We start from the raw sequence: 72,089 nt of genomic DNA, 5'->3' as shown, positions 1-72,089 counted from the left end.
GTATACATATTATATTTGTAGTTGTATTTATATTTATCATTTTTATATTATATTTTATACCTATTATTTATATTTATTTTAATACTTAAATGTATATCTATTATGTTTATGTTTTTATTTATATTTGTATTCATATCAAATTTATGTTTATATTCCTTTTAATTTATATTTGTGTTTTAACTTCTTAGCTCTTTTAATGATTAGTTCTTAAGATTTCTGAAAACCTTTTGTAACCAGATACATCCATTACCTTAGAGAAAAGCATTGTATCTTTTTATTAGCACTTCCAAGGAATGAGGAATTAAGCATGGTTTCACTTGCCCGCACTTATTTATTTCCCAGTATAAGGTACCGCCTTCCATTTTGCTTACCAGTTGTTATTCACATGAGGCAGACCCTCTGGGTTCCTTGTTTTGTGTTTGCATCCAGTATGTCTTGTTGCTGTCGGGCCGTCCAGTCCGTTCGACTCATAGCGACCCCACGTGACAGAGCAGAACTGCCCCATAGGGCTTTCCTAGGCTGTAACCCTCAAGGGGAGCAAATCGCCAGTGTTGATGTGTGTCAAACAGAATTAGAAATAGAAATTAAACAGAAATGATGAAAGAAAAACCATGAAATATTGGTGTTGTTCAGACACAAACATCTCCTGGAAATGGGTAAGAATAATATCAACAGTAACACCTAGATCAGTCTTTGACTGAATAATTGCAGAGCCGCTGGTTGGGCTCAAACCACCAACCTTTCCGTTAGTGGCGGAGCACTTAACCGCTGTACCACTAAAGTTACTCAAACATGCCCCATCCACTTAGCTACCAGTAAAACCAGTTTTCGTGGAGTCGACTCCGACTCATGGCGACCCCACGTGTGTCAGAGTAGAACCGTGTTCCATAAGGTTTTCAAAAGGCCAGTTTTTTAGAAGTAAATTGCCAGGCCTTTCTTCTGAGGTACCTTTCCATGTACTCAAGCTTCCAACCCCTCAATTACCGGCTCCATTAGCAGCGGAACATGTTAAACCTTTGTACCACCCCAGGACGACTCCTAAAAATTATGATTGAACATACTTCCTTAAAATTTAGACCAGGTCACATTATACGCTAAATCGATTTCTCTCAAATTAAAGATGACTATGCCAAATAGTTGTCAGGTGGACACAATAGGGGCAACAGTGAAAGGAAACATACCGACGATTGCAAAAACGGTGGAGGACCGGGCAGTGTTTCCTTCTGCTGCGCATGGGGTTGCCATGAGTCAGAGCTGGCTGCTTGGTGGCAACCAACAACAACAAAAAATGCAAAAGAGGATTGTAAAATCAGAGAAGTATATAGTGGAATGTGTCTTTTTGGAATGGAGAATGACTTCTTACTCTGGGAAATGATGAGACAAATCAGAACAGAGACTACTAGCAAACCTCATTATACAACTTTTAGTGTGGACGTACGTCAAGTAGAATTAAGAATGAAATAATACAGAAATTATGAAAAAACATATGAAATATTAGTGTTGCTCAGACACAAAGGTCTCCTGGAAAAGATAAGAATATTACTAACTCTAAACACCTAGGTGAGTCTTTGATTGAATAATTGGGAGGTGTGTACACCAGAGGGCATGCATCTTGGGTTCGTCTCAGAATTCCGCCCACCACAATGGCGGTCCAGGTGGATGGTAATGGTAATTTAGGTGACGGTTAAAATCACACAGCATGGATGATTTCGACAGAGATTTAGAAACTGTGCTTTACATAGAGAAACGTCATTTTTTTATTCTTTCAACAATTTTAGTTAAACTCCTGTTCAAGACTTGGTACACTTACAGCTTCTACTAACACAGCTGCGAGCAACATACACAATCCCAAACAAACGCTCAGAGTTTCTAAGCAAAACATGCATGGCTGGCAGAGCAATTTAATTTATGAGATTTTCTTTCTGACTACTCATTGATAGACTAGCAATCCCTGTGCTCAACGTTCTCTTCAATTAATAATAATATGTATAAAAATTGTTTTAGAATTTCCCAGAAGGCAAGGTGCCAAGTAAGATATCTATGAGAATGTATAAAGAGATGAATAAGGGATTTCCTTCCTTTGACTTGGGCTATATTTTAGATAGATAGATAGACGAGAGATAAATAGAAGATGGCTGGAAGGATGGATAGATAGATGATAGAAGATAGATTGATAGATAATAGGTATTTAGATAGATGATAGTAGATGGATTGATGGATAGATAGGTAGATAGACAATGGATAGATGAATGGATAGATAGATAGATGATAGAAGATCGATTGATAGATGATAGGTATGTAGATAAATGATAGATAGTTAGACAATGGAAGATGGATGGATGGATGGATGAAGAGATGGATGGATGGAGAGATGGATGGATGGAGAGATGGATGGATGGAGAGATGGATGGAGAGATGGATGGAGAGATGGATGGATGGATGGATGGATGGATGGATGGATGGATGGATGGATGGATGGATGGATGGGTGGATGGAGAGATGGATAGATGATAGCAATATAGAGGTAGATAAACGGGTGGATAGACTGACAAAGCGGCTGCAACAATGGGCTCAAACAGAGCAACGATTGTGAGGATGGCGCGGGACTGGGCAGCGTTTCCTCCTGTTGCACATGGGATTGTTATGAGTCGGAACCGGCTCAGTGGCATCTAACAACATTTACCACAATTAAAAAAGAAAACACGAGTACCGAAGGGACGAAGGAGAGAAACTCAGGTTATTGTGCAGCTGTTGTGGTCCTAACATAATTTTAAAAAGATACCTTTTGAGGCGTTGTTATTGTTGGGTGCCGTCGAGTTGCTTCCGACTTATAACGTCCTCATGTGACAGAGCAGATCTGCGTCCTTGGGTTTCCTACCCTGTAATCTTTACCGGAGCAGATCACCAGGTCTTTCTCCTGCGGAACCACTGGGTGGGTTCAAACCACCTACTTTGTGGTTAGCAACCAAGTGCTTAACCGTTGCACCACCAGGGCTCCTTGGTAGATGTGATTATTTCCATTTTACTCATGAGGCAAAACTGTGTTAGACTGAGTAAAAGGAATCTACTCTCAGAGCTGGAGAAAACTGTAGAACAAAATTCAAATTCACAAAAATAAAAGACCAGACTTACTGGTCTGATGGAACATGGAGAAACCCCAAGAATATGGCCCCAGAAAGTCCTTCTAACTCAGTGCTGAAGTCACTCCTGAGGTCCACCCTTCAGCCAAAGATTAGACATGCCCATAACACAAACAATAATACATGGAACTCAGCCTTGTATACTAAATGGTCACACTAGCCCAGGGGCAAGGATGAGAAGGCAGGAGGGGCCGGAAAACTGGATAAATGGAAATGGGAAACTGAGGTGGAGAAGGGGAAATTGTTGACACATTATGGGTTGGCAACCAACGTCACAAAACAATATGTGTATTAATTGTTTAATGAGAAATTAATTTGTTCTGTACACTTTCACCTAAAAGCACAATTAGAAAAAAAAGGAATCTACTTATGCTTACAAAATTATTCATATTTGAAGATTGCATCCCATCTCAGCTCTGTGTTAAAATTCAATAAGTATTGCACAAAACTAAAATGCCCAGCCCTTCTTTGAATAACCTGCCCTGGCTTATCCTCCTACAGAGAGTAAAACAGGCCACACATTTTTCCTGGAATTATTCTTGACAAGATAAGAACAGGCCATAAAAAAAAAAAAAAAAAGCTGGCTTCAACTGGTTTTAGTAGATTATCAACACCGTCTGGCATTTTAAGTGATCTATCAGCTCATTAAGTACAAAATACTTATAACCACCCTGCATCTAGGTGGAGACTTAACACCCTAATGAAGGAAAATTGACCTCTTTCTCCACCCAGGGGAATCGAACCCTTGTCTAAGGAAAATTGCATAGTCATCTCTGAACTCTGGGCACCTCCTCAAAGGTCGAGCCTGAATATTCACGATAAATTTACATTTCCTTGTCTGCTCTCTATAAGAGCCTGCCTTCCCAAGCTGCCTGTGAGCAGTCTGACTGTTCCTTTCCTCGTGAAATGAAATAAAGGCACTTTTCTGATTTCCTGGAAACCCTGGTGGTATAGTGGTTAAGTGCTACAGCTGGTAATGAAAGGGTCGGCAGTTTGAATCGGACAGGTGCTCCTTGGAAACTCTATGGGGCAGTTCTACTCTGTCCTACAGGCTCGCTATGAGTCGGAATCAACTCGACAGTGCTGGGTTTGGTTTTTTTTTGTTGTTGTTTTCTGATCTCCCACCTTGGTCTCTTGTTTATTTGCTCTGATGAGTCGCGTGGAGCAAAACCTGAGGTTTCCACTTGGCAGAATGGCACCCGTGTGGGCGTGGGACTCTACAAATAAGGTCTGTGGAACCTGTCTTAGTCATCTAGTGCTGCTATAACAAAATACTACAAGTGGACCGCTTTAACAGACAGAAATTTATTCTCTCTCAGTCTAGTATGCTACAAGTACTCATTCAGGGTACCCAGCTTCAGGGGAAGGCTTTCTCTCTCTATCAACTCTGGGGGAAGGTCCTTGTCGTCAATCTTCCCCTGGACTAGGAGCTTCTAAAGGACACACTCTGTTCCTGGCTCTTCTTTCTTGGTGCTTTGAGGTCCGCCTGTCTCTCTGCTCACTTCTCTCTTTTATGTCTCAAAAGGTGTTGACTCAAGATACAACCTAATTCTGTAGATTGAGTCCTGTCTCATTAACATAACTGCCTCTGATCCTGCTTCATTAACATCATTGAGGTGGGATTTACAACTCATAGGATAATCACATCAGATGACAAAATAGTGGGTGATCACACAACACTGGGAATTATGGCCTAGCCAAGTTGACTCACATTTTGGAAGGACACAATTCAATCCATAACAAAACCCTAATGAAGGGATCTGTCAGTTTTGCCACCCCACTAGGCTTAAAATGAGCCATCCCAGAGGTAAGAAAGAAAAGATCTCACCACTACCAAGAACCAGGAGGGAAGCGCATCCTTTGGACACGGGATCCTGTGCTGAGACCCTCCTAGATTCGGGAGACAGAGAGAGAGAGAGAGCTGTAACACTAAAGACAGCGAGATGAAACCACAGAGAAACAGCAGCTGCAAAGAGGCAGCAGAACCATGAGACTAGCAGGAGATGGCCTGGTGGGCTTGCCGGTCCCAGAGCAAGAAAGATGAGCGCTTTCGGCTGAGGCTTACTGGCTGGGTGAGGTGCCTCTTGGCAATTATTGGCAGAGCTAAAAGAGCTTTGTAACACTTGCCCAAGCTGGGCAGAGGCCGGGCTGGGGGCCGAGGGGCCAAAGAGAGGCCTGCCTTCGAGCACCGCTGGGAAGAGGCTGTCCTGATGGAAGAACTGTCTCCTGACAGTTCCTGAACCTGAGTTGTAACGTGTTACTTCCCTAATAAACTCCATAATCCTGAGTGTGGTCTGCGAGTCCTGTGTGGCCATTGCAATGAATTATCGAACCCTGCAGAGAAGCGGAGAGTGCGGTGGGAGGGAGGGCTGGTGTCAGAATTGGTAAAGATGGCCGAGAGCAGAGGCATGTCTGACCTCGGCCTCACAGGAATCAGCCTTCGGCTGTTGATCTTGATTGATTCTTCTTCCCCCATGAATTTACAAAAAGTCAGAAGACGCCCCCAAGCCATTTTGAAAGTTCTGCTGTAACTGAAAACCACAAGTGGGTGGCTTTAACAAACAGACATTTATTTTTGTTTTTGAGACTAGAAGTCTGAACTCAGGGTGCCAGCTCTACAGGAAGGCTCTCTATCTGTTTTGGTTCTTGGGGAAGGTCCTCATCTCTTTCAGCTTCTGTTCCTCGGTGACTTGGCTATCTACTGCTGCTATAACAGAAATACCACAAGCGGATGGCTTTAACAAAGAGAAATTTATTTCCTTACAGAAGAAAAAGTAGGCTAAAAATCCAAATTCAGGGCACGGGCTCCAGGGAGAAGGCTTTCTCTCTCTGTTGGCTCTGGAGGAAGGTCTTTGTCTTCAATCTTTCCTTGGTTGAGGAGCTTCTCACTTGCAGGGACCCCGGGTCCAAAGGACACGCTCGGCTCCTGGTGGGGCTTTCTTGGTGGTATAAGGTCCCCAATCTCTGCTTGCTTCCCTTTCCTTTTATCTCTTGAAAGAGAAAAGGTGGTACAGGCCACACTGCAGGGAAACTCCCTTTATCTTGGATCAGGGAGGTGACCTGAGTAAGGGTGGTGTTATAATCCCACTCTAATCCCCTTTCACATAAAATTATAATCACAAAATGGAGGACAACCAGACAATTCTGGGAATTGTGGCCTAAACAAGTTGACACATATTTTTGGGGGGAACACAATTCAATCCATGACACTCAGTTCCTTGGGGGTCTCCCCCACGGCATCTATCTTCCCCCACCTGTGTTTGCTTGCTTTTTTGCCTAATTTGCTCTTTCTGTATTTCAAAAGTCACTGGTTTAACAATCCTACAGGAATATGGCCTCGTTAACATAACAAAGAAAGCCCATTCCCAAATGGGATTATATCCACAGGTATGTGGCTGTTGTTGTGTGCCCCACAGGGTTCCAAAGCTGTAATCTTTATGGAGGAAGACCCTCAACGAGATGGACTGACAGTGGCTACAACAATGGGCTCAAGCATAGCAACCATCGTGAGGATGGCGCAGGACTGGGCAGTGTTTTGTTCTGTGGTACATAGGGTCGTTGAGTCAGGACCGACTGGACGGCACCTCACAACAATCTTTACGGGAACAGACGGCCACAACTTCCTCCTCTGGAGTCGCTGATGGGTTCAAACTACTGACCTTTTGGTTAGCAGCTGAACTCCGAACCATCGCACCACCAGGTATAGGGGTTAAGATTTACAACACGTATTTTGTTAGGGACACAATTCAGTCCATAACACTTCCTAAATGGATTTTGAAAGCAACACAAATAGAGAGATGGCTGCTGTTGGGTCCTGTACCGTGTTATACCTTCTCTAGCTTCATGTGTGTCCCAGAAAGTTTGTGTTGAGAATTGCCTGCTCCTTCGTTACTTTTTCCTGCTTTAGGAGACGTTTCCAGTCTTCCTCAGTCAGGTGAAATGGAAGTTTGCTTTCTTCCACATTTGGAAATACCGGTGAGGGTTATCAGGACTCTATAGACTCACTGTTTCAACTTCTGTACAAAAGCAGTGGCCGCACCCAGCTCCTTGTTCCAACCCAGTGCAGCGTGTCCTCTGTCTCCCGTTTTGATGTTTGATTTAAAATGATTATTTTTTTTTAATTATGCCCTTTGTGTGGGTGCTCCTGCCCCCTCTCTCCCACTCTTTTTAGACAGGATGTCGTTCCTATTTTTTCACCCTTTTTTGGAAGGTGTCTGTGGGTGGCACAAACGATCTGTGCTTGGCTGCTAATGAAAGCTTAGTGGTTTGAACTTACCTGGTGGGGCTGCAGGTGAATGCTGTGGTGATCTGCTTCCTTAAAGATCAAAACCTTCTGCTGTTGAGTCGACTCTGAGTCCTAGCAACCCCACGTGACAAAGCAGAACTTCCTCCATCGGGTCGCCAAGGCTGTGAGCTTTACGGAAGCCAACTGCCCCGTCTTTCTCCAGTTGGTGCGGGTGGTGGGTTCAAACCACTGACCGTTCGCTTAGCAGCCGCGTGCTTAGCCGCTGCAACACAAGGGCTCCTTCGGTAAAGATGACGGTCACTGAAAACCCCATGGAGCACATGTGTACTTTGTAACACATGGGGTCGCCACGGTTAGGAATCAACTCAATGGTAACAAGTTAAATTCTGTAACGTTGCTTCCATTTGCCATCTTACTCTGAAATGTCTTTGTCTGTTTCTGCAGGCCTGTGGCTGTGTGTAGGAGTGCAAACAAAGGGTCTTTCTACACAGCAAGATTTCTCAACTTTGCTGCTGGCAATGTCTTGGGCACCATAATTTATTTGTTGTGGGCAGTGGTTATGCTCCAAGTTTTGTATGATAATTACTACCAATCATGGCTTCCACCCATAAGAATCCCGGTAGCAACTTCCAGTTATGACAACCCTAACTGTCCCCAGACATTGGTACATGTCCTCTGGGTGGCAAAACTACCCTTGGATGAGAACCACTAATATACATGCAATTTTTTCTGGTTAGAGAACTTTCAGGAAATAGAGTCACAAGGATGGGGTTGACCATCTCTCACAGACTGGAGAAAATGCAGGCAGGGTCTTTGAATAGTTGAGAAGTCCCTGGGCAGTGCAAAAATGTGCTCAGCTGCTAACCGAAAGGTTGGAGATTTTAGTCCACCCAGAGGCACCTCGGAAGAAAGGCCAGGTAAACTACTTCTGAAAAACCAGCCACTGAGAACCCCGTGGAGCGCAGTTCTACTCTGACACACAGGGGAGTGCCATGGGTCAGAGTTGATTCTGGGGCGTTGGTTTGGTTTTGAATTGTTGGGGCTGGGTCCATTGTCTCTTCTAGTTGTGTGAGTTCAGCTCTTATCAAACTCTGTTAAGTTAAAGAACAAACGAGCAAGCAAACAAAGCATAGCAGGTTGCTGGATGATTTCGAAGGTGTGGTCCAATTTAGGAAACCCTGGTGGCGCAGTGGTTAAGAGCTACGGCTGCTAACCAAAACGTTGGCAGTTTGAATCCACCAGCCGCTCCTTGAAACCGTACGGGGCAGTTCTTCTCTGTCGTATAGTGTCTCTATGAGTCTGAATCGACTTGATGGCAATGGGTTTGGTCTGTTTTTTAGTCCAGTTTATGTGTATTTTTAAGTGTGTAAAGTCTTAACTTCTGTACTTATTTTTCAGGATGTAAATTTACAGACAGGGTACCGGAAATTTAAAATGAATGTTAACTGTGTAAATCTTCACATGATAGAATTACAGGTTTTTTTTTTTTTGCTTTGTGGTAATCTGCATTTATCAACTTGTCTCAGAATTCTTCACAACAGGTGTCCCATCTGTTCTACTCTGCTAACTTTTGTGGGTGAATTTCGAAGTCAATCCCCAAGTCATAAATGACAAAAAAGAAAGAAAACTATAGTCCCCTGGCTTCTCTATGATGGTTTCTTTATATACCTTCTGGGGAAATTCTGTTTGTAAAAAAACCTGTTGCCGTTGAGTCGATTCCGGCTCATAGCAACCCTACAGGACAGAGGAGAACTGCCCCATAGGATTTGCAAGCAGTACCTGGTGGATTCAAACTGCTGACCTTTTGGTTAGCAGTTGTAGCTTTTAACCACTATGCCACCAGGTTTCCATATACCCTGTCTGTAAAGATATATCATTTTCTCTTCCAAATTCCCAATTTGAAGCCCGTTTACACAGCAGCATAGAGGTATTTGCTGCCAACAACAATTTCATTCATTTACCGTGTGGGTGATATGAATCAATACTGAATTTCTCTCTCAACGCTCTAGTGTCTCCAAAGAGCCCATTTGAGCCAGCGGCCTACAGCTCAGAGCCCGGCATCAGAGAATACTACCTGAGGTCCTCTTTGTGCTTTTGACTCATCTCCTTGTTGGTCTTGGAGTAAATAAACAGGCTGAGTGCTGCCTGTTGTGAAATACGGAGATGTCCTCATTTCTGTATGGCCTGGGTCACTCCATTCAAGTGATGAAGTACAGAATGGATTTGATCTCGTACCCCACCCGGAGGAGTCTTTGGCTGGTGTAATGCATTAACGTGCCCAACTGCTAACTGAAATGTTGTGCCTCGGAAGAAAGGCCTGGTGACCTACTTCTGAAAACTCAGTTGTGGGAATCTTATGGAGCACAGTTTTACTCGGTAACACATGGGGTCGCCAGGAATCAGAAACAACTCTATGGCAACTGATTTTTTTTGAAGATGCTAAGAGAAAAACTTGGTGAAGGATGAGTATCAGCAACCTGTTGCTGGGTGCCGTTCAGTTGGTTCCGACTCATTGCGACCTTATGTACAACAGACGAAACACTGCCCGGTCCGGCACCATCCTCACGACCATTGCAATGCTTAAGCCCACTGTTTCAGCCACTCTGTCAATCCATTTCATTGAGAATTGTCTTTAGCCATCTAATTCTGCCATAACAGAAATACCACAAGTGGATTGCTTTAACAAAGAGAGATATGTTTCCTCACAGTAAAGTAGGCTAAAAGTCCAAATTCAGGGTGTCGGCTCCAGGGGAAGGCTTTTTCTGTCGGCTCTGGAGGAAGGTCCTTGTCATCAGTCTTCTCATGGTCAAACAGCTTCTCAGGCACAGTGACCCTCGGTCCAAAGGACGCGCTCTGTTCCAGGCACTGCTTTTTTGGTGGTATGAGGTCCCCACCTCTCTGTGCTCACTTCCCTTTCCTTTTGTCTCTTGAGAGAGAAAAGGTGGTGCAGGCCACACTGCAGGGAAACTCCCTTTACCTTGGATCTTCAGGGAGGTGACCTGAGTAAGGGTGGTGTTACAATCCCACCCTAATCCTCTTAACATAAAATTACAATCGCAAAATGGAGGACAACCACACAATACTGGGAATCAGGGCCTATCCAAGTTGACACATATTTTGGGGGGGGACACAACTCAATCCATGACAAGGGTCTTCCTCTTTTTCGTCGATCCTCAGCAACTACGAATGCATAGTGAAAGAGGGCTATCTAAGAAGCTTTTTAAGTTTCCTTGGATGGTGCAAACAGGCAAGCACTTGATTGTTAACCAAAAGGTTGGAGGTTCGAGTCTGCCCAGAGGAGCCTCAGAAGAAAGACTTGGCAATCTACTTCAAAAAATCAGCCTTTGAAAACCCTGTGGATCACAGTTGTACTCTGACCCAACGGGGTAGCCACGAGTAAGTCGACTTGACGGCAACTGGTTGGTTTTCTGGAGTCCCGCAAGCAGATGAGTCCTTGGGTTTTCAATGAATAAAAATTTTTCCCAAATAGAAACACAAAGCACATCTAGAAAAACTGGGGGAAAAAAATTAAACAAATATGATTTGTAGTATTTTTATCCAGAAAAACAGCTTAGCAGGTTGGTGTGTTTTTTTTCTATTCATTGTCCTGAGTGTGTTTATGTACTTACAAAATTGGCTTGAGGTTACGTAAACCGTGTACGCAACTTTTCCTCTTTCTGTTTCCTGTGGTCAATATGACCATTTTAGCATCCCATGGCCGCGGCTTGCCTCTCATCAAAATTCTTTGGAAGAAGCACTTGTTTCTGTTCTCTTATGGCGATTTTTTTGGGGGTGTGTATGTAACATTTTCTCTTGCGTTTTGATGTTGTAAATTGATCACGTTACTATTGTTTTATAACCATTTTAATGCCGAAAAGGGTAACTTGTGGCTCATTGGAATTCTTTGGACAATTACCTTTCTGTTCTGTGCATATTTTTCTAGATGAATTTCAAAGTCCGTTTGCCAATTTACAAGAAAACATGCCTCCCTTAACTAGGATTCCATTTAAACTATGGCTGAGGATTGGGAGAAGGCACATTTTTATAGTACTGAATTTCCCCGTTTAAGAAAAAAAAAAAAAATCCATACTTTTTTATTAAAGTCTTATAGAAAAAAAACCCTCCAGAAATTGGTTTTTGTTTGTTTTTAGATCGTTTCTGCCAGTCCTCCATATTTTATTTTGTTTGTTGCCATTATCATTTGGGTCTCCTTTTTCATTCTATTTTTTATTTGATTCTATGTTGTCATTTGCCGTCGATTTGGCCCATGACTCTCGGCGACCACATGTGCAACGGAACAAACCTTTCCCTGATCCTATGCCATCTCCATGGTCGGTTTTGGACCTGACTGTTTTGATCCATAAGATTTTCATTGGCTGCTTTCAGGAAGGAGATCGCCAGCCCTTTCTTCCTAGTCCTTCTTAGTCTGGAAGCTCTACTGAAACCTGTTCAGCATCGTAGCAACACGCAAGCCTCCACGGACAGACGGGTGGTGGCTTTTCATGAGGTGCACTGGCTGGGAATTGAACCCAGGTCTCCCACATGGAAGGTGAGGATTCTACCACTGGACACCACTGCGCTCAATATATACATTAAAAAACGAAACAAAACACCTGTTGCTTTTGTCTATTCCAACTCACAGTGACCCTATAGGACAGAGTAGAACTGCCCTATAGGGTTTCCAAGGAGCGGCTGGTGGATTTGAACTGCAGACCTTTTGGTTAGCAGCCAAACTCTTAACCACTGTGACACCAGGGCTCCACATCTGGAAGGGTAAGAAGTAAAATAGTAAGAAGTAAGAATCCTTTAAGGAGCATTTTTGTTGCTTACCGCTAGTTCTCAAATTTCCCCCCGACTTGGTCTCGTTGAAGATAACGAAGGAATCACCCTGGGGAAGATATCGTATTTTCCATAATGTTTCTTAGACTCCCTCGACTTTCTTACTTTGGACATGTCATAAGTAGAGACCAATCACTGGAGAAGGACATCACGTTTGGTAAAGTAGAGGGTCAGCAAAACCGAGGGAATGCGTGCATGGGATGGATTGACACACTACTCACAATGGACTTGAGCTTATCAGCAATCATGAGGACAGTGCAGGACCGGGCAACGTTTCCTTTTGTTGTACGTGAGGCTGCTATGAGCTGGAGCCAACTTGACGGCCAGAACGTGGACAGTTAGGTGTCTGATGTCTCTGAGGGGTTGCTGGAGTCATGGGGTCAGCAGAATCCAGTGGCCAAGGTGGAAGGCGATTTCTCTTCCTTGGAACTTGGTTCAGGAGCCCTGGTGGCGTAGCGGTTACAGCCCTCAGCTGTTCACCAAACCCACCAGCCACTCTGTGGGAGAAAGATGTGGCGGTCTGCTTCTGTAAAGATTTACAGCCTTGGAAACCCTATGGGGCGCTTCTACTTTGTCCTAGAGGGTTGCTATGAGCTGGAATTAACTTGAAGGTTGGTTTAGAGCCTGGTTGGGTGACTCACCAGTTCACGGATGAGCTCATGCAGTGTCCACAAGCAAGGTGGCAGATGTCTCACTGAACACCCGTGGTACCTTTTTCCTGGTCTTTAGAAAGATATGCAAATCAAGGTTTCTGATGACCTTGTTTGTGTTTTGCAGATGGGAAGCATCAGCACCAAAGGAGGCAGCCCGAGGAGCACCCGGGGCAGAGGGAGGCCGCCCTTGAAGGGGTGGGTGACGTGTGCATAATTATCCTGGGCGGATGCAGGAGGGCGGTCGATGCTCTTCACACCCCACTTCTGTCCCAGCAATTTGAGAGGAAACACCCTGGCAGGTAAGTGAGGAGGCTTGCCAGGACAGGCTTTGTTGGGGAGTTTTGGTAGTGATAGGCAGGGTGGATGGGCTCCAGGGATTTTGAAAATTTCTTTTGCTGACTATTTTCTGGAGGAAACCCTGGTGGCATAGTGGTTAAGTGCTACAGCTGCTAACTAAAATGTTAGCAGTTCGAATCCACCAGGCACTCCCTGGAAATTCTATGGGGCAGTTTAACTCTGTCCTATAGAGTCATTATGAGTCAGAATTGACTTGATGGCAACAGGTTTTTGTTTTTTATTTTCCAGAACTCATCGGTTCAGCTTTGGATCCTGGTGAGAAGCTAATTCCAAACTTTTTATCTCTTTGGTGGGGGGAGGGAGGAGTGTAAGTTTTTCTACTTTCTGCCTCCTCCTCTTCCTTCCTTCCTTGTTTCGTTCCTTCCTCCCTCCCTTCCTTTCTTTCTCCTCTTTCTTAACCAAGAACTCTTTTATGTTGCCTGTGTCCATAGTTTGCATCCTTTTGAGCAAGATGGATTTATTGATTAGAGCGTTATGTTATGGGTTGAATTGTGTTGCCAAAAAATATGTGTGTCAACTTGGCTAGTCCATGATTCCCAGTATCAGGTGACTGTCCACCATTTTGTCATCTGATGTGATTTTCCTTAGTGCTGTAGATTCTAACCTCTGTGATGTTAATGAGGCAGGATTAGAGGCAGTTATGCTAACGAGGCAGGACTTAATCTACAAGATGTTGTTGTGTCTTAAGTCAGTCTCCTTTGAGATTTAAAAGGGAGAAGCGAGCAGAGAGACAGGGGGGACCTGAAGTCCCTGTGTTGTTGTTAGGTGCCGTTGAGTTGGTTCCGACTCATAGCGACCCTGTGCACAACAGAGCGAAACGCTGCCCGGTCCTGCGCCATCCTTACAATCGTTATTATACTTGAGCTCATTGTTGCAGCCACTGTGTCAATCCACCTCGTTGAGGGTCTTCATCTTTTTCACAGACCCTGTACTCTGCCAAGCATGATGTCCTTCTCCAGGGACTCATCCGTCCTGACAACATGTCCAAAGTATATAAGACGCAGTCTCCCCATTCTTGCCTCTAAGGAGCATTCTGGCTGTACTTCTTCCGTGACAGCTTGTTCATTCTTTTGGCAGTCCGTGGTATATTCAGTATTCTTCTCCAACACTGGAATTCAAATGCATCAATTCTTTCTTGGTTTCCTTATTCATTGTCCATCTTTCACATGCATATAATGTGATTGAAAATACCATAGCTTGGGTCAGGTGCACCTTAGTCTTCAGGGTGACATCTTTGCTCTTCAACACTTTAAAGAGGTCCTTTGCAGCAGATTTACCCAATGCAATGCATCGTTTGATTTCTTGACTGCTGCTTCCATAGCTGTTGATTGTGGATCCAAGTAAAATGAAATCCTTGACAACTTCAATCTTTTCTCCACTTATCATGATGTTGCTCATTGGTCCAGTTGTGAGGATTTTTGTTTTCTTTATGTTGAGGTGTAATCCATACTGAAGGCTGTGGTCTTTGATCTTCATTAGTAAGTGCTTCAAGTCCTCTTCACTTTCAGCAAGCAAGATTATATGATCTTCATAATGCAGGTTGTTAAGGAGTCTTCCATGCATCGTGATGCCCCGTTCTTCTTCATATAGTCCAGCTTCTCAGATTATTTGTGCTGAGAAGCTCCTAAACCAAGGGAAGATTGATGACAAGGACCTTCCATCAGAACTGGCAGTGGCAGAACCATGAGACCAGCACTACACAGAGATGGAACCAATCCACAGAGCAAGAGAGCTGAGTGCCTGTGTGCTGGAGACTCCCTGGCAGAGTAGGGAGCCTCCCGGCCATTAACGGTGGAGCTAGGCTTGCTGACCAATGGAGCAAGAAAGCTCAGTGCCTTCCAACCAAAGTTCACTGATGCAGTGAGGTACCTCCAGGTACTTACCAGTGGAGCTAAAGAGCTTTGGAACACTTCCCCAGCAGGGCAGACATGGGCAGAGAAGCCCAATGGGCCAAGAGGTCAAGGAACCAGGAAGCAGAAGCTGAAGAGACAAGGAATACATAAGCCAAGCTGCCTCAGTCTCAAAAAGTATGGCTATGACCTCTGGGGTCTCAGAGGGTGGAGCCATGACCTCTGGTGTTTCAAGGGTAGAGTCGCCACTCAGATGGACTAGGAGAATGGTGCGCCTAAAGCTGAGGGAGCACGGTTGCCATTCCAGTGGGCCTAGAAGGCAGAGCTGAAGCCCAGGGCCGGGGGGCCTCCACTCAGAATCCAGAGAGTGTGGCCAATACCTAGAGTCTGGAGGGCAGGGCCATTGTGTAAATGGTCTCAGAGAACAGATTATTTTCAAGTGTTGAGGGCTAATGTATAATGTGTTCTGCTGACTTGTTTGGTGGCTGTTACTGGGTAGAAACCCCAGGTTCGTGCTCAGCATGACTTGTATCGGCCAATAAATGAGAGACTGAGGTAGGAGAACAGGAAAGGCACATTTATTTCATTGTACAAGGAAATGGAGTCAGTCAGAGCTGCTGCTCACCCAGAGCTAGAGAAAACAGAAGGGAGAGAAAAATTCACATGTGACAACCAGATTTTCATTAGAGAATAAGTGATTAACAAGATGATATAGGATGGACTTCTCCTGTTGGAAGTCTTCAGTCAATCTGTTTTAAACATACTAAATGTTCTTCTGAAGGGCAAGCTGTCCCCCCTTGGTTTACCTATTAACAGTCATGGGTCACTTTCTCAGAAGCAGAAGTCTCACAAAAGTGTTTTTTGGAGAGAAGAACTTCTAAACAAGAGTTACGGTATCTAAACCCATTAGTTAAATAATTCAGGAGAAAGGAAAATGGTGACTTACCTCCAGAAAGTAAGACCGTACAACGTCAGCAATATGCCCATATAAAACCCATAATTTTCTTTTGTTGACTCAGTCTCACGTCGCTAATTTCTGTTTTGTGTGATTCTGGATCAGCCACAGCCAGTTCTGCGTAGGAGTTCTGGAAATTTCATTCAGTCTCGTCACAGTTTTTTTCTCAAGTCCATTACCCACCACCCACTGCTGTTGAGTCGATTCCAACTCATAGCGACTGCAATCAGCTGTTTGAATCCACCAGACGCTCTCCCTTGAAAGTCCATTACAGCCCATCTTTTTGTTGAGATGTTTTGGCCAAATGTTTTCAGCACATCAGCAAAGTAAAAGCTTATCTGCAGATGACGAAACTTAATACGGCCATGATTAACTTACAAAAATAATACTCTTACAGTGAAAGACCTGATAGAAATTAATTACAAGCATAAGGTAAAGGCCAAATAAAATCAGTTAAAAAAAATTTAGATAAAAATATCTCTAAATATAAGCATTAACCGTATTTTTAAAGAGTTTCAGGTATCATACATAATTTGAGACATAATATCAGGATGTGCCAAGTCAGGATATACCAAAATTATCAAATCTTTAAATACCTGAATAATAATAAAAGAAAACTTCATAGGTAAATGATATGAATTTCCAGTCAAACCACTGGCTTTGATAAAGTTGTGACCAAGTTAGCAATTAAGAAATAATAATAAAATTATGACATATGCTTTTGCTGTCTGATATTAGTCAAAAACCCAAGAAGAAATACTAATATATAAATTTTAACCCAAAGAGAATCAGGCGCTTCTCTTGATTTTGACAGCATGCTCCATGTAATCTATTAAATAAAACTTTTTAGCACTTTTATAAAAGTTTTTTTGTGGCTTTCCATCAAGTTTCAGCGTTGTTAGGAGTTTATTATAGGTCACCGTGAAACAATAATTAATTTAACCAAAGATGGTGAAGTAAAAAACCTTAGCTTTTTTTTTTTCCCCTAAAAGCCATGCGGTTTGGTTTCCGATTCAGGAATCTTATTCTAATGAAAGGCCAAACCTTTGCCTTCGAGGCAGATTACGCAAAAAATAAATTAACCCTTTTACTCAGAATTCAAAGAAAATTTCGTTATTTTAATAACAAGAAACCCAATTCTTTGTTTTATAATTTATTTAACATTAGAGCTCCTAAAAATCCCATGAATTAAACCACCAAAGTTTAATCAGACAGATAAAACTTCTGACCATATCAAATACATTTGTTTTTAATAAACCTCTTAAACATTGTTTTTGCTGCATACCTTATAGTACATTCTTTTAAAATAGCAAAGATGGACACACTCATTAGCAGATTTAAATATATATATGTGTGTGTGTATATATCCTTTGTCTTTCTCTTGTGGCATAAAAAGGAAAAATATATAAGGTTAAATTATGAGGAGTATCTATTAGCTCAATTTAACTTCAATAAGTTACCTAAAAGGTCTTAGAAATTATTTTAAGACTATATACCATAAAACATAGCTGTTGTTGAAAGAAAGCCTGTTTAAACATTCTAAGTTTTCATTCAACTTTTACTCTTGTTACCAATTGCCAATCTGACACAAGGGTCCTTGCCTTTTCTTGAGTAAGAGCACACGTGAAAGACAAACTTTATCTTGAGGAAGCTTTATTTTGCTTGAGTCAAGCAAAAGGAGTTGGGGGGATCTAAGCCTCTCCAAAAGACTGCCTCAAAAAGAGAAGCAAGGCTAGGGCTTATATGGGTTTGGTGGAGACAACAGAGTAATGAATATTTAGTGGGCTTCTTTCAAGGGACGGGTACTTCTCAGAATGGGGGTGCATGTTAATTAGATTGTGCAGGCATCTGGAATCCAAGATGGAACCCACTGATATTCAAGATGGAGCCCTTTTGGCAGCCCTTGGCATCACTTATTATGGGATATAGCGCAAGTGCACTTGATCTTTGGCACTACATCGCCATCTTTGGAGAGCTAGGGAAGGTCAAACAGCAGTCACACTCTGCACACACGGAGCCTGCAAAGGAAGAGGGGGGACTACAAAGACACTAAGAAGGAGATAGGAATTCACAGGCTGCCCCAATCCAATCTCGTGTTGACAGGGTGGGTTCCTGTTTAGCCAAGTTCTAGATGGTAATCTTTCTAAAAGCTCTTTTGTTCCACCAGCACAGTTAACACTATCTGTATCATGATAGGGTTTGGTTCTGTTTACCCAACTTCTAGGTGATAGTCTTTTAAAAGCTCTTTTGTTCATCCACCAACACAGTTAACCCTATTTGTCTCAATAAGTCTCATATTTTCCCAATCTAAATTTTAGCACTTAAAGATTTTATCAGCTGGCTTTGGAAATCACAAAGTTTCTGCTCAACTGACCTATTCATTGGCATGAATATAACCTTAAGTATTTGGCTAGAATTGGAAACTTTTTTTAGGCCTTTTCAAGTGTGTCTCATTGTGATTTCTATCCCCCCCCCCCCTTGGCTTCTTAAAGTTCCCCTGCAATGGACAGAGCTTGTTCACAGTTCTTTTATGATTGGAATCCACCCAGTTTCTGGTAACTATAGTAAGCTTTCTGAAGATATACGACCTTGGAGACTTGATTTTTGTCCCACCTTCCCTGTTTTTGACTCCTGGAAGAAGACAAGATTAGACCATTCTGATACATTTACTTGTGCTTAAATTGGCCTAGGCATTTTGAAAGGCTGTCTACCCAGTAAACACCAAAGCTCTTTAGCAAATTTGTAAATGCATCCATCAATTCTTGGCTAGCCTCCCCCCCCGCCGCCCCACCACCCCCAGCCCGGGCTTGTCGTATATCTCTTTTTTTACCCACTCTGGAACTACTAGTTTTACTTTAAGACATTTTTTTTTTCCCTCAGATAAAACATATTTCACATAATATCTAGCTTAAGTTACTTAGGTTTTCCTTTTAAGATTGACTTAAACATGAAGTTCTTCGGTGCAGCTACTAAAAATCTAAACCATAAGCCAGACAGAAGACAGTTTTTCCTGGACAAGGAAAGAACTGAGGTTCTAAGACAGCCTTACAACAAACAACAATTCTCAGCCATAGCCTCCAAGCTGATACAAGGCAGAAACTTAGACACAGCGCTCTCCACCAGAAGCAAGCTCTCAGAACAAAAGAAGACAGAAAGAGCACATAAACTCGCCAAACACTACCACACACAACAAGGATACGGGGATTCTAGTTTCCTAAAGTGTATATAGCAATTTTTGTTAAGATCGACTCAATTCAATGGAAATAACAGGTTTTAGATAAAACTAACTAACTTGCCGGAACGTTAGGTATGGGGCTACCACTTCACCCCGCAGATTTTATAAACCGGGTCAGGAGCTGCCACTTCTCCCTGCAAATTTCGTCACACAGGTCAGAAGCTGCCACCTCCCCTGCAAATTTGGCAAAACAGAGCACTGTTTTTCAGGTTTTCTCTGAGCCACAAAAAAAAACCTAACGAGAAATGCTGTGGGGATTGGACAGTGTTTTGCTTAGACCAATGTGTGCCTTTATTGTGTGAGAGTTTGCTTGTGGGTGGAGGCAACATAGTGCTCTAGCCTGCTTTTTGACCTCCTTATCCTGTCAGCGGAGTCTTTAACGCTCATAAGTGACTACCCTAATTAATGAGTTTTACTGGTCAACCTGTGCCCTAATTTTTGCAGCTTACAGTGGCTCAGAGCTCTTTGGAAACAGAATTACCTATTTAATGTTTCAAATGCCCGGATCTGGACCTAAACTGCAGTTCACCAAGAGTTACTAGTTATCACTCTTAAACAAAACAGTCAAGAAAAATCTAAGAAAGATTCTCCTTAATCAGACAACCGGTATTTCAAACAAATATGACAAACAAAACTTAAGTAAATATGAGGAAAACAACAAAAAGAACAAGCAAAGTCTTGTTTTCCAAAAGCACTCATCCCATCAGTGTTGAAAGGACATGGAGTATGAGTGCTTAGGTCCAGAAGGTAGGACCTCTCTTTTTGCTGGTTTCTGCTCCGTGGTCCAGGTCTCGTCAAGGTTGACTGGGTTCATGATTTTAGAATCTCTGCAATAGCTACACCATTAACTCTTGTAGGGTGAAAACACGAGAAAGTTTAGTAAAGCAAAAAGAAAGGATGTGTCTTAGAGGCCACATTCCGGGATCCCGTGAACGTTCTCCATTCTCCGTATACACACACTCACACCGCCTAAGCCGGTGCACCACTTAACTGGTACCTGAGCCTTTTATGCCCTCAGTCAGTGCTCAATTCCTCCCACTTCTTGGGACTCTTCTAAGGCCTTACCTAGGCACTTACCAAACAACCCAGGTATGTTTCATGTCTCTCACAGAGCCATCATTTGGGTCCCTTGGCGGAGGGATCAGCTTTCAGAGCTGCTCCAAGGTCTCTGGGGGAAACCTCTTGGTGGCACCATTCATCAGGGCCAGTGTGTTGTGGTCCACCTGAGGAACCGAGCAGATGGCCTCTGGCTGGCTTGCCAGAAGCATTACCAGGTAGAAACCCCAGGTTTGTGCTCAGCGTGACTCGGATTGGCCTATAAACGACAGACTGAGGTGGGAGAACAGGAAAGGCACATTTATTTCATTGTACAAGGAAACGGAGTCAGTCAGAGCTGCTACTGCCAGGACGGCTCGCCAAGGGCCGTCAGACAAGTTACTTTTAAAGGGGATTACAAGTAAGGAGTTCATACCAGTTCAACATTCTTAATCATAGTAGTAGGCACAATGGGGTTTACATATAACCTCCAAGAAAAGCAGTATTCAAATGCAAAGCTGAGGGAGTCGGGGGGAGCCCAGCAAAGGAAATGATTTTGTCATACAGCTCTGTAGGGGAGGAGGCCAGGTCAAGAATACACACTGTGGGAGCTCTGTCTCCTGCCTTCTTTCCCTCCAATTTCTCCCATTTGTAATGGAAATATCTAGCTTGTGTCCGTCCCACCGTTTAATTTGGAAGCAGATAACTTGTACCCTAGATTTCACAGATGAGGAGTTTTTTGGATTTTGGACTTGGAGTGTATTTAAGACTTTTGCTATGATATGATGGAAAGAGTATGTCTTACGTGTGGCAAGGACATGAATTTTGGGGGACCAAAGGGTGGAATGTCATGGATTGGATCGTGTCTCCCCAAAATATGCATATCAATTTGGCTAGGCCACGATTCCCAGTATTGTGTGATAGTCCACCATTTTGTCATCTGATGTGACTTTCCTATGTGTTGTAAATCCTATCTCTAGGATGTTAATGAAATGGGATTAGTGGCAGTTATGTCAATGAGGTAGGACTCAATCTACAAGATTGGATTGTGTCTTGAGCCAATCTCTTCTGAGATATAAAAGACAGGATCCAGCAGAGAGACATAGGGACCTCATGCCACCAAGAAAGCAGCACCAGGAGCACAGTGGGTCCTTTGGACCTGAGGTTCCTGCTCTGAGAAGCTCCTTGACCAAGAGAAGGTTGATGACAAGGCCCTTCCTCCCGAACCGACACATAGAGAAAGCTTTCCCATAGAGCTGATGCCCTGAATTTGGACTGTAGCTTCCTAAACTGTGAAAGAATAAATTCCTCTTTCTTAAAGCCATCCACTTGTGGTATTTCTGTTATAGCAGCACTGGGTGACTAAGACAGGTTAGTATTATCTTCTCAACATTATTTTAAGATAGCAGTGTGGGTAATTGGTTACTGACCCAATAGGGGCATTCCTTTAATTGCAGTGGGTTTTGCTGTCATGTCATTTGGCAGACATCCACCCCCCCCACCCCACCCATTATATGTGCCCATCAGTCATCTTATAACCCCCCTCGTAGAGGTTTCTAGACTGGCACGAATGCAAAGTAAACCAGGTGGGTGAATTCAGGTAACCTCTTCTTTTCTGGGAAGCCAAATCCACTCCTCATAGTCTCTCTGAGGCTCAGTGGTCTCAGCAGGAACTGGAGCCATCCTGTCATCCAAGGATGTTGAAGGGCAGATGCAGGGACAGGGCCACTGACTCCAGTGTTGAAGGAAGCCAGGAGGCCCAGGGACTTGGCTACATAGCAGCCTTCTTTAAAAACAGGCTGCCAGGGCAAAACAAATCAAGAGAGAATAGGGTTTGCGTAAGAAGAGTGCTGGAAAACCAGTTTTAAAATATGGGAAATAGAGATGAGCTTCCCAAAGCCGGTGAAAATTTCATGATGGATATTAACTTGATAAAAGATCATGCTACTTTTTTTCTTTTTCCTCCAGGATCTTTTGCCAAAAAAATAAAAAGAAAGAAAAAGGAGCTATTTGAAGCTACAACATGAAGGCCGGGTAAGGGAAGCTATAGACTGAATCCGTATTTTGAGCACATTGAATCTGATGGAGAATTTTTGTGACGTGCAAATTCAGCTTTACAGAATGAAGGAAGTTAATATCATGCTTCCTTTAGACAACTGTCCATCAGATGTTTACGCTGATATTGTGGACTCAGTAAGTCTATAATAAAAAGAAATAAGAGGGATATAGGCGACTGATACAAACATAAGTTGTACATTTCCAGTGCACATGTTGTTGTTCTTCAGTGCTGTAGAGCTGATTCCGGCTCATAGCGACCCCACATCTTACACCGTAGCGCTGCCCCACCAGTTTTTCTAGGCTGTGAACTTTATGGGAGCAGATTGCCAGGTCTTTCTTCCGCAGTGCCACCGGGTGAGTTTGAACCACCAAAACTTTAGATTAGCAGCTGAGCGTGTAACCATTGCACCACCAGGGCTCCTTGACACATATATACTATTTTAAAATACAGGAGGTGGTAAAAGCAACTCAACCAACTGTGGACGGGCAACAAGCATTTCTGTAACTATTGGCATTGGGCACTCAGAAAGGTCCTGGGCATACATCTTCCACCCTTAAAACGTTCACAGTCTCCAGGGACAATGAATGACTAAAGCAAAACCTAGCAACACCATAGGGCTAGTGTTGTTTCAGATCATTTATAAAGGGCTCTAAGGTCGCTGAGTTGGAATCGACTCGACAGCAAGGGGTTTGTTTTCCTTTTTAAAGGGGGAAAGGGGCAGTGTTGGTTCGGTGGTGAAATTCTCTCCTTCCACTCAGGAGACCTGGGTTTGATTCCTGGCCAATGCACTTTATACACAGCCACCACCCATCTGTCCCTGGAGGCTTGTGTGTGGCTGTGATGTTGAACAGGTTTCAGGCGAGTTTCCAGAGTAAGACAGACTAGGGAGAAATGCCTGTTGATCTACCACTGAAAAATCAGCTATTGCAAGGAGAATGAAGAAAACTAAAGACACAAGGGAGAGATTAGTCCAAAGGACTAATGGACCACATCACGACCTCCACCAGACTGAGTCCAGTACAACTAGATGGTGCCCAGATACCAACACTGACTGCTCTGACAGGGATCACAATTGAGGGTCCTGGACAGAGCTGGAGAAAAATGTAGAACAAAATTCTAACTCACAAAAGAAGACTGGATTTACTGGTCTGATGGAGACTGGAGAAACCCTGAGCATATGACTCCCAGACATCCTTTTAGCTCAGTAATGAAGTCACTCCCGAGGTTCACCCTTCAGCCGAAGATTGAACAGGCCCATGGAACAAAACGAGACTAAAGGGGCACACCGGCCCAGGGGCAAGGACTAGAAGGCAGGAGGGGACAGGAAAGCTGGTAATAGGGAACCCCAGGTTGAGGAGGGAGAGTGTTGACAGGTCATGGGGTTGTTAACCAATGTCACAGAACAATACGTGTACTAACTCTTTAACGAGAAACTAGTTTGTTCTGTAAACCTTCATCTAAAGTACAAAAAAATAAAAAATCGGCTAGTGAAAACCCTCCAGAGCACAGCTCTCCTCTGACATGCGTGGGGTCGCCATGAGTCAGAGTCGAATTCACAGCAACTGGTGTGTTGGTTGTGTCCGGAAGATAATGTTGGAATGTAGCTCCTAAAACTATCAAGATGAACAATTTCCAGTGAAAACCACAATTGCGTTCCAGGGTCCCCTCCATCTTCCTGTCCTTGGTGTGTTTATTTCTAAACACTCAGCAGTCACACGCGGCGACCGAGGACAAGCCTAATATCTTTTTGATTATGGTTGACGACCTTGGGATAGGTGACCTGGGCTGCTATGGCAACGATACGATAAGGTATGGCTTTTACATTTTATTTTCCTCTGTCACTCAGGCTTGGAAAGTTGGTATGTGGGATGACTGTGTCTACACGCAAAAATTAAATTGCTTGGTTGCGATCTTTTACACCATGGGTAACCCTTCTGGTATTTGAAATACCATTGGCATAGCTCCCAGCATCATAGTACGCAAGCTACCAAACCCGTTGCCATTGAGTCATAGCAACTCTACAGGACAGAGTAGAACTGCCCCATAGGGTTTCCAAGGAGCAGATGGTGGATTCGAACTGCCGACCTTTTGGTTAGCAGCCACCACAGAATGACAAATAGACAGGTGGTGAAGTTAAAGGGACAAGTGGTATTAAAAGCAGGACCGAATGGAATCAAATCTTGGTTCTGACGCTTGGTGACTATGAAGCCTTGGACAAGTCATTAAACCTCCCTGTGCCTCAGTTTCCTCATCTGTAGAATGCACATATGAGTCTTTTATGCCTCATGAATTCATATACACAAAGTGCTTAGAATATACCTGTAGTCGTGGTTGGGTGCCATCGAGCCGATACTGACTCATAGCGACCCATTTAGGACAGAGTAGAACTGCCCCACAGGGTTTCCAAGGAGTGGCTGATGACTCAAATTGCAGATCTTTGTGGTTAGCAGCTGAGCTCTTAATTGCTTCGCCACCAGGGCTTCATTCATTTTACAGGTGTGTTAAACATCTCTCTCCCTCTATTATCTCTCCCTTCCCCCTTTCCCTCTCTCTGCACCCCCGTCTCTCTCTCTCTCTCCCTGCCTCTCTGTCTGTCCTTCCCTCGTCCCTCTCTGTCTCCTCTCTTCTCCCTCCCTCCCTTTCTTCCTCTTTTTCTCTCTCTCCTTTCCCCTACCCCCCTCTTCTCTCTTCCCCTGCCCTTCTCTCACTGTCTCCTCTCTCCCTTCCTCCCTCCGTTCCCCCTTCTCTCTCTCTGTCTCCTCTGTTTCTCCCTTTCTTCTCCGTCCTTCTTTCCTCATCTCTCTCTGCCTTTTTCTTCCTGTCTTTCTCTCTTTTGCTGCCTGTCTGTCTGTCTCCTTCGGTGTCTCTCTCTCCCTCTCTTTCTTCCTTTCTGTCTCTATTTCTCTGTGTCTCTCTCTGATTCTCTTTCTGTCTCCTTTTTCTCTCCCTTCCTTCTCTGTCCCTCTCTCCCTGATCCTTCCTCTCTCTCTATCTCTCTCTGTGTCTCCTCTTTCTCTCCCTTCCTTCTCTGTCCCTCTGCCTCTGTCTCTCTCTCCCTGTTTCTTCTTCTATCTCTCTTTCTTCCTCTCTCTGTCTTTCTTTTTCTCTCTTTGTCTCTGTCTCTCTGAGTCTCCTCCCACCCCCCCACCTCTGCTCCCTGCCCCCTCCCCTCTGACTTTTTCCCTCCTCTCTCCTCAGGACCCCTCACATAGACCGCCTGGCCAGTGAGGGGATCCAGCTGCTGCAGCATGTGTCCGCAGCCTCCATGTGCACACCCAGCAGGGCCGCCTTCCTCACGGGCAGGTACCCAATCCGGTCAGGTGAGTCAGCCCTGGAGGGTCTGCAGCACTCTGCAGTCCTCTTTGGAGGGGCAGAAATTAAATGTGGCCTGAACTTTTAAAGGAGTTTTAATTTAAAAATGTGCACACACACACACGCACACACATTTCTGCACAGTTACTACTGTTAACATCAAAACCAATGTGCTCCTAATTGAGACAAGACCACCTGTGTGAGGCCAGGTGGCATCTTCTCACACCTTGATGACTTTATTCTGACCTCAGAGAGCCCCGGTGCTACAATGGCTAAACACTCAGCTGCTTACCAAGAGGTCTGCGGTTTGAACACACCCGGCAGCTCTGCAGAAGAAAGACCTGGCCACCTGCTTCCATAAAAATTACAGCCTGGGAAGCCCTATGGGACAGTTGTACTCTGTCACACAGGATCACGCCAGTCGGAAATCGGCTCGACACCTAACGACCCACTTTGAACTCCTTGTACTGGGCGTAAGCCCGGCTTCCCACGGAGAACAATAACCAGATGCTCCCTTGCTGGGAGCAATTAACAAAACATGTCTGCACATATTCCAGCTGCCACACAGAAATATCTACACCATTCCTAAAAGTTGCATCATGACATCTTAGCTTTGGAGACAACATCACTGTCTTCTAGCTGGATTCATTTCAAATCTTGGAGGAAAGGACAAGAGAAGCAGTAAAAGAAAATGACCCCCTGCCTTAGTTGTGTTCTGGCTATGTTTGTAAAGGTGGTAGCACGAACAGGTAAGCATTCAGCCGCTGACCGAAAGGTTGGAGCTTCTCGGAGGTTCAAGTCCACCCAGAGCTGCTGTGGAAGAAAGTCCTGGAGACTTGCTTCTGAAAACTCAGCCATTGAAAACTCTGTGGAGCAGTTTCACTCTGACACACATGGGGGCACGAGTCATAGTTGACTCCAGGAAAACTGTTTGTTTTTTTTTTTAATATTACGTTATGTTATTCCATGTTATATTATATTCCCTGGGTGGTGCAAAGGGTGAAGTGTTCACTGCTAACTGAAAGGTTGGAGGTTTGAGTTTACCCACAGGCACCTGAAGAAAGGGCTGGCGACCTTCTTCCAAAAAATCAGCCACTGAAAACCCCAAGGAGCACAGCTCTAGTCTGACACACAGGGAGGCGCCGGGGGTTGGCGACGACTTGACGGCAGCTGGTCCTGGTGCCTTGTAAAAATGCCACAAGCTCTGCTTAAAACCTTAGTCCGTGACTGTTGTGTGTATCTGATAGTAGTGTGTGTGGTTGACGTGTGTATAAGCATGTGGTTCGTGTGAGTGTGTGTGGTGTGTGAAGTGTGTGTGAGTGTGGCTTGTGTGAGTGTGTGTGGCATGTGTGAGTGTGTGGTATGTGTGAATGTGTGGTGTGTGGGGGTGAGTGTGTGAGGTGTGAGTGTGGTATGTGAGTCTGAGGTATGTGTGAGTGTGTGTGTATGTGTGGGGTGTGTGGTGTGTGAGTGTGTGAGGTGTGCATGACTGTGTCTGTGAGGTGCATGTGTGGCAGGTGAGTGTGTGTTGGTGTGTTGTGTGAGTGTGGTGTGTGTACTATGTTGGCGTGGTGTGTGTGGTAAGTGTGTGTGTAGTGTGTGTGTGATGAGTGGTCTGTATGGTGTGCGTGTGTGTGCCTTGTATTGTGGACGGGTGTGATTTTTGTAGGGAGAGCCCAGTGTCCCCCTCCACGATATTGCTTTCCCCTCCTTGCACACCGTCTCTCCACCTTCCATCCGGCAAACCACCGCGGATCTTTCTCCTCAGCGGTCAGTGGTCAGTGCCTACTCACTGTGCATTTTCTTATCCTTGCATTTAGGTATGGTTTCCAACAGAGGTACACGGGTCATCGCAAGCCTGGGCGTTCCCTCGGGGCTCCCTCATAACGAAACGACATTCGCAGCCTTGCTCAAGAAGCAAGGGTACAGCACGGGGCTGATAGGTGAGACACAGTCATCAGCGTTACTCCTGCACCGTGAGGTAGTAACAGACTCTGCTGTGTCACTGACTTGCTCGTTACTGGGAAACTCTTCATTTAAAAAGGTCTGAGCTTTTCACTGGATGGATGGACGGATGGACGGATGGATGGATGGATGGATGGATGGATGGATGGATGGATGGATGGATGGACGGATGGATGGACGGAAGGACGACAGGCATAAAATAGATAATAGATGATGAATAGATGATAGATAAGTAGATAGATTGAGAGATGATAGATCGATGATGGAAGGATGGATGGATAGATAGATGCTCAAGATGCGAGGGTACAGCACGGGGCTGATAGGTGAGACACAGTCATCAGCGTTACTCCTGCACCGTGAGGTAGTAACAGACTCTGCTGTGTCACTGACTTGCTCGTTACTGGGAAACTCTTCATTTAAAAAGGTCTGAGCTTTTCACTGGATGGATGGACGGATGGACGGATGGATGGATGGATGGATGGATGGATGGATGGATGGATGGACGGATGGATGGACGGAAGGACGACAGGCATAAAATAGATAATAGATGATGAATAGATGATAGATAAGTAGATAGATTGAGAGATGATAGATCGATGATGGAAGGATGGATGGATAGATAGATGCTCAAGATGCGAGGGTACAGCACGGGGCTGACAGGTGAGACACAGTCTTGGGATGTGGTGTCTTCTGTTTCTTCTGCCCTTTCTCTTGCCACAGGCTACCTTACAGTTTACTCTCTGTGACTAAGCTGCTTGCATTTCAAGACAACAGCATCGTCTACCTATCTGTCTGTCTATATATCTATGTGTTAATGTATCTATGTATCTACCTATCACCTCTCTATCATCTATCTATATCTGTCTACCTACCTATCTATCCACCCATCCATCTACCTATCTATCTCTCATCTATCATCTGTCTTTCGTGTATCTATATCCCAAAACCCAGTGCCGTTGAGTCAATGTATCTATATAGCATCTATTTTATATCCAACATCTACCCATCCATCTACCATCTATCAATCTATCTGCTTATCTATCATCTACCCATCATCTATTATCTATTTTATGCCCATCATCTGTCTATCCATCCATCCATCATCCACCCATCATCTATTTGTCTGTGTATCATCTATCTATCCTGTCCTTCATCTATCATTTATTTTATATCCAACATCTATCCATCCATCCACCATTTATCTAACATCTCTCAATCTGTCTACTTATCTATGATCTATCCATCATCTATTTTATGTCTAACATCTGTCCATCCATCCGTCATCCATCCGCCATCTATCTGTCATTTATCTATCTGTCTGTCCGTCCGTCCGTCCGTCCATCATCTATCATCTGTCTATCTATCTGTCTGTCCGTCTGTCCGTCTATCTATCTATCTATCTATCTATCTATCTATCTATCATCTATCTAGCCATCTATCTACCATCTATTTTATTTCCATCATCTATCCATCCATCCATCATTTATCAATCTATCTACTTATCTGTCATCTATCTGTCATCTGTTTTATGCCCATCATTTATCTATTCATCCCTCCATCATCTATCTATCGGCTTATCATTTATGTACCTATCATCTGTCTATCTATCATCCATCCATCCATCCATCCATCCATCCATCCATCCATCCATCCATCCATCCATCCATCACACATCTACCTTTCTGCCTTGCCTCTCCTGTATCACTTGTCTGTCTTCCTGGCTGTGACCCTGTCCTCTCTGAGGAAGTGCTTAGTTCATACCCTTGCTACAAGCTGACAGTTGTAGTCCCCTCCCTGTATTTTCCACCCTGTGTGGTCATTCACAATCAGATCTGAACAGAAAACTTTTCTGCCAACTAAGGAAAAGCAAATAAGTGAGGCTACAGATAACTCAAGGTGCCCTTGTGGTGCACTGGTTACGCACTCAGCTGCTAACTGAAAGGTCGGCGGTTCAAACCCACCAACAGCTCCACGGAAGAAAGACCTGCCAATCTGCTCCCATAAAGAGTACAGCCTAGGAAACCCTGTGGGGCAGTTCTACTCTGTGGCGCAGGGTCACTAGGAGTAGAAATCGACTGGACGGCACCCAGCAATGATGACACATGAGTCAGATTTTCAATCAAATGGAAAAATCTGTTATTTGTTGTTTGCAATCAGTGGATTGTTTCCAGTGAAGAGTGGTTAACGTGTTCGTTGTAACATGAGGATAAATTATGTTTTTTTTTTGGTGTGTGTGTGTTTAATTTCAGGCAAATGGCACCAAGGCTTGAACTGTCACTTCCGGAGTGACTACTGCCACCATCCATATCATTATGGGTTCGATTACTACTATGGCATGCCATACTCCCTGTATGAACCTTGCTGGCCGGACCCCTCGCGAGACACGGAGCTGGCCATCGGGAGCAAGCTCTGGCAGTGCGTGCAGCTGGTCGCCCTGGCTGTACTCACCCTGGCCATTGGGAAGCTGAGGGGCTGGATCTCTGTCCCCTGGCCCTTCATCCTGGCCATGAACTTGTTCCTCCTCCTTCTGGCCTACTCCTGGTTCTCCAGCTTCACGTCTGGCCTTTACTGGGATTGCATCCTCATGCGTGGACAGGAGATCACAGAGCAGCCCCTGAAGGCGGAGAGAGCTGGGTCCATAATGGTTCAGGAGGCAATTTCATTTATAGAAAGGTAACAATCTACACATATATATATACATGTATTTATTTTAAATGCATGAAATGGTGATATAGGATGAGTATTTATGCTGAGTAGTCCCTGGGTGGTGTAAATGCTTAAGCCTCTTGGAAGCTAACCAAAAGATTGATGGTTCAAGTCTACCCAGAGGCACCTCAAAAGAAAGGCCTGCAATCTATTTGGGGAAAATCAGCCATAGAAAAAACCCTATGACACACAGTTCTGCTCTGATGCACGTGGGGTCACCGTGAGTCAGAATCTACTCGACGGCAACTGGTTTAATTCCAAGGAGTTGTCCCAGGCTGGTGCAAATGATGAACACATTCAACTACGGTCCAAAAGGTTAGAGGTTCAAGTCCACCCAGAGGCACCTTGGAAGAAAGCCTTGGTGACTGACTTGTGAAAAATCAGCCACTGACAACCCTGTGGAGCACAGTTCTACTCAAATACATGTAGGGTTGCCATGAGTTGAGCTTGACTCAACAGCGACTGGTTTAGTTTCTTAGTATTTTCTTTATTTGGAAGCGGATAGTTGTGATGGTTGAACAACACGATGAAAGTAATTAATGTCACTGAATTGTACATGTGAAAATTGTTGAAATGGCAAATTTTTGCTATATACATATATATAACATATATGTATATATAATCAATGCCACTGAATTTTACACGTGAAAATTGTTGAAACGGCAAGTTTTTAAAATATGCATATTATATATAACATATGTATGTTTCACATATATACATAGAGAGAGAGCCCTGGTGGCACACTGGTTAAGCACCCAGCTGTTAACTGAAAGGTTGGCAGTTTAAACCTATCAGCAGCTGCACAGGAGAAAGACCCGGTGATCTGCTCCTGTAAAGATCCCAAAATAACCAAATCTGTTGCTGTCGAGTCAATTCCGACTCATAGAGAACCTATAGGACAGGGTAGAACTGCCCCCAGAGGGTTTCCAAGGAGCGGTTAGTGACCTTTTGGTTAGCAGCTGAGTGCTTAACTACTCCACTACTAGGGCTCCCCTGTAAAGATGACAGCCTAGGAAACCCTGTGGGGCAGTTCAACTACATCGCACGGGGTTGCTATGAGTCGAAATTGACTCAAAGGCAATGCGTATATATAATGCCATACATATACAATGGGTATAATATTCACCACGTTCAAAAACATATAAGTAACCTATAGGAAGTTGGCATTTCTAAATACAGAATATTTTGCTGAGAGAATGACAAATGAAGCAGGGAACGTAACACAAATACGTGTGTCTGTATAAAAACAGGAGCCCTGGTGGTGCAGTGGTTAAGCGGTCGGCTGCTAACCAAAATTTTGGCAGTTCGAACCCACCAGCTACTCCTTGGAAACCCTATGGGGCAGTTCTACTCTGTCCTATAGGGTCGTTATGAGTCGGGGTCGACTCAACGGCAACAGGTTTGGTTTTTTGGTATAAAAAGAAGTTTGGCCAAATTCCTTAATAAAATCAAATTCAGTAAGGGGGCTAAATAAATAAATACCTAAATAGATAATAAAGGTTGATAATCTGAAGAAAGTTGAGCTGGGAAATGGAATCTCTCAGCACGTAAGAGCCTAGGCTAACACGTCAACACTAATATGTTCAAAACAGTCATTTTTCTTGAGAGGAAGAATTGCAGACAATTTCAGCCTTCTCCTCTTGGATCATAGTGAAAAGCCTAATAAGGACAAAAAAAAGTTATTTCTAAAACATTTTTCTCAATGAGGAATGAAATGAGACTATGTTCTTTGTTATCCCAGCGTTCAGAGGAGCTAGAGGGTGTATTTCTCTGGTGTCACTTATATGTGTGTTGAATTGTTTATAAAAGGATCAGAAGAGGAAACTCAACAAAAAGAGGGCAGGGTGAGGAAAAAAAGAAAGAAATTGTGTGTGGAGACATACAAAGAGTGGTTATATAACTGTCTCTGAAAAGTTTAAAAAATCAAAGTAAGCTGGGTCTATGTGGTTATCTAACCAATTTAGGTCAAAAGCCACACTTGAAAAAAAAAACACTTAAACAACAAAAAACCAACAGCCTGGCAATATTCGAAGCAAATGTATTGTATTTGCACCCATTTTCTACATCATTTAAATGTAAAAGTGGCTCAAAGTGTTATAAAAAAAACAAAAAGACTCTGATGTTTCCCTTGGTCTCTTGCTAAGGATACAGGGCACATCACAGCTTAAAAGACAACAGAATAAGGTAGGAGTTTCAATAGGCATTATTCTGGGAAACCAAGAGAAGCCTGAGAGTGGGCAGTGGGTGGGAAAAAAAAAGAAATCTTTCCAAACACTGTACTAATTAGGACTAGACAAGAATACGAAGTGTTTTGGACTACCACTCTCCAGATAATATCTGAAAAGCTGGTATCTCGTTCGTTGTTGTTAGGTGCTGTCTAGTCGGTTCCGACTCATAGCAACCCTATGCACAGCAGAATGAAACACTACCCGGCCCTGAGCCATCCTCACAATCGTTGGTATGCTTCAGCCCACTTTTGTAGCCACTGTGTCAATCCATCTCGTTGAGGGTCTTCCTCTTTTTCACTGACCCTCTACTTTGGCAAGCATTTTGTCCTTCTCCAGGGACTGATCCTTCTTGATAGCATGTCTAAAGTATGTGAGATGGAGTCTCGCCAGCCATCCTTGCTTCTAAGGAGCTATCTGGTTGTACTTCTTCCAAAAGAGATTTGTTCGTTCTTGTTTACTTCCTTATTATTAAGATATTGGCCCTGACTTTTGTATTTAATCAGATCGGAGACAGGCATATCCACCCCTGCCAAACTGGTGAAACTGGGCTTTATCAGTTGTCAGCGTATGAATTTATGATAACATATATGTTTGCCAGGGAATTAGGCAATAGAATACATTAACCGTTACATTTTCTCCCTGTGGGGAAAAAAATCTACTTGGGAAATTAAAATAAAAAATCTTCTCTTTGAACAAGGGGTATAAGTGCAGTCATTAAAAAAAAAAAAAAAACCAAACCCGTTGCCGTCGAGTCAATTCTGACTCTTAGCAACCCTATAAGACAGAGTAGAACTACCCCATAGTGTTTCCAAGGAGTGCCTGGTGGATTCAAACTGCCGACCTTCTGGTTAGCAAACCACTGCGCCACCAGGGTTTCCCGGGTAGTCGTAGGGTGATGTGAAAATCGGCCATTGTTATAAAGCTGAGAGAGCCTGGTGCTTCTGGAACATAGTGGCTTGAAGCTTGCCAAGGGAATGAGCTTCATCACCCTCTAGTTGGTACATGGGTCCCTGGGTGGTGGTGCTGCAAACAGTTAAGTGCTCAGCTACTAACTTTAAGGTTGGCAGTTCAAACCCGCCGAGAGGTGCCATGGAAGAAAGGCCTGGAAATCTGCTTTCCTAAATATGAAACCTGTTGCCATTGAGTCAATTCCAACTCATGGCTATCCTACAGGACAAGGTAGAACTGCCTCATAGGGTTTCCTTTATGGAAGCAGACTGCCACTTCTCTTGCACCACCAGGGCTCTCCAAAGGTATAGGGGTTAGGACTCCAGCACGTGTTTTCTTTTTGTTGTGGTTGTATGCCCTGGGGCCGATTCCGACTCATAGCGACCCTATAGAACTGCCCTGTAGGGTTTCCAAGGAGTGCCTGGTGGATTTGAACTGCTGATCTTTCAGTTAGCAGCCCGAGCTCTTAACCACTTCCCCATATATTTTTTTGGGGGCGGACTCAATCCAATCCACAACAGGTAACATCACTCCAAAGTGGGGGGAGCATTCCAGGCTCTGGGGAGCCCTGGAAGAGTCTGTGGCCAGGGGGACGTCTTACTGCTGCTGCATCCCAGGAACGTTCCTTCTGCCCACCAGGTAAAGAGCAGAAGGAATGGAACAGTGCCCATGTGGGACGAGGGGTCCGAGAAGGGTGTTATCCACATTTTGGGGTTTGGAAAACCCTCGAGCAATGCCTTTGGTGTCTCTGTAGGAACCGTAGGGGGCCCTTCCTTCTGTATTTCTCCTTCCTCCATGTCCACATCCCTCTCCCCACCACGGAGGACTTCATCGGCACCAGCCAGCACGGTTTGTACGGAGACAACGTGCAGGAGATGGACGCCATGGTGGGTGAGTGGAGCACAAAGCACCCTGGTGCATTGCCAGTTCGTGACACCCAGGAAATGCCTTTGTAAACCTGTGACAGGGAAGTGGGTGCGGTCCTCTGAACACGGAAGAGAGTGGTTCCCCCCAGGCTGGGTTGATCTGGGTGGCGTACTCTACTCACCAAAAGGTTGGTGGTTCGAACCCACTCAGACGCGCCATGGAGGAAAGGCCTGGTGAATGCCTTCCCTAAAGATTACAGCCAAGAAAACCCCATAGAGCAGTTTTACTCTGTCGCACGGGGTCGCCTTGAGTCGGAATCGACTTGATGGCAACAGGCTTAGGCGAGTGTTGACCTTAGACGTCAATGAAGTCGCAGGTGGAAGCATTTAGCCAGGTACTACAGAGTTTCACTACTTTTGAGTAACGACAGGAATGATGGCAGCAATAATGATAACAAGAACGTTACATAGATTCTCTTTCGGTTAATGCATTTTTACAAGAAAGAAAGGTCAGCTGAGACCACAATAGGAGCCCCTGGGTGGTGTAAATAGTTAATTTCTTTGGCTGCTAAGTGAAAGGTTGGAGGTTCAAGTCCACCCAGAGGTGCTTCGGAAGAAAGGCCTGGTGATCTCCTTCTAAAACCCGAACTTTTGAGAACCCTATGGAGCACAGTTCTGCTCTGACACCCATGGAGGCGCTGTGAGTCACTGAGAGGTGCTGCTTACTGGCTTTTCACAGAACAGTGCTTGCAACTATGGCACCTCTAGAACAAACATTTTTTTAAAAATAATTTTTATTGTGCTTTAAGTGAAAGTTCACAAATCAAGTCAGACTCTCACGTATAAACTTATATACACCTTACCCCATACTCCCACTTACTCTCCCCCTCATGAGTCAGCCCGCTCCCTCCTTCCAGTCTCTCCTTTCGTGACAATTTTGCCAGCTTCCAACTCTCTCTATCCTCCCATCCCCCCTCCAGACAGGAGATGCCAACACAGTCTCAAGTGTCCACCTGATATCATTAGCTCACTCTTCGTCAGCATCTCTCTCCTACCCACTGTCCAGTCCCTTCCATGTCTGATGAGTTGTCTTCGGGGATGGTTCCCGTCCTGTGCCAACAGAAGGTTTGGGGACCATGACCGCCGGGATTCCTCTAGTCTCAGCCAGACCATTAAGTCTGGTCTTTTTATGAGAATTTGGGGTCTGCATCCCACTGATCTCCTGCTCCCTCAGGGGTTCTCTGTTGTGCTCCCTGTCAGGGCAGTCATCGATTGTGGCCGGGCACCAACTAGTTCTTCTGGTCTCAGGATGATGTAGGTCTCTGGATCATGTGGCCCTTTCTGTCTCTTGGGCTCGTAATTACCTTGGTACCTTGGTGTTCTTCATTCTCCTTTGCTCCAGGTGGGTTGAGACCAATTGATGCATCTTAGATGGCCGCTTGTTAGCATTTAAGACCCCAGACGCCACAGTTCAAAGTGGGATGCAGAATGTTTTCATAATAGAGTTTATTATGCCAATTGACTTAGAAGTCCCCTTAAGCCATAGTCCCCAAACCCCCGCCCTTGCTCCACGGACCTTCGAAGCATTCAGTTTATCCTGGAAACTTCTTTGCTTTTGGTCCAGTCCAGTTGAGCTGACCTTCCATGTACTGAGTGTTGTCCTTGCCTTCACCTAAAGCAGTTCTTATCTACTAACTAATCAGTAAAAAACCCTCTCCCTCCCTCCCTCCCTCCCCGCCTAGTAACCACAAAAGTATGTGTTCTTCTCAGTTTTTACTATTTCTCAAGATCTTATAATAGTGGTCTTATACAGTATTTGTCCTTTTGCCTCTGACTAATTTCACTCAGCATAATGCCTTCCAGGTTCCTCCATGTTATGAAATGTTTCACAGATTCGTCACTGTTCTTTATTGATGCGTAGTATTCCATTGTGTGAATATACCACAATTTATTTACCCATTCATCCGTTGATGGACACCTTGGTTGCTTCCAGCTTTTTCCTATTGTAAACAGAGCTGCAATAAACATGGGTGTGCATATATCTGTTTGTGTGAAGGCTCTTATTTCTCTAGGGTATATTCCGAGGAGTGGGATTTCTGGGTTGTATGGTAGTTCTATTTCTAACTTTTTAAGAAAACGCCAGATAGATTTCCAAAGTGGTTGTACCATTTTACATTCCCACCAGCAGTGTATAAGAGTTCCAATCTCTCTGCAGCCTCTCCAACATTTATGATTTTGTGTGTTTTGGATTAATGCCAGCCTTGTTGGAGTGAGATGGAATCTCATCGTAGTTTTAATTTGCATTTCTCTAATGGCTAATAATTGAGAGCATTTTCACATGTGTCTGTTAGCTGCCTGAATATCTTCTTTAGTGAAGTGCGTGTTCATATCCTTTGCCCACTTCTTGATTGGGTTGTTTGTCTTTTTGTGGTTGAGTTTTGACAGAATCATGTAGATTTTAGAGATCAGGCGCTGGTCGGAGATGTCATAGCTGAAAATTCTTTCCCAGTCTGTAGGTGGTCTTTTTACTCTTTTGGTGAAGTCTTTAGATGAGCATAGGTGTTTGATTTTTAGGAGCTCCCAGTTATCTGGTTTCTCTTCATCATTTTTAGTAATGTTTTGTATTCTGTTTATGCCTTGTATTAGGGCTCCTAGGGTTGCCCCTATTTTTTCTTCCATGATCTTTATCATTTTAGTCTTTATGTTTAGGTCTTTGATCCACTTGGAGTTAGTTTTTGTGCATGGTGTGAGGTATGGGTCCTGTTTCATTTTTTTGCAAATGGATATCCAGTTATGCCAGCACCATTTGTTAAAAAGACTATCTTTTCCCCAATTAACTGACACTGGGCCTTTGTCAAATATCAGCTGCTCAAATGTGGATGGATTTATATCTGGGTTCTCAATTCTGTTCCATTGGTCTATGTGCCTGTTGTTGTACCAGTACCAGGCTGTTTTGACTACTGTGACTGTATAATAGGTTCTAAAATCAGGTGGAGTAAGGCCTCCCACTTTCTTCTTCTTTTTCAGTAATGCTTTGCTTATCCGGGGCTTCTTTCCCTTCTATATGAAGTTGGTGATTTGTTTCTCCATCACTTAAAAAAATGTCATTGGAATTTGGATCGGAAGTGCATTGTATGTATAGATGGCTTTTGGTAGAATAGACATCTTTACTATGTTGTCTTCCTATCCATGAGCAAGGTATGTTTTTCCACTTAAGTAGGTCCTTTTCAGTTTCTTGCACTAGTACTTTGTAGTTTTCTTTGTATAGGTCTTTTATACCTTTGGTAAGATTTATTCGTAAGTATTTTATCTTCTTGGGGGCTACTGTGAATGGTATTGATTTGGTGATTTCCTCTTTGATGTTCTTTTTGTTGATGTAGAGGAATCCAAGTGGTTTTTGTGTGTTTATTTTATAACCTGAGACTCTGCCAAACTCTTCTATTAGTTTCAGTAGTTTTCTTGAGGATTCCTTAGGGTTTTCTGTGTATAAGATCATGTCATCTGCAAATAGAGGTAATTTTACTTCTTCCTTGCCAATCTGGATGCCCTTATTTCTTTGTCTAGCCTAATTGCCCTGGCTAGGACCTCTAGCACAATGTTGAATAAGAGTGGTGATAAAAGGCATCCTTGTCTGGTTCCCGCTCTCAAGGGAAATGCTTTCAGGCTCTCTCCATTTAGAATGATGTTGGCTGTTAGCTTTGTATATTAAAAAAAGAATTTTTTTTTTATTTTTTATATAGACGCCCTTTATTATGCTGAGGAATTTTCCTTCAATTCCTATTTTGCTGAGAGTTTTTATCATGAATGGGTGTTGGACTTTGTCAAATGCCTTTTCTGCATCAATTGATAAGATCATGTGTTTTTTTGTCTTTTGTTTTATTTATATGGTGGATTACATCGATGGTTTTTCTAATTTTAAACCAGCCTTGCATACCTGGTATAAATCCCACTTGGTTGTGGTGGATTATTTTTTTGATATGTTGTTGAATTCTATTGGCTAGAATTTTGTTGGGGATTTTTGCACCAATGTTCATGAGGGATATAGGTCTGTAATTTTCTTTTTTTGTGGTGTCTTTACCCGGTTTTGGTATCAGGGATATGGTGGCTTCATAGAATGAGTTAGGTAGTATTCCACCATTTTCCATGCTTTGAAATACCTTTAATAGTAGTGGTGTTAACTCTTCTCTGAAAGTTTGGTAGAACTCTGCAGTGAAGCTGTCCGGGCCAGGGCTTTTTTTTTGTTGGGAGTTTTTTGATTACCGTTTCAATCTCTTTGTTTGTTATGGGTCTATTTAGTTGTTCTACTTCTGATTGTGTTAGTTTAGGTAGGTAGTGTTTTTCTAGGAATTCATCCATTTCCTCTAGGTTTGCAAATTTGTTAGAGTACAATTTTTCGTAATAATCTGATACAATTCTTTTAATTTCAGTTGGGTCTGTTGTGATGTGGCCCATCTCGTTTCTTATTCGGGTTATTTGTTTCCTTTCCTGTATTTCTTTCGTCAGTCTGGCCAACAGTTTATCAATTTTGTCAATTTTTTTCAAAGAACCAGCTTTTGGCTTTGTTAATTCTTTCAATTGTTTTTCTGTTCTGTAATTCATTTTTTTTTTTAAATTCATTTAGTTCAGCCCTAATTTTTATTATTTGTTTTCTTCTGGTGCCTGATGGATCCTTTTGTTGCTCCCTTTCTATTTGTTCAAGTTGTAGGGACAGTTCTCTGATTTTGGCTCTTTCTTCTTTTTGTATGTGTGCATTTATCGATATAAATTGACCTCTGAGCACTGCTTTTGCTGTGTCCCAGAAGTTTTGATAGGAAGTGTTTTCGTTCTCATTGCATTCTATGAATTTCTTTATTCCTTCCTTAATGTCTTCTATAACCCAGTCTTTTTTGAGCAGGGTATCGTTCAGTTTCCAAGTATTTGATTTCTTTTCCCTGATTTTTCTGTTATTGATTTCCACTTTTATGGCCTTGTGGTCTGAGAAGATGCTTTGTAATATTTCAATGTTTTGGATTCTGCAAAGGTTTGTTTTATGACCTAATATGTGATCTATTCTAGAGAATGTTCCATGTGCACTAGAAAAAAAAGTATACTTTGCAGCTGTTGGGTGGAGTGTTCTGTATAAGTCTATGAGGTCATGTTGGTTGATTGTAGCAATTAGGTCTTCCGTGTCTCTATTGAGCTTCTTACTGGAAGTCCTGTCCTTCTCCAAAAGTGGTGTGTTGAAGTCTCCTACTATAATTGTGGAGGTGTCTATCTCACTTTTCAGTTCTGTTAAAGTTTGTTTTATGTGCCTTGCAGCCCTGTCATTGGGTGCATAAATATTTAATATGGTTATATCTTCCTGGCCAATTGTCCCTTTAAGGATTATGTAGTGTCTTTCTTTATCCTTTGTGGTGGATTTAACTTTAAAGTCTATTTTGTCAGAAATTAATATTGCTACTCCTGCTCTTTTTTGCTTGTTGTTCGCTTGATATTTTTTTTTCCATCCTTTGAGTTTTAGTTTGTTTGTGTCTCTAAGTCTAAGATGTATCTCTTGTAGGCAGCACATAGATGGATAGTGTTTCTTTATCCAGTCTGAGACTCTCTGTCTCTTTACTGGTGGGTTTAGTCCATTTACATTCAGCATAATTATAGATAAGTATGTGTTTAGTGCTGTCGTTTTGATGCCTTTTTGTATGTGTTGTTGACAATTTCATTTTTCCACTTTTTTGTGCTGAGACGTTTTTCTTTGTAAATTGTGTGTTCCTCATTTTCATAGTAGTTGAATTTATGTTTGCTGAGTCGTTATGTTTTTCTTGGTTTTTATTTTGAGTTATGGAGTTGTTATACCTCTTTGTGGTTACCTTAATATGTACCCCATTTTTCTAAGTAAAAACCTAACTTGTATCATCTTGTATCACCTTGTTTTCCTCTCCATACGGCAGTTCTATGCCTCCTGTATTTAGTCCCTCTTTTTGATTATCGTGATCTTTTACATAATGACTTCAATGATTCCCTGTTTTGAGCATTTTTTTCTAAAATTAATCTTAATTTGTTTTTGTGATTTCCTTATTGAGTTGATATCAGGATGTTCTGTTCTGTGACCTTGTGTTGTGCTGGTATCTCATGTTATTGATTTTCTGACCAAACAATTTCCTTTAGTATTTCTTGTAGCTTTGGTTTTGTTTTTGCAAATTCTCTAAACGTGTGTTTATCTGTAAATGTTTTGATTTTGCCTTCATATTTGAGAGAGAGTTTTGCTGGACAAATGATCCTTGGCTGGCAGTGTTTCTCCTTTGGTGCTCTGTATATGTCATCCCATTGCCTTCTTGCCTGCATGGTTTCTGCTGAGTAGTCTGAACTTATTCTTATTGATTCTCCTTTGTAGGAGACCTTTCTTTTCTCCCTGGCTGCTTTTGAAATTTTCTCTTTATCTTTGGTTTTGGTAAGTTTGATGATAATATGTCTTGGTGATTTTCTTTTTGGATCAATCTTATATGGAGTTCGGTGAGCATCTTGGATAGAGATCCTTTCATCTTTCATGATGTCAGGGAAGTTTTCTGCCAACAGATCTTCAACTATTCTCTCTGTATTTTCTGTTATCCCTCCTTGTTCTGGAACTCCAATCACATGCAAGTTATTCTTCTTGATAGAGTCCCACATGATTCTTAGGGTTTCTTCATTTGTTAAAATTCTTTTATTTGATTTTTCTTCAACTATATTGGTGTCAATTGCTTTATCCACCAGCTCCCCCACTCTGCATTCCAATTCCTCAATTCTGCTCCTCTGACTTCCTATTGAGTTGTCTAATTCTGTAATTTTACTGTTAATCTTTTGGATTTCTGAATGCTGTCTCTCTATGGATTCTTGTAGCTTTTTAATTTTTCCACTATGTTCTTGAATAATCTTTCTGATTTCTTCAACTGCTTTATCAGTGTGTTCCTTGGCTTTTTCTGTAGATTGCCTTATTTAATTTCTGAGGTCATCCCTGATGTCTTGAAGGATTCTGTAAATTAGTTTTTTATATTCTGCATCTGGCAATTCCAGGATTGTATCTTCATTTGGGAAAGATTTTGATTCTTTAATTTGGGGAGTTGTAGAAGCAATCATGGTCTGCTTCTTTATGTGGTTTGATATCGACTGCTGTCTCCGAGCCGTCTATAAAATATTGTAATGATTTATTTTATATTTGCTCACTGAGTCTTATCTTGTTTTGTTTTCTTTCAGTATACGTAGATGGGCTACTAGATTGCGCTGTCTTGATTGTTGTAGCCTTTGAATTGCTTATGTCCTCTTACCAGCTGGTTTGGGCCGTTACCAGAAATATAAGCCAAAGAGTCCATTCACTATTCTTGAGTAGAATCTGATTTGGGGTCATCAAGTGTGTGGGGTAGACTGTCACCTATTCGCTTAGAAGAGTAGTGGTGTTAGTTGTGTGCCCCAGATTCTAGTAGCAGCAGGGGGTCACATTCCGGGGGGGGGCAGGATGCTGACAGGCTTCCTCCAAGTGCCAGTGAGGTAGGTGTGTCTCTATTCCTAAAGCACTTTGGTGGGTAGGCTCTGAAGCTGTACGTTAGGCACCCAATGCATGTACCTCTACAGATTGGTAGATGTCACTATCCTCAGACCCCTATGGCAGGAGGTTTGGTGGTTTGGGTGGAGCTTCAGCCCTCAGTTCCCCGTTGTGGGTCAATGAGGGCTCTGTTTAATAGGTAGAGATATCAGACCTGGGAAACTTGTCTTTCCAGTAATCTGCTAAAACAATGACAGTCAGATCACATCAGAATTGCCTTTGCATTATAATAGCCTCCTTATTCCCTGTAGGGATGAAAGCCCAAGACTGTGGATCTCATATGCTTGGCTGGATCTGGTTCTGTATTTTTAGTCCAATTTTGGGAAGTCAGGGAAGGATTCTTGGTCCCTGGGGTTTTTGTAGCTGCTTCTCTCAGGCCAGGAGAATGGGTTAGGAAAAGACAAAACAAACAAAAAATCACAGAGCACTTCACTCTCTGGCTCAGGAAATTCCAATGTTAATGAAGCCGCCTGGGAAGAGGAGGGGGGGGATCAGATAGATAGGAGAGAGTAGCACCCTGGAATATAGACAAAGTTACTTATCTTGCTTGGTGAGGACTGTTTTATCTGAGATTCCCGAGGGTTGTGTAGCCTGTGTTCATTGGCTGGGTCAAGATTGCCCCCAAGGGTCAGGCCAGCTTCCTGTGCATGTCCTGTCTCCGAAGCCGTGGTCAGTTCCTCCACTCCCAGTCCAAAGCCCAGTGCCAAGGTTCCCCAGCTGGGATGCTGTACTCCTGGCTCCAAAACCAGTTACTGCCTCCTAGTGACTTCTCCTCCTGTCAGCTGCGTCGCTGCGCTGCCTATGTGCACTGGCTGGGCTCCCCCCGAGGTTACTTCAGGGAGCTAGGGCTGCGTCCTGTGTTTGTGCTGTCTCAGGATGCCATGGTCAACTCCCTTGCGCCCAGTCCAAAGCCTGGTGCCAAGGTTTTCTGACTGGGACACTGGCTCCAGGCTCCGAAAACAGTCGCTACTTCCCCGTGGTTGCTCGTTCTCTCATTTGCCATGTAAGTGTGCAGCCTAGTTGTGCTGGCTGAGTCTCTATGGAGGTTACCCCAGGGCATTAGGGGTTAGGGCTGTGTCCCATGCCTGCCTCGCTTCAGCAAGCCGCTATCAGCCCTTCCACTCAGCACCAGGGAACCGTGAGGGCTCAAGGCTGTGGGGTGGGTCGCAGGTTCCAGAAGCGGTCGCTGGTTCAGGGCACAGCTTTTCGCTCACCTGTCACTCAGATCAACTCTTAGATCTGTGTTTGGTGGTCAGGGTTCGTAGATTGTCGTGTATGTGATCGATTCACTTGTTTTTCTGAGTCTTTGTTGCAAGAGGGATCCGAGGTAGCTTCTACTTAGTCAGCCATTTTGGCCCCACCTCCGCAAACATTTTTAACGTAACACTTAGAAGGGCTCCTAATGGTGCAATCAAGTCCTGGCAACACAGTGATTAAGAGCTCAACTGCTAACCAAAAAAGGTCAGCAGTTCAAAGCCACCTGCACTCCTTGGAAACCATATGGGGCAGTGTTACTCTGTCCTGTAGGGTCGCTATGACTCAGAATCGACTTGATGGCAATGGGCATAGAGTGGCGCAATGATTAAGTGCTCTGCTGCTAACCAAAATGTTAGCGGTTCAAACCTACAGAGGTTCTGTGGAAGAAAGACCTGGAGATCTGCTTCCATAAACCCTATGGGGCAGTTCTACTCTGTCACATGCTGTGTCTAGGAGTCAGAATTGACTTGGCAGCATACAACAACAACTCATTAAACGGTCGATCTCCATTATCCACCTCCTCCTGACTGTCTGCTTTCAGTGTCTATGGGTTTGCCTCTCCTGGGCTTTTAACATAGAATCGTAAGATATGTGGACTTTCGTGTCTGGCTTCTTTCATTCAGCCTTATGTTCTTCAAGGTTCATCCATGTGGTGGCATGTATCAAGGCTTCATTTCTCTTTATGGTTGAAAAATATTGAATAATGTACCAGGCCCCTCTTTACACTCACCTACTCACCAAAAGGTTGGCAGTATTCGAACCCACCAGCCGGTCTGCAGGAGAAAGACCTGGCGATCTCCTCCTGTAAAGATCACAGCCTAGGAAACCCTATGGGGTCAGTTCTGTGCTGTCACAGGGGGTTGCTATGAGTTGGAATGGACTTGAGGGCAGCTAACAATAGCAACAATGTAGTGCTTATACCCCATGCGTTCTTCCAAGTGTGTTCCTGTTTGATACCCAGAAACATCTAAATAGGTAGTACTACCTTCATCACCTTCATCATCCCCCGCTAACAGACGAGGAAACAGGAGCACAACATAATCTGGGCACGGGCTTCAGGTTGCAGGATGGGCGAGTGTATGAGCAGGATTGGAATCCAGAGCCTGGCTCAGGAGGTAGCCCTTGTCCTCCAACTTTGCCCCCTCTGTGAAGGGCAGGTTCTGGGGAGAGATGAGAATGGTGGCCAGGTTTGTCTCTGATGCATCCTGCAACCTGCCAGGCCTCCTGTACCCAGGTATCATGTCTCCATGCTGTCACTGTACAGGTATCAGTAGAGTCCAGGGACCTCCCCATTTGGCCTCTTGCTTCCTCAGACCCAGTGAGGGGCTGACCATGCAAATAACAGCCCCGCCGGGAGGTGGTCGAAAACGACAGAGTAGTCAGAGGCTTCATGTCATCCCTCTTACAACAAAGACCTGAAAAAACAAGTGAATTGGACATAGGTGACAATTTAGGAACCCTAAGCATCAACAACAAATCTGTCTTGGAAGAAGTACAGCCAGAAGGCTCCTTGGGAGTAAGGATGGTGAGTCTTTCGTCTCATACACATTGGACGTGTCATCAGGAGGGACCAGTCCCTGGAGAAGGACGTCATGCTTGGTAAAGTAGAGGGTCAGCAAAAAAGAGGAAGATGCTCAATGAGATGGATTGACACAGTGGCTGCAACAATGGGCTCAGGCGTAACAAGGATCGTGAGGATGGCCAGGACCAGGCAGCGGTTTGTTCTGTTGTATATAGAGTCTCTACAAGTCAAACTGACTTGATGGCACCTAACAGTAACAACAACAAAAAGCATCAAAGGGAGCCCTGTGAGGCAGTGGTTAAGCATATAGCTGCTAACCAAAAGGTCGGCAGTTCGAATCCAACAGCCCCTCCTTGGAAACTCTATGGGGCAATACTACTCTGTCCTATAGGATCACCATGAGTCAGAATCAAGTCAATGGCAACAAGAAGTGTCAAGGACAAGTCTGAAGAACAGGACTGGGAGACAGATGGAAGGAAAGACAGTATTAAAAACAGCAGAAATGGAGAATTACGGGTTGGCAGTGTCCTGCTAGCTGAGCCTGCACAAGGTGGACGTATTGAGACAAAGAAAGCAGCCTTCCCAGCTGAAAACCACTCCACCTGGTGCAGCCAAGCAGGGGAGGCCCCGCAGTCATGGCCAGAGTCAGGCAGGAGTGCATCCTGCCTTGAGAGAGCTGACTGCACCAGCCCACCCACCACACTCACCCCAGCAGCCTCCTCTGCTGGACGTTCGCAGGCCTGGGGGACACTCACACCCCCGTTGCCCATCTCCCTGACATGCTGTGGACTGTGGTGTAATGGCATTCACCACCATCCCACCCCCTAAGCCGGGGGCTCAGCCACCCACAACCAGGACCCGAGGGCTGGTGGTGTTGCCCCCTTCATCCAGCCACCTGTGCCAGGGGCATGAGAGACAGAGATGCCTCTCAGCCCCTTCTACCAATGTCACCAGGCATCCAAGAAATGGCTGCCCAAGCTCCCTCACAATGAGTTTTAGCAGACAATCAGGCACCTGTGGGCAGGCAATGTCTCTCCTTCCTCCTCCCCTGCACCCGGAGGCTTGTGCTGGCTCTGAACCCCCTCGTGCAGCCCTGCCCGCTGGGGCTGTTGGTGAGAGTCTCCGTACCACCTACCTGGTGACCAACAACCTGGGCACCTCTGCACCCCACCAACCAGCAAGCCACAGACTGCACACACAACACCCAACCCAATGACCAGGGTGAAGGCCCCCTGCACCGGGTGACCAGCAGGACTGACACGTCACCTTACCAGAAAAGCTACCTACATCCTCAGCAGTCCTGCAAGACCAGCAAACAAGGACACATGTTCACATACCCAGTTGCTGTCTCACCCACCAGGAGACAGGAATGAGAGCTCCAGCATGGCCAGACTAGTGACCAGAGTACCACACACACCCAGCCTACTGGGATATATCAAAATAAAACAAAACAAAAATTCAGGATGTGCAGTTGGTCTCAACGCACCTGGATCAAAGGAGAATGAAGAACACCAAGGACAGAAGGTAATTACGTGCCCAAGAGACAGAAAGGGCCACATGAACCAGAGACTACACCAGCCTGAGACCAGAAGAACTAGATGGTGCCCGGCTACAACCTATGACGGCCCTGACAGGGAACACAACAAAGAACCCCTGAGGGAGCAGGAGAACAGTGAGATGCAGACCCCAAATTCTCATAAAAAGACCAGACTTAATGGTCTGACTGAGACTAGAAGGACCCCGGTGGTCGTGGCCACCAGACCTTCCATTAGCCCAGGACAGGAACCATTCCCAAAGACAACTCTCCAGACAGGGATTGGACTGGACAATGGGTTGGAGAGGGATGCTGGTGAGGAGTGAGCTTCTTGGATCAGGTGGACACTTGAGACTATGTTGGCATCTCCTGCCTGGAGGGGAGATGAGAAGGTAGAGGGGGTTAGAAGCTGGTGAAATGGACACGAAAAGAGAGAGTGGAGGGAGAGAGCCGGCTGTCTCATTAGGGGGAGAGTAATTGGGGGTGTGTTTTTTTTTAGTAAGGTGTATATAAGTTTTTATGTGAGAGACTGACTTGATTTGTAAACTTTCACTTAAAGCACAATAAAAATTATAAAAAAAATTTCAGTATGCAGCAGACATACAATAAATGTTGTTGTTGTCAGGTGCCATCAAGTCCGTTCCGACTCATAGTGACCTTATGTACAAACAGAATGAAACACTGTCCGGTCCCGCACCATCCTCACAATTGTTATGCTTGAGCCCACTTTTGCAGCCACTGTGTCACTCCATCTTGTTAAGGATCTTCCTCTTGTTCACTGACCCATGGCACTGGGTTCTACTTTACCAAGCATGTTGTCCTTCTCCAGGGACTGGTCCCTCCTGACAATATGTCCAAAGTATGTGAGACATAGTCTCACCATCCTTGCTTCTAAGGAGCATTCTGGTTGTACTTCTTACAAGACAGACTTGATTATTCTTTTGGCAGTTCATGGTATATTCAATATTCTTCACCAACACCACAGTTCAAAAAGGTGTCAATTCTTCTTTGGTCTTCTATGTTCATTGTTCAGCTTTCACGTGCATATGAGGTGATAGAAAACACCACGGCTTGGGGCAGGCACACCTTAGTCTTCAGGGTGACATATTTGCTTTTCAACACTGCAGGGGTTTTTGCATCAGATTTGCCCAATGCAATTGGTCTGATTTCCTGACTGCTGCTTCCATGGGTGTCGATTGTGAGCCCAGGTAAAATGAAATCCTTGACAACTTCAATCTTTTTTCTGTTTATCATGATATTTCTTATTGGTCTACTTGTGAGGATTTTTGTTTTCTTTATGTTGAGGTGTAATCCATACTGAAGGCTGTGGTCTTTGACCTCCATTAGTAAGTGCTTCAAGTCCTCTTCACTTTCAGCAAGCAAGGTTGTGTCATCTGCATAACATAGGTTGTTAATGAGTCTTCCTCCAATCCTGATGCCCTGTTCTTCCTCATATAGTCCAGCTTCTCAGATTATTTGCTCAGAATACAGATTGAATAGGTATGGTGAAAGGATACAACCCTGACGCACACTTTTCCTAACTTTAAACCAATCATCCCCTTGTTCTGTCCGAACAACTGCCTCTTGATCTATGTACAGGTTCCTCATGAGCACAATTAAATGTTCTGGAATTCCCATTCTTCCCAGTGTTATCCATAGCTTGTTATGATCCATGCAGTCGAATGCCTTTGCAGAATCAATAAAACACAGGTGAACATCCTTCTGGTATTCTCTGCTTTCAGCCAGGATCCATCTGACATCAGCAGTGACAACCCTGGTTCCATGTCCTCTTCTGAAACCAGCCTGAATTTCTGGCAGTTCCCTGTCGATATACTGCTGCAGCCGTTTTTGAATGATCTTCAGCAAAATTTTGGTTGCGTGTGATATTAATGATATTGTTCTATAATTTCCACATTTGGTTGGATCACCTTTCTTGGGAACAGGCATAAACACGGATCTCTTCCAGTCAGTTGGCCAGGAAGCTGTCTTCGATATTTCTTGGCACAGACAAGTGAGCGCCTCCAGCGCTGCATCTGTTTGTTGAAACACCTCAACTGATATTCCATCAATTCCTGGAGCCTTGTCTTTCGCCAATGCCTTCAGAGCAGCTTGGACTTCTTCCTTCAGTACCATTGGTTCCTGATCATATGCCACCTCTTGAAATGGTTGAATATCAACTAATTCTATTTGGTATAATGACTCTGTGTATTCCTTACATCTTCTTTTGATGCTTCCTGTGTTGTTTAATATTTTCCCCATAGAATCCGTCACTATTGAAACTCGAGGCTTGAATTTTTTCTTCAGTTCTTTCAGCTTGAGAAATGCCGAGCGTGTTCTTCCCTTTTGGTTTTCCATCTCCAGCTCTTTGCACATGTCATTATAATACTTGGTCTTCTCGAGAGGCCCTTTGAAATCTTCTGTTCAGTTCTCTTACTTCATCAATTCTTCCTTTTGCTTTAGCTGCTCGATGCTCAAGGGCAAGTTTCAGAGTCTCCTCTGACATCCATCTTGGTCTTTTCTTTCTTTCCTGTCTTTTCAATGACCTCTTGCATTCTTCATGGACAATGTCCTTGATGTCATTCCACAACTTGTCTGTTCTTCGGTCACTAGCGTTCAATGCGTCAAATCTATTCTCGAGATGGTCTCTAAATTCAGGTACGTCAGCATTTTTTTTTTTAATTTTGGGTTCTAATTTTTTTTTTTTTAAGTCCATTTATCTTTCCATGGTGTGGCCAATTAAACCCTGAGTGCTCATTCACCTTCTGTAGATTTTGCCGTAGTAAGGGCCACGCCACCCTCGATTCCCATAGTTATTTCAGGGCCAGTTAACTCAGGCGTTTAATCGTTCATGATGTGCTTGTTTTTCACAAGTCCCGTTTTCTGTGATTATTGCAGGCAAGATTCTCGCCGTGATCGATGACTTTGGTCTGAGGAACAACACCCTAGTGCACTTTACATCGGATCACGGGGGCCATCTGGAGGGGAGAATAGGCCACACCCAGCTTGGAGGCTGGAATGGGATTTTCAAAGGTGAGCAGAGGGGGTTTTTCTTGGGATCCTGTCGTCAATAAAGCTCTTTCATGTTCATTATCATTAAACAATAACGGTTGCTGTTGAGTCACTTCTGAGTCATGGCGCCCCTGTGTGTGTCAGAGGAGAACTGTGCTTCACAGGGTTTTCAATGGCTGACTTTTCAGAAGGAGGTTGCCAGGACTTTCTTCCGAGGCACTCCTGGGTAGACTTGAACCTCCAACTTTTTGGTTAGCAGCTGAGAGCATTAACTGTTTGCAGCACCCAGGGACTCCATGCTATCATTATAGCCCACGAAATGAAGAGAGGAATACATGATGAACTAAACACGTTTGCTGCATTTGCTCTTAGTAAAATAAGGTTTAGCACAAGGACTAAGGAAATTAAGTTCAGATCTGCCAATGTTTCTGTGGAAGGCAGCCTTCAAAGAAGGTACTATGCTGAAGAAAAAACCAAACCCAACCAAACCCATTGCTGTTGAGTCGATTCCGACTCATAACAACCCTGTAGGACAGTAGAGCTGCCCCATAGACTTTCCAAGGAGCAGCTGGTGGATTCGAACTACCGACCTCTTGGTTAGCAGTCAAGCTCTTAACCACTGTGCCACCAGGGCTCCCTTCTGTATGTAGTAAGTGGTGAAAAATTGTTTTTCCTTGACGAGCATTTTTGGATGAGCAGTAGTTACAGTCACTTTTCCTCATTTTCAGCCTCCTCCCCTGTCAACCTTGTATTAATTCTTATTCCCACGTAATAAGCTGTCATGTGTCAACAGGAGTCCCTGGGTTAGCAGCCAAGCACTTTAATCTCTGCATCACCAGGACTCCTAAAAAAAAGAAATCCGTGGCTGTGGAGTCAATTCTGAGTCAATGACCCTACAGGACAGACTAGATCTGCCCCATAGGGTTTCCAAGGAGCAGCTGGTGGATCGCAAAATGCTGACCTTTTTGGTTAGCAGCCGTAGCTCGCCCCACAGGTGTTAACCACTGTGCCACCATACTACGGAAACACAAAACAGAAGAAGGTTGGGAAAAGCTGGTGTAGGGCTGCCTTTTTAATAAAGCGTCCTGGTCTGCCTCTCTAAGAAGGTGACTTTGAGTAAAGGTGTGAAGGAGGCTGGTAATGAACTTGTTTGGTTGTGAAGCAAGGGCATTCTAGATACAGAAATCCATCTTGGAAGAAGCACGGCCAGAATGCTTCTTAGAAGTGAGGATGGTGAGACTTGGTCTCACATACTTTGGACATGTCATCTGGAGGGACCAGTCCCTGAAGAAGGACATCATGCTTGGTAAAGTAGAGGGTCACTGAAAGAGAGGAATACTCTCTACAAGATGGATTAACACAGGGTGGATGCAACAAAGTTTTTTTTGGTCTCTGGAGAAAGATGAGGCAGCCTACCTCTCTAAAGATGACATCCTTGGAAACCCTACGGGGCAGTTCCACTCGGTCCTATAGGGTCGCTGTGAGTCAGAATCAACTCGACGGCAGTGGGTTTGGGTTTTTTGGTGGACGTTTCATATCACTGAGATTATACAGTGTTTGTCCTTTGGTGTCTGTCTGGTGTCACTCTTCAAATGTCTTCAAGGCTTGTCTATGTAGTAGCATGTATCAGAACTTTGTTTCTGTTTATGGCTGGATAACAGACTATCGTATGTCTACACCACATTTTTTTTATCCGTTCAACTGTCGATGGACACTTAGGTTGTTACCACTTTTGGGGATTGCAATAACGCTACAGTGAACGTAGCTGTAGAAACCTCTGTTTGAGTTTCTGCTTTCAAGTGTTTGGGTATCCGTTTGGATATTAATTCCATTGACAACACTCTGGCCACCCTAACTATTTTGTCTGGCCACAGTCACTGAACTGAATTCTGTTGTCTTGTAGGTGGTAAAGGTATGGGAGGATGGGAAGGTGGAATCCGTGTCCCGGGAATTTTCCGATGGCCTGCAAAGTTGCCTGCTGGACAATCGATTGAGGAACCTACAAGCTCAATGGATATTTTCCCGACGCTAGCCTCATTGTCCGGAGGAATTCTGCCTCGGGACAGGTGACGTGAAGTCGTATAATCTGCGAATGGGAACTCTTTCTCAACCTTCTTCCTTGTAAGGAGGCTCTAGACAAATGAGACCAACTCAATCCCGACAAATTCCCTGTCACCCCTGGGTGGTTTTCCTGCTCTACATGGCTGTCCTGTGGAACATCATTCAAGTATCACAGACCAGTTGTACATGACCACGGTCCATCTTCAGACCGGTCCAGCCCGGTTGCTGGGGAGTCGACCCTGCCTCATGGCGACCCCAAGTGTGTCAAAGTAGAACTGTGCTCCACAGGGTTTTCAATGGCTGATTTTTCAGAAGTAAGTTTGCAGCTGAGCATGTTAACTCTTTGCACCACATAGAGCAGTTTCTATTTTATATATCCTCTATCTGTCTACCTACCTACCTATCTACCTACCAGCTGTTGAGTCAATTCCAACTTCTGGTGACCCCAGGTGTGTCCTAATAGAACCGTGCTCCATACGGTTCTCAATGGCCAATTTTTCAGGAGTAAGTTGCCGGGCATTTCTTCCGTGGTGCCTCTGTGTGAATTTGAACTTCCAAACTTTTGATTAGCAGCTGAGCACGTTAGCAATTTGCTGACCCAAGGACTCCTCTCTTCTGTTTGGAAGAAAGTTTTTCATGAATTTGAGCTGAATCTTCCATTCCAAGATATAGGTAATAGTGTCAGCACTGGGGTCCAATGCCACAATTCAAAGGCATCAAGTCTTCTCCGGTCTTCTTTATTCGTTGTCCAGCTTTCTTATGCATGAGAGGTGATTGAAAAGACCATGGCTTGGGGCAGGTGAGCCTTAATCCTCAAGGTGACATCTTTGCTTTTCAACACTTGAAAGAGGTCCTTTGCAGCAAATTTGCCCACTGCCATGCCTCATTTGATTTCTTGATTCCTGCTCTATAGGGTCGCAATGAGTTGGAATCGACTCGACGGCACTGGGTTTGGTTTTTTTCGTTTTGCTTCCATGGGTGTTGATTGTGGATCCAAGCAGAATGTAATTGTTGACCAGGATTGCGGGGAGCATACCTCCTACAGCCTGGGGACAACTTCCCTTTGCCTCACCATCTTGTCCTGTGTCCACAGGGTGATTGACGGCCGAGACCTTATGCCCTTGCTGAGCGGTGAGATCCAGCGCTCGGAGCACCAATTTCTGTTCCACTACTGCGGCTCGTACCTCCACGCTGTCAGGTGGCATCCACAAGACAGTGAGTACACGTTCGCCTGCTCCCTGCTGACCCCAGGAGTGGGATTTGTCACTCCAGCCCCATCGGTCTCTTCCTACTTTCCCCATCTGTGGTGGTTAGGGACTCCTGGTGGCACAGTGGTTGAGTTTGACTGCTAACCAAAAGGTCGGCAGTTGGAATCCACCAGGCACTCCTTGGAAACCCTACAGGACAGTTCTATTCTGTCCTATAGGGTCGCTAGGCATCAGAATCCACTCGACGGCAACAAATTATTTCTGGTTTTGGTTGTTGTTAGGTGCTGCCAAGTTGATTTTGACCCATGGAGACCCTATGTGTTATAGAGTAGAACTTCCCCAAAGGGTTTTCTTGGCTGTCATCTTTATTGGCAGGGTCCTGCTGGTGCAATGGTTAAGAACTTGGCTGCTAACTGAAAGGTCGGCAGTTCGAGCCCACTCAGTGGCTCCACAGGAGAAGGACTTAGAGATCCAGCTCCTGTAAAGATTACAGCTTTGGAAACACTCTGGGGCAGTTCTACTCTGTCACGTGAGGTCGAAACAGGTCGTAATTGACTCGACGGCAGCAGGTCATGGGATCTGTACAAGAGCAGCCTGCCAGGGCTTTCTTCTGTGGTGCCACTCACGGGTTCTAACTGCCAACCTTTCGGTTAGCAGCCAAAAAGTTATTGTCAAGAGCTGAGCCGAGCTTGGAGAGGTGAGCTGAGCCAACCAGTGTCCAACCAACATATCTTAAAATAAAGACCAAAGTGAAAGTAATAGTCAAAGTTTTAATCACCTACTGGGATATGTTATGAGTCCGAGTTGACTCAATGGCATCGTTTTGTTTTGTGTCTTTTTTGTCTGGGATAATATAAACAAGAGGCTAACCTCGAGAAGGGTCCCTGGGTAGCATTGTTTGTGCATGGCTGCTAACCATCAGGTTGGGTGTTCAAACCCATCCAGCAGCACCACGAAAGACCTAGTGACCTGCTTCCTTAAGGTTTCAGCCAAGAAAACCCTACGGGGCACAGTTCCACTCTGCACACGTGGGGTCACTATGAGTTGGAGTCGACTCAGCAGCCGCTAACAACAAGCACCACCAGCTCGAGAAAGCCCCTCTTGGCCTATTGTCTTAGTCATCTAGCTCTGCTGTAACAGAAATACCACAGAGCGATCGCTTTGACAAACAGCAACTTTTTTCCTCACAGTTTGGGAGACCAGACGTCGGAATTCACGGCACTGGCTCTAGGGAAGCTCTCTGTCAGCTCTGGGGGAAAGTCGTTTCTTTTCAGCTTCCGTTCGGTCTGTTCCTTGGTGATCTCTACGTGGCACCTGTCTTCTGCATCTGAGTTTGCTTCTTCTGTACTGAATCTGCTCTTTTTATATTTCAAAGGTGATTGGTTTTAGACACACCCTAGATGGACATGGCCTCATTCACATAATAAAGAAAACCCCGTTTGCAAATGGGATTACATCCACAGGTATAGAGAACCAAAAGCAAACCCACTGCCCTCGAGTCCATTCCAACTGACAGTGACCCTATAGGACAGAGTAGAACTGCCCCATAGGGCTTCCAAGGCTGTCACCTTTGTGGAAGCAGACTGCCATATCTTTCTCCCACGGGATTGCTGGTGGGTTTGAACCACTGACCTTTCAGTTAGCAGCCAAGTGTTTTAACCACTGCACCACCAGGGCTCCTCCACAGGTATAGGGGTCAGGATTCACAGGCATAGGGGTTAGGATTTAGAACATGTATTTTGGGGGAACACAATTCAATCCACAGCACTCCTGTTCCATCCTTCTCCATGGAGAAGTACCAGGTGAGGCAGGTGGGTTATGGAAGATGTTGGGAGACCCAAAATACGGCTCCTGCTGTTTTATGGACTTGGGGACCAGAGGGGTGAAGGAGAAGGGCTAGGAGTGGACAGGTACTGACTGTTCAGAGTGGAGAAAGGTGTCTTTGGGGATCTCCCCCTCCCTCTAGTGGGAGGTCTTGGGTGAGAGGCCTAGGGTGGCCTTGGCTGACGACTCCCAATAAAGAGACCTCTGATGGAGGTGCTTGTGTCTTAGTCATCTAGTGCTGCTATAACAGAAATACCACACGTGGACAGCTTTAACAAAGAGAAATTTATTCTCTCACAGCCTAGGAGGCTGGAAGTCCAAATTCAGGGTGCTGGCCCCACAGGAAGGCTTTCTCTCTCTGTCAGCTCAGGGCAAAGGTCCTTGTCATCAATCTTCCCCTGGTCTAAGAGCTTCTCAGCACAGGGACCCTGGGTCCAAAGGGTGCGCTCTGCTCCTGGCTCTTCTTTCTTGGTGGTGGGAGGTCCCCCTGTCTTTCTGCTCGCTTCTCTTTTCTATGTCCCAAAAGAGACTGACTCAAAATACAGCCTAATCCTTTAGATTGAGTCTTGCCTCATTAACGTAACTGCCTGTAATCCTGCCTCATTAATGTGAAAGAGGTAGGATTTACAACACACAGGAAAATCACATCAGTTGACAAAATGGTGGACAATCACACCGTACTGGGAATCAGGGCCTAGCCAAGTTGATACACGTTTTGGGGGGACACAATTCAGTCTGTAACAGCTAGGAAGACGGCTATGCACAAAAGCATGGCTGGTTGGGATGGCCTGAGTCCTTGATTGTACCGTAGTTTTATGTAAATAATGCATTGGTTTTACGTGTTTTTTTTTTTTTTTTTTTTGCCAGCCAAGACACCCCATTCACACATTAGATTCATACTGTGTGCATTATATGTGTGGGCGAGTTATATATGTGGGCACGTTATTCGCAAAAAAAAAAAAAAAAACATGGTAGCTGCCTTCAGAACCTGCAGTGCAAGGGTTGTGCACCAAGGCTGGGTGGGGCGGGCAGCTTCCCCCTGAGGTCTGCCTCGTAAAAGCAAATAAAAAACCAAGCCTGTTGCTGTCCAGTCGTATCCAACTCACAGTGACCCCATGGGTTACAGAGTAGAGCTGTGTTCCGTGGGGTTTTCTCGGCTGTGATCTTTACGGAAGCAGATTGCCCGGCCTTTCTTCCACAGCACCTCTGGATGGGTTTGACCCCCCCCAACCTTTAGGTTAGTCATCGAGTGCTTTGCCATTTGTGCCATCCGGGTACCTTTGGCCAGGTAAAGCGTTTGTCATTGCCTTTGGTCAGGGCTGAAAAAGCACACCTAGGTTTTTGGTTATGAGTTGGACTTATCAGCAGTGATTGGAAATACCCCCTTGGAAAGTTTCCTGAGCACTGCTGTCCTTAGAAAGGCCAGGAAATGCCTTTAAGAAGTATCCATTCCGAGAAATAAAATTCTTGACTCTTGCACAAGTGTGTAAATTCAGACAAGTGGATTCTGATGTCCTAGTCTGGAGTCCTGGGTGGTGCCAAGAGGAATGCTTTCGGCTGCTAACCAAAAGGTTGGAGGTTCGAGTCCACCCAAATACACCTCAGAAGGAAGGCCTGGTGATCAACGTCTGTACAAGGTGACCATCAGGAAAACCTGTGGAGCACAGTCCCACTCTGTAACACATGGGGGTGCCATAAGCCAGAACTGACTTAACGGCAACTGAGCTGTTTATTTTAGTGTGTCTCTGGAGTCCCTAAAAAAAGGAAAAAAATAAAAAACCACTGCGGTAGAGTCGATTCCAATTCATAGCCACCCTGTAGGATAGAGTAGAACTTCCCCATGGGGTTTCTAAGGAGTGGCTGGTGGATTTGAACTGCCGACCTTTTGGTTAGCAGACGAGCCCTTAACTCCTGTGGCAGCACTGCACTCCCTGAGAGGTACAAATGGTTAACATGCTCGACTGCTAACTGAAAGGTTGCATGTTCAAGTCTACCTGGAAGTGCCTTGGAAGAAAGGCCTGGTGATCTACTTTGGAAAATTCAGCCCTGAAAACCCCGTGGGCAGCCCAGTGCTACAGGGACACACATGGGAGTGCTGTGACTCAGAGTCGGCTAGACGGCAGCTGGTTTAATAAGGCTCTAGAGATAGAATAATATTTAGCACGAACCTGGGTGCGAAGCAAAAGACGCTCAAGAAGATGGCAGTGAAAGAGGGAAGTGGGCAGCTGTGTTGCATGTGTCTGAGGGTCCTGCTCTTCCCCAGGTGAGGCCGTTTGGAAGGCTCATTACGTGACCCCGATATTCCAGCCGCCGGGAGCTCAAGCCTGCTATGCCACCAAGTACTGCCAATGCTCGGGGGAGAACGTCACCCACCACAACCCCCCTCTGCTCTTTGATCTCTCCCGGGACCCATCTGAGTCCACTCCACTCTCCAGGGACACAGAACCCCTGTACGACCTGGTGATTGAGAAGGTGGCCGCTGCCCTGAGGGAACACCTGAAATCAGTGATTCCCGTCCAGGAGCAGCTGTCAGAAATAAACCGGGACAGGGTGTGGCTGAGGCCCTGCTGTGGGGTGTTCCCGTTTTGCCTGTGTGACAAAGAGGGGAAACGCTTGGCTGGGGAGTTGTAAAGAGAAAAGATGTTGGAGACCAGACGGTCTGAGTCCGCCTCACTTGGCCGTTTCATACTGGCCAAGAGTGCAATTGAGAGCCAATGCATTCCTCTCCAATTCCAGGTTATTAAATGTCCACTTGTCTTAATGCTTTCTATTTACCTTTTGGATTCCTGGTGAAAACTGTTTATTTAATTTCCAGATTTAAAATTTTTTTTTTAATGACTTTGAGTGGTAGGAAGCAAGCGTCTATAGCCCTTTGTCCCATCTGGTCTGTTTCTCTACAAAAAAGCAAACCCGTTGTAGTCATGTTGACTCCCTGACTCTTAGCGACCCTAGAGGACAAAGTAGAACTGCCCCACATGGTTTCCAAGGCTGCAGTCTTTACGGAAGCAGACTGCCACATTTTTCTCCCTCAGAGCAGATGGTGGGTTCAAACTGCCAACATTTTGGTTAACAGTGAGTACTTATCTACTGCGCCACCAGTCTCCTTTTGCTTTTCAATGCAAACTCAAAATGTAAGGGCTTATATGTATCAAGGATCCCTGGTGGGGCAGCTGTTCAGAGCTTATCTGCTAACCAAAAGTTCGGAAGTTCGAATCTACCAGCTGCTCCTTGGAATCTCTATGGGGCAGGTCTACTCTGTCTTTCAGGGTGGTTATGAGTCGGAATTGACTCCATGGCAATGCACTTGGTTTTTGTTTTTGTTGTTGTGTGTATTGAGCAGTTGCTGAGTGGTGCACATGGAAAACTTGCTGGTCTGCTACCCGGAAGGCTGGAGGTTCAAGCCATGTGGCTTTGGGGAAAGTTTCTTAACCTATCTGCCTTAGTCATCTAGGGCTGCTTTAACAGAAATACCACAAGTGGACGGCTTTGACAAGGAGAAGTTTATTTTTTCACGGTAAAGTAGGCTAAAAGTCCAAATTTAGGGTGTCAGCTCCAGGGGAAGGTTTTCTTTCTCTGTGGGCTCCTTGTCATCAATCTTCCCCTGGTCTAGGAGCTTCTCAGGTGCTGGGACTCTAGGTCCAAAGGACGTGCTCTGCTCCTGGCACTGCTTTCTTGGTGGTATGAGGTCCCCCTTCTCTCTGCTTGCTTCTCTCTTTTGTGTCTCAAGAGATTGCCTCAAGACACAACCCAACCTTGTAGATTGAGTCCTGCCTCACTAACACAACTGCCGCCCATCCTCCCTCATTAACATCATAGAGGCAGGATTTACAACATACAGGGACATCACACAGTACCAGGAATCGTGGCCCAGCCCAATTGATACACACATTTTTGGGGGGACATAATCCAATCCATGACACTATCCAAGCTTCAGTTGTCATATTTACAGAATGCAAACACTAGCAGTACCTCTATCATAGGATTTTTGCAAAGATTGGTGGGGTAATATCTATCAAAGACGCAGTACACAGCCCACAGGTGGTGGTGCTTTTCGTTAGTTGCTGTCCAGTCGGCTCCAACTCATGGCGACTTTACATGTAAAGAGCAGACACATGGCCCGGTCCTGCGCCACCCTCACTGTCGCTGGTGTGTTTGAGTCCATGGTTGCAGCCACGGTGTCAGTCCATCTCGTGGACGGTCTCCCTCATTTTCGCTGACCTCCACTTTACGAAACATGATGTCCTTTTCTACAGATTGGTCTTTCCTGATGACGTGTCCAAAGTCAGCAAGACGAAGTCTTGCCATCCTTGCTTCTAAGGAGCATTCCGGTTTTATTTCATTTAGAATTGATTTACTCATTCTTCAGGCAGTAGTGCTTGCTTGGATATTAGCTATTTTGAAGCCAGGGAGCCCTGGTGGTACAGTGGTTAAGGATTCAGCTATTAGCCTAAAGGCCAGCTATTTGAAGCCACCAGAGACTATGCGGGAGAAAGGCCTGGTGACCTGCTTTCATAAAGACTACAGCCTAGGAAACCCCATGAGGCAGTTCTACTTTGAATAATTAATTAACCATGTCCCCCAATGACATACATTTTATAGTGCTCTCTCCATATATGCTTACTCAAAAAAATAACAATCTTTATCCTCTTCCCTTCCCCAATATCTCTTAATCCAATCCTTAAGGAGCGATGGCTGATTTAAATATCTCGATGAATTTAACCATTAGGGGGCAGACAAATACAATGCATAGCTAGCTCCACGTGCCTAAAAAAGCATACATTTATTTTATGTTTTAAAATAAAGGAAGCATGAGCTTAAATAAGAATTCTTGAAGGAGGAGTTTGCAAAGAACAGATACCCTTTTCAACCTATAGCCTCTGACTGGATCCAGAAATTCAGCCTTGTCCACCTGGCACATCTTAGTGGTCGTTGCTTAACAGGGACCCCTCAAAGTTAGAATAACTTTGGAGGAATGGGGTGTATTTTTTTAAATGTTCTGATCAGAATAACAGGAAACAGAGAAGCTGAGAGAGAGAAAGACCTACATACGGTGTGATTCCAACTATAGAACATTCTGGAAAAGGCAAGATTATGGAGTGAAAATATCAGTGGTTTTAGGAGTTTAGGGGGAGGAAGGAGGGGTGACCAGGCAGAGCACAGGGCATTTTTAACCCCTTCATCACCCAATTATTTTCTGCTTTGAATTTTTTGTTGATACTCTGTGTTTTCATTCATGGAAGCATGCTGATTCATTGAGTGAGTGTGTCTCAATTTTTGGTAGGTAGCATGGATTTTTTTTTTTTTTCTTGCCTCCTTTCCACAAGCTTACCCCAGTATTTAGTGGTACATAGGAAGAAGTATCATTGATTATATCGCAGGTCCCCATGGGTACATACGCATAATAAATAAAAATTTTCAAAATTTCTGTTTTCCTACCCAAAAATTCAGATACCTCATACCATACCACCTAAAAACAGTAATTTGTGACACTCGTCTGTTTCTTCAGTTTCAGAGAGTCATAAAGGCCCCTGCCCTGTGACAGCGCCTGCTGCCAAGTGGTACCAAAAAAAAACCCCAGTGCTGTCGAGTGGATTCCGACTCAAAGCGACCCTACAGGACAGAGTAGAACCGCCCCATAGAGTTTCCAAGGAGCGCCTGGTGGATTCGAACTGCCAGCCTTTTGGTTAACAGCTGTAGCACTTAACCACTACCCCACCAGGGTTTCCGTCAAGTGGTACAGCTTCCCAATAAACCCTCAGAGACAGGAAAAGTACTTAACCCCTAGAGGTATCCGTGAGCAAGAAAGGGTAGTGAAACTACTCTTTACAGTGCTGTAATGATGGACTCAGAAGATTATACATATGTCAGAACGTATGGGACTGCACAACATAGCAACCCATAACCCATTGGCGTCGAGTCGATTCTGACTCATAGCGACCCTATAGGACAGAGTAGAAGTGCCCTGCAGAGTTTCCAAAGAGCAGCTGAGGGATTTGAACTGCCACCCTTATTGTTAGTAGCCAAGCGCTTAACTGCAGCGCCACCACAGCTCCAATGTAAACTGTGGACTTTAGTTAATAACAAGGTATCAGTGTCTCGGCTCATCAGTTGTTACAAATGGACCACAGGAATGCAAGATGTTAATAATACGAGAGAGAGTCCCTGCTGGTGCAGTGGTTATGCGCTCAGCTGCTAACCAAAAAGTTGGAGGTTTAAGTCCACCCAGGGGCAGTTTGGAAGAAAGTCCTGGCCACCTGCTTCCAAAAAATCAGCCATTTAAAACTCTATGGAGCACAGTCCTCCTCTGACACAGATGGGGGTGCCGTGGGTCACAATCATTTCTGTAGCAATGGTTTTGGCTTGGTCACCATCAAACAAACATGAGTCAGGGTGGAGCTGTCACAAAAAATAATGAGTGATAAATACTGCATAGTTTCCAGACAGTACTGAGGGAGAAAGTGGAGCGGACTTTCTTAGCAATGCTCCAAATAGCAGCTGAGGATGACACAGGGTGTCGAAGTTTTGGGGAAGCACCCAGCCTGAGTGGGTCACCTGGATACCTGATGGTAGAGGACATTATGGTTTTCCTGGGGCTGTCATATCGAAATACCATGAACCAGGGGCTTTATAAGAATAGAAATTTATTGTTTCTCAGTTCTGGAGGCTGGGAGTCTGAGACCAGGGTGGCGGCCGTGTTGATTCCTTCTGAGGCTCTGAGGGAGACTATTCCTGCCTGTCTCATGGCTTCTGGTGGCCCCAGGTGTGCCTTGGCTTGTAGACACAGCTCTGCATGGCGTCTTTCCTCTGTCTCTCTGTGTCTCTTTTATAAGACACCACTTAGAGTGGGGAGCCCTGCTGGCGCAGTGGTTAAGAGCTCAGCTGCTAAGCAAAAGGTCGGCAATTTAAATGCACCAGCTGCTCCTTGTAAACCCTACGGGGCAGCTCTACTCTGTCTTATAGGGTTGCTATGAGTTGGAATCGACTCTACAGCAATGGGTATTTAAATGGGATTAGGGCCCACCCTACTCCAGTATGACCTCATGTTAACTGATAACATCCGAAAAGACCCTGTTTCCAAACACGCCCCTATGTATGCGCAGGGCTGGGACCCCTACTGAGGCTCTAGGGGACAATCCTTCCTTGTCTGTCCCAGCTTCTGGTGACCCCAGACCTTCCTGGGCTTCTGGCTGCACCACCCCAGTCTGTGCTCCGTCTTCACGTGGCTGTCTCCCTCTGTGTCTCTGTGTCTCCTCGTTTATAAGGACGCCGCATATAGGATTAGGACCTAGCGTACTGGGGATGCAGTGGTTAAGAGCTCAGCTGCTAACCAAACAGGGAGTTGGAATCCACCAGCCACTCCTTGAAAACCCCATGGTGCAGTTCTACCCTGTCCTATAGGGTTGCTATGAGTTGGAATAGACTCCATGGCAAGGGGTGGTTTGTTGTACTTCAGTATGACCTGAGGTAAACTTAACTGAAAACATCTGCAAAGACCCTATTTCCAAACAAGCTCTCCTTCACAGGTATAAGGGGTTAGGACTTCAACACGTCTTTTGCGGGGGGACACAACTCAACCCCAAACGCTGGGCCAAGGGAAGTCGCCCATCCACCCCTGGGCGATGGAACTGGTAATCAGCACCAGGCTGCTGAGAAACGGGTGGTTTGGATTCTGACTCAGAATTGTGTCATCTCCCCGAGTATGTCCTACGGAAATTCCCGGCGCAGTTAGACGACGTGCAGATGACCTCTCTGCAAGAAAAATGCCAACTAGTCACAGTATCGCCCTTGCCCATAACCTTACTTAAAACAGTAAAGGAAGCCATGACCCTTTTTGGTTAAACCTTTATCAGTGATGGCTGATCTTAACTTCAACCAAGATAGGTCCCTGCTAAAAGAATGTTTTAAAAATTCAGACCCAAGGAACGTTGTTGTTCGGTGCCGTCAAGTTGATTCCGACTCACAGCAATGCTGTGCGTCAGAGCAGAACTGCCCCGTAGGGTTTTCTAGGCTGTCATCTTTACAGGAGCAGATAGCCAGGTCTTTCTCCTGTGCAGCTGCCGGTTGGGTTCAAACTGCCAACCATTGGATTAGGAGCCGGGCACTTAACTGTTGCAACACCAGGGCTCCTTGCCCAAGAAATAAGGACGCTTAAGAGCAAACCTTTGCAGGCACAAACAGCTCGTGCTCTGCGTCTGAGTCATAATGGCAGAAACAAGTTCAATTCTTGTTCTCCCTCTTTTGGGGTCACGGCTGGCTACAGAATTTGGTGGGTAGGGGCTGGGGGCCAGCACAAATAGAAAACATGGGACCCCTTTAAGAATTTCAAGGTAGTGGTAGCAGAGCATGGAACCAAATGCGGGCCTTTCTGAGCACAGAACCCTGTGATAACGCACAGATGGAACACCCAGGAAGCTGGCCCTGGTTGTGGGGGATATTCCCATGGATCTCTTCTTGAAGACCACCTCCCTGTCTGTCCATGTGTGGTATTGTGGTGGCTCGTGTGTTGCTACGATGCTGGAAGGTGTGTCACCGGTATTCAAATACCAGCAGGGTCACCCGTGGCGGACAGCTGTCAGTGGAGCTTCCAGACTAAGACTAGGAAGAAAGGCCTGGCGATCTTTCAAAAACTAGCCAAGGAAAAACCTATGGGTCACCACAGAACAGTGCCTGACTCCCTTGTTTTCAACACATCATCAGGAGGGATCAATCGCTGCAGGAGGACATCACGTTGGATGAAGAAGAGGGCCACTGAGGACGTGGGAGACCCTCAGTTGGATGGATTGGTGCAATAGCAGCAACGAGGGACTCGAACGTGCCTTCAGTTGTGAGGATGATGCAGGACGAGGGAACATTTTGTCCTGTTGTCCCTGAGGTCACCATGAGTTGGAGTCAACTCATCGACAGCTATCAGTCATCAAGAACCCTACAGAGTGCAGTTCTACTCTGATACACATGGGAGTGCCATGGCTGGGAGTCGACTGGACGGCAATGAGAATGGGATTCATCTCCTAGGGTGTGTGTAACAAACTAGGAGCCCTGGTGGCGTGGTGGTTAAGCGCTCGGCTGCTAACTGAAAAGTGGGCTGTTCAAATTCACCAGCCGCTGCACCGGAGAAAGCTGTGGCAGTCTGCTTCCGCAGAGATGACAGCCTTGGAAACCTTATGAGGCAGTTCTACTCTATGACACATAGGGTCGCTATAAGTCATAGCTGACTTGATAGCCAAGGGTATATGTATAGACAGATTGATATATTGATAAGTGGATGGATGATAGAGAGATAGGTCATAAATTACAGCCTTAGAAACTCTATGGGGCGGTTTTACTCTGTCCTACAGGGTCGCTGAGCCGGAATCAACTCGACAGAAGTGGGTTCTGGTTTTTTTTTTTTTTTTTTTTGGTGTAGCAAAGTACCACAAAGTGAGAGGCTTTGAGTAACAAGAATTTATTACCTCACAGTTATGGAAACTAGAAGTCTAATCTCCCTCCAGAGTCTCTAAGGGGAGAATTTTCCCTTGTCTGTTCCAGCTGCTAGTGGCCCCAGACCTTCCTCCCCCGTACGTGAATCTTCACACGGTGGTCTCCCCTCTTTTATAAAGACACCACTCAGGTGGAGTTAGGACCCACCCTGCCTCAGGATGGCCTCATGTTAACTTAACTCATAACATCTGCAAAGACCCCATTTCCAAACAGAGTCATGTTTATATCTCTGAGAACGAGATAGTTGAATGAAGATCTGACAATGAGAATGATAATGAAAAAGGTAAGGATGGTGAGACTGCATCTCACATACTTTGGACATGTTAACAGAAGGGGAACAGTCCGTGGAGAAGGACATCAGTCTTGGTAAGGTAGAGGGTCAGTGAAAAAGAGGAAGACCCTCAACAAGACGGGTTGACACAGTGGCTGCAACAGTGGGCTCAAGCATAACCATGATTGTGAGGACGGCGCAGGACCAGGCAGGGTTTCGTTCTGTTGTGCATAGGGTTGCTACGGGTTGGAACTGACTTGACGGCACCTAACAACAGCAACAACTAGGGAGTGGTCATTTGGAGGGGTGTCTATCTTCCAGGCAGAGCTTGGCAATGGCTATGGAGCAGAAATGGGCACAGCAGCCAAGAAGAGCTGCCCAGCGTGACTGGAACTCTCAGAATGAGGAAAACTTAGGATACAGAGAACATTCATGGCTTGTTGCCTTGAGGAGGAGTTTGATCTTTATCCCAGGGACAGAGGGAAACCATGGGTAGGATTTACACAGAATTCACAATGATCCGATTTAAGATTTCACAACTCCCATTGGCAGGCAACGGTTTGGGGCTAAAGAAGGACAGGACTGGAAATTGGGGACTTACAAGTTGGGAGGGTTTTGTACTCATCAAGGCAAGAGATGGTGACGTTTTGGCCACTGTTGGCATCAGAGTCTGAAGAAGTAGGCTGGGTCTTGAGATACTTAGGGGATTAAAGCAGCAAGGTAGGGCCCTGGTGATGTAGCGGTTTAAGCACTTGGCTGCTAACTGTAGGTTGTTGGTTCAAACCCACCCAGTGGTTCCTTGGAAGAGAGACCAGACGATGCCCTTCCATAAAGATTACCCGTTGCTGTCAAGCCAATTCCAGTGCATAGTGACCACGTAGGACAGAGTAGAACCGCCCCAGAGTGTAGGACAGAGTAGAACCGCCCCAGAGTGTAGGACAGGGTAGAACCACCCCAGAGTGTAGGACAGAGTAGAACCGCCCCGAGTGTAGAACAGAGTAGAACCGCCCCATAGTGTTTCCAGGGAGTGGCTGGTGGATTGATTAGAAGTATCGAACTTTTGATTAGCAGCTGAGCTCTTAACCACTGTGCCACCAGGGCTCCCTATAAAGATCACAGCCTAGGAAACTCTATGGGACAGTTCTCCTCTGTAACACGAGGGGCCGCTATGAGTAGGAATCAACAGCACACGATAACAAAGCAGCAAACCCACCCCACGCACAACGAATGGGATGAAATGCAGCCTGGTCCGCGATCGGTTTGGGATCAGACCGTTGGAATCCGCAGAGTTTTCATTGGCTGACTTTCAGAAGTTGATCTCCAGGCCTTTCTTCCTAGTCTGTCTTGGTCCACAAGCTCCTCTGAAACCCGTTCAGCATCACGGCAACACGCAGGTCTCTGCTGACAGATGGGTGGTGGGTGCACGTGAGGTGCATTGGCTGGGAATCGAACCCAGGTCTCCTGCATGGGAGGTAAGAATTCTGCCACTGAGCTACCATGGCCCTCAGGTATATATCAGAAATATATTCATATATAGCTTATTTATTTATATGTATATATAAACCCTGGTAGCATATTGGTTAAGAGCTACAGCTGCTAACCTAAAAGGTCAGCCGTTTGAATCCAACGGGTGCTCCTTGGAAACCCTGTGGGACGGTTCTACTTGTCCTGTAGGGTCACTATGAGTCAGAATCGACTCAACAGTGGTGGGTACATATATGTAACTTATATATGTATAAACCAAAAACCTGTTGCCGTTGAGTCGATTCCGACTCACCACGACCCTATAGGACAGAGTAGGACCGTCCCATAGGGTTTCCAAGGAGCGACTCGTGGATTCAAACTGCCGATCTTTCGGTTAACAACCATAGCTCCTAACCACTGCACCACCAGGGCTCCAGATATTTATTTCAGGCTCCATAAATGTTCTGTTTCTTGGTTTGGGTGATGGTTACAAAGAGGTGTTGTTGTTGCTGCCATCGCATCAGCTCTGACTCATGATGACCCCATACACGACAGAGTCAAATCATGATTCATAGAGTTTTCACTGGCTGATTTTCAGAAGATCGCCAGACCTTTCTTCCGAGTCTCTCTCAGTCTGGGAGCTCCGCCGAAACCTGTTCAGCATCACAGCAACATACAAGCCTCCGCTGACAGACGGATGGTGGCTGTGCCTGACGTACATGGGCTGGGAATCAAACTTGGGTCTCCGGCACGGGAGGTGAGAATTCTACCAGTGAACCACCACTGCCCCAAAGCGACAAAGACAGGAAAGTTAAATGATACCCACCTCCCCTATGAGGCTATGCCAACATCACCGTAACGGGCTTGCTGAGGACCGACTTTGAGAAAGAAGCAGTACTGTTTTCAGGGGTGATCTTTCAGTTTTTGCTCGTTTGTTAATGAGGAGTGATGGAGCCACATCAGCCTGGGCTATAATGACATCATGCTTGGTAGAGGGTCACAGAAAAAGAGGAAGACCCTCAACGAGGTAGATTGACACAGTGGCTGCAACAATGGGCTCAAGTGCAACAACGATTGTGAGAATGGCGCAGGACTGGGCGGTGTTTCATTCTGTTGTACATAGTGTCGCTATGAGTCGGAACCGCCTCGACAGCACCTAACAACAATAACAACAACAACCACAATCTACCTGCCTATCTATCTACCTACTACTATCTACTACCCACTCAACGGCACCTAACAACAAAAACGGTAACAGCGAACGGCCAGTCCTCCCCTTGGAATCAAGGGGGCGGAAGAGGGGGTTATGGGCTGCCGCGTGGCCACGGTTTGACCTGATGAAGGTTGTGGTCACCCCATGAATTTTAGAGCAGTAATTTCCCATCTGGACTTTGTCCCTTCTCTGTAAATTTCTTTAGAGTGCTCCAGACAGCGTTTGTAACTTGGACATGTTGTTAGCACAATTTGGACCGCGTTTCTCCTTTGAATATTCAGTCAGGGGGCTCTATCGTTTTCAGTAACTCAGGGCTAGCTGGGCTCAGAGGGGTGGTGAGCCTCGGTGCTGGCTGTGTCAGAAACTTGCTTCATACCTCGGGGTGACTCTACGGAAGCAGACAGCTGGAAGTATGCTCGGGCAGGTCTGTGCTGATCCCAGCGCTTGTAGCCCTGGGTGAAAGCTACCACCTGGTTTCTCCGCGGCCCTTTTCCCCTTTATAATGAGTCAGGTTTTACTTTCAGCTCGGCCTTGAACTTGTGTGGAGGTGGAAACAAATTTCAATGAGCTCTTTGTTAGGAGCCCTGGTGGTGTGATGGTTAAGCACTCGGTTAGCCGTTTGACCCCACCCAGCGGCTCCAAGGGAGAAAGGCCTGGCAGTCTGCTTCCGTAAAGATCACAGCCTAGGAAACCCTATGGGGCAGCTCTACTCTGTCACATGGGGTCACCCTGAGTCCGGATCGACTTGACAGAACCCAACAACAACAACGTGCTCTTTGTAATGACCCTTCCATGAAACCAACTAGTAGGTTATTCATGTTAGCCTCGTTCCCCCTTGTTTTGGATTGAATTGTGTCCCCAAATAATGTATGTCAATTTGGCTAGGCCATGATTCCCGGTATTGTGTGGTTGTCCTCCATTTTGTGATCTGATGTAATTTTCCTACTTTTTGTAAATCCTAATCTCTGCCTGTGGTTAACGAGGCAGGATTAGCTTATGTTAAAGAGGATTAGGGTGGGATGTAACACGCTTACTCAGGTCACAGCCCTGATCCAATGTAAGAGGAGTTTCCCTGGGGTGTGGCCTGCATCACCTTTTATCTTATAAGAAATAAAAGGGGAAAGAAGCTAGCAGAGAGAAAGGGACCTCCTACCGCCAAGAAAGAAGAGCCAGAAGCAGAGGGTGCCCTTTGGACCTGGGGTCCCTGTGCTGAGAAGCTCCTGGGCCAAGGGAAGACTGATAACAAGGACCTTCGCCCAGAGCTGACAGACACAGAAAGGCTTCCCCTGGAGCTGGTGCTGTGAACTTGGACTCGTAGCCTCCTAGACTGTGAGAGAATAAACTTCTGTTTGTTAAAGCCATCCAACTTGTGCTATTTCTGTTATAGCAGCACGAGATAACTGAGACACCCCCTTTCAGCCTTCTTCCTTCCCAGTCACCTTCACTACGCCCTTTTAATATTTTATTTCCTCTCGAGTCTCTCTACCAAATGCTGCTTGAAAATAGACATCCAGACTTGATAAATATTGAATAAAATTCTAATGAAACCTGAGGTTCAAATCCTGGCCAACACACCTCATGTGCACCCAGCACCCCTCTGCCAGTGGAGGCTTGTGTGTTGCTAGGATGCTGAACAGGTTTCAGAGGACTTCCCAGATTAAGACAGACTAGGAAGAAAGGCCTGGTGAACAAGTTTCACAAATCAGCCAATGAAAACCCTATGGATCACCACAGAACGTTATTTGATACAGTGTTTGGAAGACGAGCCCCTAGGTTGGAAGGCACTCAAAATACACAGTGGCCGCAACAATGGGCTTGAGCAGACCAAGGGTTATGAAGATGACGCGGGACAGAGTGGTGTATCGTACTGTCGTGAATGGGGTCGCCATGAGATGGAGCCGATTCAGCTGCGGCTAGGAACATCAACTCCTAAAGTGTATTCGAGTTATGATGTGAACCTCACTGTCTTAGTCACCTAGTGCAGCTATAACAGAAATACCACAAGTGGATGACTTTAACAAAGATAAATTTATTATCTCACAGTCTAGAAGGCTACAAGTCCAAATTCAGGGCGTCAGCTCCAGGCGAGGCTTTATCTCTCTGTTGGTTCTGGTGGAAGGTCCTCGTCGGCAATCTTCCCTGGTTAAGGAGCATCTCAGCACAGGGACCCCGAGTCCAAAGCATGCGCTCTGCTCCTGGTGCTCCTTTCTTGGTGGTGTGAGGTCCCCCTGTCTCTCTGTTTGCTTTTCTCTTTTATATCTCAAAAGAGATTGGCTTAAGACACAATCTAATCCTGTCGATTGAGTCCTGCCTCGTCAACATAATTGTCACTAACCCCACCTCATTAATATCATAAAGGTAGGATTTACAACACATAGGAAAATCACATCAGATGACAAAATGGTGGACAATCACACGATACTGGGAATCATGGACTAGACAAATCAATATGTGTGTTTTTGGGGAACACGATTCAATCTATGACACTCACTACCATCATTTTTTTTTTCTGGTACATCTTATTGTTGGTAATATGTACTATATACAATGTTGCAGTGTGTAATTTGTGGATGTTCTCATTCTCAGATGTAATGTTTCCAACCCCCAAAGACATATACAGATGGGATTTATAGAGATACTGATGATAAAAGGCAATAACTATGAAATTAAAAAAAGAGATACTCAACTTACTTCAGAACCGACTTACAACAGAGTTGTCAGAATGGAACCCTGTCTTGTCGTAAGCTGGGGACGACCTGTACTATGAAACAGAGACTTAGCTTGATGCTAGCTGACCTTTTTGGAAGGACAGTATCCTGGAGGAAGACGAAGCTCCTGACCAGCTTCCTCTTCTCCACTTGTGGCTCCTGTCTTAAGTGACCGAGAAAACTGGAGCTGATAAAAAGTTGCAAAGCAGGAGTACCTGGAAAGTTTTCATTTTAGATCCCTGTTCTGCAGCCGTTGGAGTAGATCAGGTTTCTAGGAGTCCCTAGTTGGCCAGAGTGGTTAAGTGCTTGGCTACTAACCAAAAGTTTGGCAGTTCCAATCCACCAGCCGCTCCTTGGAAGCCCTGTGGGGCTGTTCTGCTCTGTCCTGTAGGGCCGCTATGAGTCAGAATCGACTCGATGGCAAAGGGTTTGGTTTTCGTTTGTTTGTTTTAGGAGTCCCTGGTCGTGCAAACTGTTAATGCACTTGACTGCAAACTGTAAGCTTCAAAGTTTGAGCCCACCCAGAGGTACCTTGGAAGAAAGGCCTGGCAATCTACTTCTGAAAAACCAGCCGTGGGAAAACCTGTGGACCAGAGTTCTACTCTGACACACATGTGGGTGCCATGAGTTGGAATCAATTCCATGACAACTGGTTTTAAGGAGTCCCTGGGTGGTGATAGTGGTCAACATGCTCGACTGCTGACAGAAAGGTTGGAGGTTTGAATCCACCCAGAGGCACTTCGGAAGAAAAGCCTGGTGATCTACTTCTGAAAAAACCTCATGGAACACAGTTGTACTCTGACGAGCCCGGGGTCTCTGTGAGTTGGAATTAACGGCCACTGGTTTGTTACATGTCTTTAAGAGTTTGGAAAAAAAAAAAAAAGGAGCGATAAAAAACTGTTATTCTTGAAGTACTACTTGGTATCTTAGCTCATGGAAAACTCCCTCAACTTGCGTAGTAAAAAGAGGCTAATTTTTACTTCTAGTGAATATTCACAGTCAGTATAAGGGGATTGCCTGTTAACTGGTTTCATTTGAGACTTGGATAAGTGGGCGGGGGGGCGGGGGACTTAAAAGTCGTTAAAACCTCACTGCTTCCTGCCAGCCCACCAGACACCTTTATGCTTCAAAAACAGCAAAAGAAATACAATTTCCGAGCTAGCCGAATTCCACGCATGCTTCTGCGTCAGTGGAAAAAAGTAGCTGAGTGGAACGGGTGAGGGAAGGGAATAAAAAGTATGTTTCAAGATTCACTTTCATTAAAAACAAAACTGGTCGGTTCAGAGATAAAGTGAATTTTTTTTTTTTTTTTTTGCGCCATAGCTCTAATTTTTTTTGTTTCTTTTTCTTCTTCAGCATCCTTCTACCTCAGATAGTACAAGCTAGAAACTTTACTTTCGAAACAGTGGCATAAACTCAGAGCTTACATTCTCTAGCCCTTGAATCATCTGTTATAGAGTTGAAATATTAAGAGAAATTGCTAAATAAAGAATTGGAAAAATTCTGAACAGATGGATATACCATAAACGACAAGGCGTGTCAATGACCCCAACTGAAAGCTTGAGGGAGTCATTATAAAAATTGATGATGAAACTGCGGTTGGATCAAAAAAAAATTTATGGCGAATTTTATTTATATCAGGCAAACATTCGGTTCATCATGGTCCCTGGTTAATGTAGATTCCAGAGCCTGTGACGTTGTGGATGACGTCTAGACCCATTGGTTGTTTCCGCAGGGTGACGTGGAAACGCTTCCACAGTCCACGTGATGTCACAGCTTTGCTGGCTCAGATGCCCAATGCCCCTGTTCTCTTCGGAGGGTAAGGGAGTGAGAGCTCTTGGTGAACGCAGCCAACAGCACGTTCTGTTGAAAATATCTTGGCTACTTGGTTTCCCATCATTAGGTTCATGCGGTAACCTGGAAAAGACATTAAATCTACAGATATGTTGTTGTTGTTAGGTGCTGTCGAGTTGGTTCAAGGCTCATAGTGACCCTACGTACAACAGAACGAAACAGTGCCCGGTCCTGAGCCATGCTCATGGTTGTTGTTATGCTCGAGCCCATTGTTACAGCTACTGTGTCAATCCATCTCATTGAGGGTCTTCCTCTTTTTTCGCTGACCCTGTACTTTACCATGCACGATGTCCTTCTCCAGGGACTGATCCCCTCCGATGGCATGTCCAAAGTAAGTGAGACAATGTACATAGATAGATATAGATCAAAAGGTAGCTTTATATAGACACACATATGCTGAGAAGGAACCCAGCTGCTCCACAGGAGAGAGACGTGACAGCCTGCTTCCATAAATATTACTGCCTTGGAAGCCCTATGAAGCAGTTCTAGTCTGCAACATGTAGGGTGTTACCAAGTGTAATCAACTTGATAGCAAAGGGTATGTGTACCAGATAAGTGGATAAGTGGATGGGTGGGTGCTAGACAGACAGATAATAAATAGGTGATAGATAAACCAGTTGCTGAGTCAACTCCAACTGTTAGAAACTCCGTGTGTACCAGAGTAGAACTTCACCTCATAGGGTTTTCAATGGCTCACTTTTTCAGAAGTGGGTTGCCAGGCTTTTCCTCTGAGGCACCTGT

At 44.9% G+C, this 72,089-nt stretch overlaps 1 protein-coding gene across 1 annotated transcript; it reads left to right on the top strand.

The window, feature by feature from the left end:
• Positions 1 to 22,333: 22,333 nt before the first annotated feature.
• LOC100663771 (arylsulfatase F) lies at positions 22,334 to 57,334 on the top strand. Its single transcript, XM_064278866.1, has 10 exons — positions 22,334 to 22,344; positions 24,029 to 24,178; positions 25,568 to 25,689; positions 27,502 to 27,624; positions 29,896 to 30,319; positions 34,283 to 34,419; positions 49,155 to 49,289; positions 51,172 to 51,334; positions 52,423 to 52,544; positions 56,625 to 57,334. Exons 1-10 carry the CDS (start codon positions 22,334 to 22,336, stop codon positions 56,990 to 56,992), a joined length of 1,755 nt encoding a protein of 584 aa, XP_064134936.1. The 3' UTR covers positions 56,993 to 57,334.
• Positions 57,335 to 72,089: the final 14,755 nt, after the last annotated feature.

The sequence above is a fragment of the Loxodonta africana genome, chromosome Y, assembly GCF_030014295.1.
Source record: "Loxodonta africana isolate mLoxAfr1 chromosome Y, mLoxAfr1.hap2, whole genome shotgun sequence".
Classification (NCBI taxonomy): domain Eukaryota; kingdom Metazoa; phylum Chordata; class Mammalia; order Proboscidea; family Elephantidae; genus Loxodonta; species Loxodonta africana.
The sequence above is the reverse complement of the archived record's forward strand: the minus strand, read 5'-3'. Positions and strand labels throughout refer to the sequence as shown.

Excerpts from the sequence above, each read along its gene's own strand:
- LOC100663771 (XM_064278866.1), top strand. Across the intron at positions 25,690-27,501 it reads CAGGTACCCAATCCGGTCAG|GTATGGTTTCCAACAGAGGT; the intron begins GTGAGTCAGCCC and ends CCTTGCATTTAG. Across the intron at positions 30,320-34,282 it reads GCAATTTCATTTATAGAAAG|GAACCGTAGGGGGCCCTTCC; the intron begins GTAACAATCTAC and ends GTGTCTCTGTAG.